At 29.5% G+C, this 60,639-nt stretch overlaps 2 protein-coding genes across 4 annotated transcripts; one reads left to right on the top strand and one right to left on the bottom strand.

Moving 5' to 3' along the window:
* The first annotated feature begins 7,280 nt into the window (after window positions 1-7,280).
* On the top strand, window positions 7,281-47,884 carry LOC107168380 (galactosylgalactosylxylosylprotein 3-beta-glucuronosyltransferase S-like). Of its 3 annotated transcripts, none has more exons than XM_089215661.1 (7): window positions 7,281-7,567; window positions 36,104-36,836; window positions 43,492-43,789; window positions 45,423-45,697; window positions 45,794-46,000; window positions 46,672-46,813; window positions 46,891-47,884. In XM_089215661.1, exons 2-7 carry the CDS (start codon window positions 36,345-36,347, stop codon window positions 46,935-46,937), a joined length of 1,461 nt encoding a protein of 486 aa, XP_089071787.1. In that variant the 5' UTR covers window positions 7,281-7,567; window positions 36,104-36,344; the 3' UTR covers window positions 46,938-47,884. The 3 variants fall into 3 exon arrangements, with proteins under 3 accessions (XP_089071787.1, XP_015373252.2, XP_089071786.1); XM_015517766.2 differs by having other exon boundaries at window positions 36,092-36,836; XM_089215660.1 differs by lacking the exon at window positions 7,281-7,567 and adding an exon at window positions 26,336-26,816 and having other exon boundaries at window positions 36,092-36,836.
* On the bottom strand, window positions 47,233-53,179 carry cN-IIIB (cytosolic 5'-nucleotidase IIIB). Its single transcript, XM_015517773.2, has 7 exons — window positions 52,208-53,179; window positions 52,006-52,104; window positions 51,861-51,930; window positions 50,082-50,304; window positions 47,843-48,101; window positions 47,652-47,774; window positions 47,233-47,553 (listed from the first exon to the last, which is right to left on the bottom strand). Exons 1-7 carry the CDS (start codon window positions 52,223-52,225, stop codon window positions 47,416-47,418), a joined length of 930 nt encoding a protein of 309 aa, XP_015373259.1. The 5' UTR covers window positions 52,226-53,179; the 3' UTR covers window positions 47,233-47,415.
* Window positions 53,180-60,639: the final 7,460 nt, after the last annotated feature.

Raw genomic sequence — 60,639 nt, 5'->3', positions numbered from 1 at the left:
TCAAAGTTTATATTTTAATTCATCGTTTAACAAAACAAATTCAGTGCTGGTCCTATATGGAAGGGAGGGGGGAGCTGCGTGCCCTACCGGGTCCTATAAATTATGTACTTATTCCGAATAGGCCTCACTTTTTCTATAAATAATCATAATAGTATTGTCCCAAAAGCAATCAAATTACTGGTTGTTGAACTGGACGAAAACCAATAGTAGGTACCATGAAGGTACTCGGAAAATTCTGTATCGTCAACGACAATCGCTGACGGCATAACATAATATATAGCTATGCGCCAGTGGTTGAATTGGAAAAAAAATAAAGGCGGACTCTAAATGAAGTTGAACAATCAAGCAAATTATTTTAATAGTGACCCTATTCCTCGATGAATATAATAAAGGGGTACGCTATAATTTGAAGAAAAATGAAGAGTAGCTCAGTCCCCTGCGTTCTCCCCCGATTCAACCACTGCATGCCTAACAACAGAGTAATAATACTATTTTTCTTTCGTAATTTAATAATAATACTCTTGTTTTAACGAACTGCGAAAATAATTTTGATACAGTCTACCAAAGTCCAAAAGGTTATATACATGCAACGCGCATCACTTTCAACGAGTCACTCATCATGTTAACTTTTTACACGAGACAGCTCAAATTATCACCGCCATTATTGTGTTTACTAATATAATAAATTATCAGTTGTGGGTATATCACAATAATCTATGTTTATTTTTCATTTTAAGTAAAAGTATACTTATTGCACTATATTTTTGTCAGTATGTTCAATAAAACATTAAATCAATCAATAAAACATATTGTTTGTACTAAAGTAGGTTCCTACTTATTTAGTGTCTATATAATATAAAAATACAAATTTGTTTTTGTTAGCTAATACATCATACAAATTTAGATTTCTAACAAAACCTTAAATTATATAAAATTTAAAGTAAGACATCAAGTCCGTTGGAAAATAATATAAATAAATGTATATAAATGTATGTGGATTCCCGATATCCATCGGGCTGTTACTGAACGAATTATTTATATTATCTTATATCTTATATTGTCTTATATCAATTAGCACAACAACAACAAAATGCAAATTTAAAAAGCCTCCGACGCTAATTATTCGGTACTAGTATTACTATTTATTACCTATAATAGGTACTTATTATAGTTCTGCGAACAGCAGTTCGGTGGGTACCTATATTTTACGCGACATAATAAATTATAATGACCGCAATAACAATAATATTATATTATGCTGTTGTCATCGTTCGCGTTACAATAATGTATTACCTATACACTGTTGTATGCTTTGTTACATGCCTATTATATTCGTTGCACAGTTTCAGTAAATACTGCAGACATTGTGTCATCGTAAATCGTGTAATGGTCGTATGCCATCCAAGCGATCAAGTTTGAAGTTTGTGTACAGTCATCGCCGTCGTGCGTACCTATTAAAATACCATCAACAGTCGACGAGCAATAAATTGCAGCAACAGACAGTATCTGTGTCGAAACCTACCCAAATCCATTTAGAGGACTCGCTATACTGCCGTCAATTTTAGCTCAAAAGACATTTAGTTTTGACAAGATGAAAGACAGTTTGTCCGATATTTGTACATTGTACCTATACAAAAAAAAAATTTTAACTCGACAGAAAATCGGCTATAGATCGTACACGGAACATTTGGTAAAAATGAAATCTCATGCCGTTGTGCGCAGTGAACTGCAATTGAAAACTTGAAAATATGAATTTTTTCAAATCATGATTAAAAATGTTTCGCGCAATCTACAGAAGTTTTTCTGCTGAATTCAAATAATTTATTTCAAAGTCAAAATTAGACAACGTTATCCAACTTTATTTTTGCCAAAACAATAATTTATTAAGCATTAGTAATTATTACTAATTATAGTATTCGTAATGTGAACATAATATTGTCATCGAGTGATTGATACCGCACTCGCACTGAACTTCACACTCACACTAATAAGTAATAATAATCATTTACAACCAACATAATATTTTAAGTCCCGGCGGCTTATAAGAAATTAGAAATTGCCTGAATTTTGCCCCTTAAATAATATCCGTAACGAGGAGGACGCCACACGGACATTAGGCGTTTCCGTCTTACAAAACTGCAACATGGCGAATTTTACGTTCACAATATAATGCATTTTAGTCTGTAATTTTTAAAATTAGATTGAAATTACCTCTTATACAATTTAAAGGCGAGATTATTATTATTCAGGCGTCTCGTAGGATTTTATTGATATTATTATTTTTAAGTAAGTTATGATCGTTTTAAAATTTACAAAAACAAAAAAACAGTTTAAAAATGGTCACAACCTACTTAAAAATAATAATATCAATAACTTCCTCCGAGATGTCCAAGGTAATATTCTTGGCTTTAAATTTTATAAGAGGTAAATTCATCACTCTAATCTTAGAAATTACAGAATAAAACTTATTATTGTGAACGTCAAATTGTCTATGTTGTACGTTTGTAAGATGGAGAAAACAAAATATGTCCGTGTGGCGTCCTCTTAAACGAGATTTCCCGACGTCTCGAGCTGCTCATCAACCATCCGCTACTTCTCATTACTAATATAAGCTAACTAATATATTAGTTGTTTTTTTTAATTGTTGTAAATACATTTACGATTCACATACTTTACATGTTGTATGGTTGGTGGTTATAGTCCGAAGCTCTGCAGCGTCTAGTCGCTCCTGCGATGATTTGGTCTCCGTACATTTTGTGTTTACGGTGAGTACAATAATTTTTGTTCCACTAAAGAAAAGACGAACAAAACCTTTACTTGTATGAAGAACCTACTCACATTCAAGACAGAATTAAAGGTTTGGGAAAATAGGCCGTAGACAACGGTCCAAGAAAGATTTGGCACGAAAATTAAAACTAAATGTTTACAAAAAGTATTTTGAAATATTATAATGTTTTCTTTCCACTATTAAATTCAGTCATTGTCATTATATTGTAATTATTTATTATTATCGCATCAATATCTTTCAATTGCAGTTTATATTGACTAAAGCAATCGACAACAATAATAATAATAGTTTTACAAATATTCAAATGTATTTTTATTTTTTTTTTATTAGTCTTTTATGGTCACATTATTATTATTATTAATTATCAAATTATTCGTGTAAACACTGCTAGCAGCGTTTATAAAATACATTTTTTTTTTTTAATTTTACCCTACCTATCATTTACGAAATAAAACATATATTTGAAAGGAATTTTTAAATGCTTCGAAGGTTCTAAATGTTAACGTATATTGTCTAACAGCTGTCAGCTTTAGTAGTACACTTCTTTCCCGTAGCATCCTCATCTTAAAAACAGTCTAACCTCACGGTGGATTCGATCTACACTGTGAACTCAAGTCTGGAAAAAATATGTTCTTATTTTGAAGAATTTTTCGGTTTATTGAAAATACTAAGGATACGTGAGGTATATGGTATATTTGAAATCTGTATAATATACTCTGTATATTCGCAATTTGTCATTCTATGATACATGCATACAATCACACGATTTCCAATTTTTACAATAGTTAATGATTTATAAGCGTAAATATTACACTTGGGACACAATAATTAATGAATAATAGCACGTCGTATGCAGTAACACACTGCGGGCACAGATCATATTTTGTAACAATTTCTATATGACTCGCATCGTGAAATCTGCAGTGTATATATATTAATATATTATATTAAATTGCTAGTCGGGTGCTCATACAAGTCTATATTATATAGTGTAGAGTCTATAATGTGCTGTCGTCCAGGATATAGACGATGAATACGATCTTTATTATTTGTATTATTTGAATGCAGTGTGAAACAATAATATAATGCGTGTATAGTGTTGTAACATACCCAGTAATAGGTACATGATACATCGTGTATCGCGTATAGGTACACAAGATTATTATTATTAAAACCGACTTGAATGCGTATGCTTTGTTCATTGTTTCAGGCAAAGAAGGTTTTGTATAAAAAAAGTATAATATCTGTTTTTGTCAACCAATGACGGCGGCAAAATTCCATTTTATTTTACATTATAATAAAATAAATGATATAAGTACCATGAGTATAACAACTATATAGGTTAGGTTAGGTTACCTACTTGGCGTGGGTGTCCGTCAATCAGAATCTCAAGGGGGGAGGGGATGACTAAATCATTAAAAAAAACTAAGAACCGAAAAAATCGATTTTATTAAATAACGGTAGACAGATGTACAACATAGACAAACCATGATGATGTATAACTATATGTCAATATAATATAATACGTTATGTAATATTATAATATCATCACTCATCAGCAAAATAGTTAATTATTGATGGTTGCATTTTTTTTTTTTAGTTTTTTTATTTTAAATCTAGCTCAACATTACCTTAGACTCTAACGGTTAGAGTATTAACAATAAATATAATAAGCAGAAAAAAAACAATAGAATAATAGTAAAATTAAGTTATAAATAGCTAAAGATATAATAAATTATACAAACAAGAAGACTCAGATAATAAAGCCAGCCTCTTGAATAAAAGAAATAATAATAATGATGACTTGTTCAGAGTTGGAGTTTAAAATGGAGTGAAGATTGATAATATTTCATAATATTTCATATTTATTATATCTTGGGAGTTGACAGTGTTGACACCAATCTAGGTTTACTCCCTAAAGAGCTATACCTGCCTAGTGGCTACCTATAGGTAGGGTAGCCAAATTTTAAAAACACCAAACCGGGATATTAATATGAATAACCTTTGTTTTCGTATAATTTGTTTATTATCATGTTCAATTGTAATTGTTGAGCTATCATAGTTTATTACTAGAAGCTAATAAATTAAAAAATTAAAATAGTGAAAACCTTTTTTTATATAATTATACGGGAATTAATAATATCCCATATTTTAATTGAAAAATGTATTAACCAATACAATTTTTTACATAATCTACATTTATTGCATTTATATTTATTAAATGTTCATACTTTTCGGTTGAATGAATTGTATTCAATACAGATGTATTACTTTTAATTTTTAAATAAAATTCATTACAAGTTATACAACTCAAATTCTATATATTATATTATTCTATGTTTTATTATTAAACAAAATAATATTAAAGTTATTTTCTCTTGTCTTCCATAAACCGGGACAAAATGAATGACCGGCCGGGACACCGGGACATGCTGTTATAACCGAGACTGTCCCGGTCAAACCGGGACGAATGGAAAGCCTACCTATAGGTAATACCATTGATTTTATAATATACTATACTACTATATATATTATAAAATCAATGGTAATACCTTCAATCACGATTAGTACTCTACCTCTACGGCTCTACTCGAACTCAACGTTAAACTTGCCAAACATAATATACAAAATAGACCCAATACAAACTTATATTATTATTTTATGCACTTCATCAGCCAGTCCCTGCAGTAAATCTTCCTTTAACTATTTCCATTCCTTATGATTAGTTTTTTTTTTAATCAATACAAATTGTCATAATAGCTTATAGAATTTTAATGGGGGTTTCCGTTTTTTGATTATATCCGGAATTATAATATAGGGTAATTTAATAATCAAATGATCAAATAATCATTAAAAAAAAAAAAGGCTCTGGGGGGATCTATCCCCATCACCCCCCCCCCCCTCCCCAATAACTACGCCACTGATACCTTACCTATACACTTATACAGCCAATATGGGATATATACCTATAATACATGGTAAGATAAGATATAGATAATAGTTTATGATCAATAGCTGCTGTGCGAGCCGTGTGAGGTGAGGCGCGTACATCGTAATCTGCATAGCTCCAAAATCTTTCAAACCCATGGTAATATATATCCTTATCCTTAGGGTATCCTTATTATCCTTAGGATTAACACAGAGTTACATCTCAAAAACTACTCAATCGAAGTTTATTTTGGTACGACAAAAATTTCGAAAGAGTTATCCACCAAATATAATTGTTAGAAAAACGGAAGTTTCTATATCCCTTCAAGTAGTGTGAACAATTTCAATAATTTTAAAATAATATAGTCTTCAATTCTATTTAAACATTTTAACAATCAGATTTTGAACAACTGCATTATTGAAGCGAAAAAAAAGGGGTGAGTATGTTAAGGTGAATCACCCTGTATACAGTATACTATATAGGTGTGTGTAATCACCGACGGAATAACGGCATACGGCAAGTTGTTGTAAAAGTGCCATTAGAAGTGACTGTTTGGTTCTCGTGACTCGTGAGTATACACGGTATATCTATAATAATAATAATAATAATAATAACGTATACGATATACCTAAGCAACACTATACGCATTGTATAATATTGTATTTACAGCAATATAATACTAAATAATATTATTATGTTATTTTGTCTGTTTTGGCTTTCGAGTTTATGCGAACGTGTTAACAACAATATAATATTAAATCGAGTCTTAGGTATACCATTCAAACATTTTCTTTTTTTTTTTGTTTTATCGACGCTCTCGATCGTCGTTGTAAAAAAAAAAATCTCTTCGAATACACAAGTAGGCTCACAAAACACACACTACTCATACACAAACACATCGCGTACAACACAATAATAATAATGACTATAATATTGTATAACATGATAATATTAACGGCGCCAGCGGTCACCAGTGAGTATAGGCATACCCGCGGACACGAGTGCGAGAAAATCGGGAAACGTACAATTTTACGCGATCGCCGTGTGTTATTTGTGTAATAATTTCGTGTGTGTCTGCGGTTATATAAATACCGCTACGACCACCGTTTGACGTGATATTAATATGATAATCGTGCACGAAACGCGACGTGTGACTGAAATAATAGCGTCGTCTACGCGCGTTGGATGGATTCCGATCGCCGCCGGCAGCCTCGCCGAGCCGCCGCGATTCCGACGGAAAACAATATTTTCTCGGTATGATAATAATAATTTTATTCCAAACGATTTCAACGCAGCCGAAAATACCTTAAAATACGGCAGCGTCGATGCTACGGCGGCGGCGTGATTACGACGACGACGATGATGATAATAATAATAATATTGTCAGACGCCGAGACGATTTTATAATGGGTACCACCGCCGCCGTCGCCGAGCCTGTCGAATATCATTACGCATGGTGCCACCTACTTATATTTATATTATTATGATTACGGTGTACCTACCTACCTACCTGCCTACCATTACCTATAGTATTATTATTATACGTTTCGCGCGAGCCGACCGGCCGTCAGTCGTACAGGTTTGTTCGCGTCGTTCGGTCGGAACGGCCTGTGATTCTCGTGGTGCACGATCGCCGCACCGTAAAACAATAATAATCGTTTTTGTCTTTCACTGATATTCTATGCGTACCAGCCATGCACTCGGTACGTTCGTCAGTGTGATGTTCCGGCTATTATCGTCTCCGATCTAAACGTTTATAGCCACGGTATTGTATGGTACATAAGGTACGGTGTTGGATACTGCCGCGATACCCGCGACCGTCGCCCTGGGTGCAGCACAACACACAAAGGGTAAGCGATTTTCTGACATCTTATACAAAATATATAACAATATGGCAACGAGTGATTGTGGCATGTCCCGCGTGGGGTTCGACGCCGCAGAGTGTCCACCAGACCCAGTGGCGCCAAAATATACGGCAATTATTGTCATAGGTGATCTTAGATAGGTAGTAGTAGGCACCTTTGCCGTTCTAAATACACGATGATCATTGTATTAGATATTACAGTTATTGTGAACTAAAAGTCGACAATGCCACATAAAAACTATACTTTGTGTATAGTAAGGCAAATCATAAGAAATAGGCGGGTGTCAAAATTATTGTGTGTGGAGTTGTCATAGGTAAAAATTTAGACTTGCTAGACCCTATATTATGACGCTACAGGGATGTTGCCCACATGCACTTTAAAGTTATATGGCTAATTCGACAGGATGACGACTCGGGTTTGACGCTCGAACGTCCAACATGATATACCTACCTTTTTCATTACACATATTGTATTGCCTGAAATAATAATTATCTAATCGACGATTATATTATTATAAATAGACGGATAAGTTATTTCCAGTGAATTTTACGCGCGTTTCTTAAGATGACGTATACTTTCTTACATTTTAATATTATTGTCTATGATTTAATTTTTCATCAATCGTATAAATAGTTATAAATAAACCCGAGAATACTTACCTCTATATAATATAGGTAGTATACAAACTAACTAGATACCTGTGTAGTATGTACCTTTTTATTACTTACTATCCCACGCATTCAATAAATTGACTATTATAATACAGAATAGGTTTTTTCCGACACGAATTTAGCGAAATAGTCGGTCAAAAAGACCATCTATTATTGTCGCTAAACGATATCAACAATAATCTGATGCTGTATTTTGTTATTAAATATATCCAACGATGTTTATGAGAATGAGAGGTAGATTGGAGTTAGAAGAGTGTATACGATAAACACGCCAAAATAATTAGTATAGAACAATTATCAGTTTTCGTCATTGTTCTAGGGTTAAATGTAATTTGTGGGTGCTAATTTTCAGCCCTTCTAGCACCTATTCAACATTTAAGTCTCTTACAGTAGTTGCGAGTCCATACTCCATACACACACCAATATACTATTGCAGTTTTGAACCAGATACGCTTTAGATTATTATAATTGTTTGGTAGTAAACGCGTTCTTACCATGATTGTTATTTGTCTAGTCTTAGCATTTTTTTAGGTCATAGAACTGTTCAACTATTCCACAAAAGTTAACGCTGCTCTGTAGATAAAAATTGAACCTAAGTGGTATCTAATTTATAGATGCGATTTATATGAATACTTAGATTTGTTATTTTCAGAAAGATCGAAAAACAGTAGAAAACATAACATCACCATAAAATGTATAATCATTAATCACGCTTTAATTAAACCCTAACAATTTTTAAGTAATAACCACTTTCAGACGTTTCTCAAATAAAAAAGATTCATTGCATAATTTTCAAAAATGTCGTTTTTCATACTTGCCTCAATACAAATTTCTTTTCAAAATTTGGTTATCCTCGAGTGCGACTGGAGGACCTTAACTGCATTTAATACTGCAGTAGGCTTGCACTCGCAATATTTAAGGCAAACTTTGTCCACATCACATTAAGTTTTACGTATGCGTAAGCGTGAGCAATATCAAATTTAATTTATCTGCACCGCTGAAGATGTTCTTACCTGATGGTGGTCATGACATCTTTATATTTATTTATATCATGTACATATATTATGAATTTTTAGTATAAATTTGGTGCTATAGTCGTGGAACTAGTGGATTTCCAATGCAACAGGTTTTCGACACAATATCTGAATACACGATAATAACACGTTTTGATTCACCTTCGCTTGAGTGTATTTTTCATATTACATAGTAGGTACGTCCCGTATAATATGCAAAGCGATTTGGTTATACAAAACGTGTGGTAGGTCCTAGAAATCAGAACATTGTGTAAAAGCGAATTTCGTGGTCGTTCGGTATATGAAAACCAGTCCAGTTTTGGTCGTCATCGATGTGCAGCTCCACGTCGATGGCTACACACACACACACACATACTCACGTGCACTTAACAATATTTTTACGTTTAACATATTAATATATATATTTATAAAAAAAAAATTGCCAATGGTCATTGGTACTTGCTATTATACAACTTCGTTCGAATACAATATTATGGTATTGCGTAAAACTGCCTTCGGCTTTGTGTATATTAGTGTATACCTATACCGTGTAGAACGACTTTATTTTATTACATACATAATACCACGGTAAATATATATACCTATTGTATAGGAATGGTGGGTACAATGATAAAACCCGTTGCCTATTATAAGGGAAGACACATGGAAGTTTCACTCCGTCGGCAATGCGCCTATCCAATTTGGTAAAATGCACATTCGCATTTAATTAGGTACACAATATTTTTCGTTAGGATTACAGATCTCAAACCGTTCCAAGTATACAGGGTGATTCTTTTATCACGACCACTCATTATTTCAAAAAATATCAATGTTTTTGAAAATAATTTTTTGTTTTTATTAAAAAATTATGTTTATTTATAATTTTTTAAGTTTTTTACTTATTTGAATGAAAACCTTGAGTTTTAATTTCATATTCAAAAGCAGAATATTTTTCTAAGTATTTTGATTCATTAAAATCTAATTTAGGGCGAGTAGTTTCTGAGTTATAAGTATTTAAAGTTTAGATTGGCAGAGTGGAGTGGTACGGGATTACTCCGCAAAATGTTTGTCCACTACTCCACTTCCCAAAACTTTAAATACTTATAACTCATAAACTACTCGTACAAAATTCGATTTTTACGTATCGAAATACTTAGGAAAATATTCTGCTTTGGAATATGAAATTAAAACTCGAGGTTTTCATTCAAATAAGTAAAAAACTTAAAAAATTATAAGGATAAAAAAATTTAAATAAACATAATTTTTTAATAAAAACATAAAAAATTATTTTCAACTATCTCGAAGCAATGGTGGAAAAACCATTTGCAGTTCTGAAAAAACTAAAATATCTCTTGGATGGAATACAGAAGAGTAAAGGAAAACGGTACCAATTGAAAAAAAATATTCCTTGGAAATTTAATAATGAGCTTCAAATTGAATGATAAAAAATCATTAAAACAGAATAACTAGTTATAAAATCAAGTAATTTTCCTAAATTATCTAAATTATATTTCGAATTGCTATATTCCTACTTATTTCTATTTTTGATATGTTTTATAAGAACTCGGTACCTACAAATATTATACATATTCATTTATAAGTTATAGTTTCTATTTTAATCTTAATTAAATTTTGGATATTATAATAAATGAATACGTTTATACCAGTGCCGGGCTTTACTTCGATCCAGGGTATATTGTAAGGCGCTGTTGAGCATTGTTTGCTGTATTGAGAAAATTGTTTGCGTTGTTGGAAATACATTTTTATGTTGTTGATAATGTTATAATGATTATATTACAGGTGAGGAGGTTGGTGTAAAGGTACAAAAATTATATATTTAAAAAACCACCGATGTCATAATTTTGTGGGAATTATGCGTTTTTTAAGGAAGTGATTTTTAAATTTTAAATATTACACGTTAAATTATTTTTCCGGTTATATGTATTATTTTAAAGATTATTTTTGGAAGTCGATTATCTTATCGGTACTTGCTTACGCCAAATAAAGACATAGTTCCCAATGTTCCCACCAGTGGCGCCAAAGTCCAAAATGTTACCTATGACATCAGACACCTCCACATAAAATTTTGACCTATTTCATATAATTACCTTACCTTTAGTTTTTATGAAATATTATCAACTTTTAGTTTACAATTGACAGTAATGTCTAATACATGCAATTATCCATATCGTAATATATTTAGAATGACAAACGTAACTCTCCTACCTACTAAAATCACCTATGACAGCTGTCATAGGTAAATATATATTTTGGCGCCACTGGTTCCCACGTACTCGTATGATTTGATTTAGTATTATGTATATTATTGTGCAATACACTATTTATACACGTTATAAATATAACATTATAATAGGCGTGCGGGCCTTGGTTTCTTTCGATTCAATTCCAGTAATTCCATCGATAATTATTTTACAAATCGTCGACTTTCTACTCTTTGTACTGGTATATTATTGTATTCATATTTGAAGTACAGTATTAGTTTGAGAGTGTACCTAATATCTAGCATTGTGTTTATACTATTCAAATATTCAGGTACATTAATTCAGTAACTATAATCTATATAATATATATAATATACTTATATGTGAAATCTATGTACGGTTTTTGTGAGATGGTCCAATTGGATTTTAATTATTTATTTGACTTTTATATTTTTGTATTTTTAGTAAACTGCTATAATGATAAATTATTGTTCCCACAAAACATATCTAAATAAGAATAGAGTTATAAATAGGGCCCGGAACTTAATGCATTTGCATATTTTTTTCTAATGATCACATTCAATGCTCATCTATAAAAAAATTTGATCCATGAAGGATAAAATTTAATGGTACAATTTTTATTTTGCATTTTTTGGGAATTTTATGATCTACATTCTACGGTCATTTTTTAGTATGCATTTTATTCATTATTTGCACTTTTTTCACATATATTTGCATTTTTCTTGCGAAGGTCTCTCATGCAGTTTCATAGTTTCCATTGCATGTTGATCATCAACATTCATTATATATATTTTTTTTGTCACGAAAACAAGAAATTCGTAAAAAAAAATTACTAAAAGTAGTATTATTAATAGATAGTTTTAATTAGTTAAATAAATTTAATAATAAATAATAATAATATAATAATTTTAATAACTTTTGTATAAAATCAATATTAATCAATTTTTACAGTAAAATAAGTAAACATTTTTAATATAATTTTTTTTACATTTTCACGTTATTTGATGAATTTTTTTTATAAATTTTTTTAAATCATCAAGTTCCGGGCCCTAGTTATATATGTAAACTGTGATAGAGGGGTAGAGGGAATTTAATGCGTTGTTAACAAAAATCATCAGTGTAGACCATGCTTTGAACTCGTTATTGGTCATTGGATATAACATGTCACTGTTGTTTATTTAAAGTATTTAAGTCCATTAACATAATAATAATATTATCGCTATCATCTACGTCCGCGATTGAAAAACGTTTTTCAATATAAATCGCTTGTTTATTGTCTAACGCGGCGTAATCTAGAGGAGAAATCATGGATGGGCACACACAGTCATACACAGCCTAAATATAACGTAAAGGTGTACAACTGTCGTGTATAATATACTATTTAAATTTGTTCCAATTCAAGGATTAAAATTTTGTTTTGATCACCCTACCACCAGATGTAATAAGCTCAGTCGCCTGCCCTCGGTTACGTAGAGTTACAGGGAAAAAAAGAAGTTGATAACTTATTTTCATATTATGCATATAATATTATTTCATTTCATTACTGATCTCCGCAGAGACCCATGCTGTACAGCGGATAGTGGACGAGACGTAATTGCTAGACCGCACATCATATTATTATACGATAACGAACGATTTTGTTCAATCAAAAACTGTCTCCGTTCGTCCGTCTGTCCTCCGATGAAAATCTCCCAGCCCGACGCAGCAACAATTCCAATTATTATTGTATACTATACTATATATATATATATATGTTTGTATGTTTACCGGAAAACAGTGATTCGTTACATCATCATCCTCCACGGAGACGGTAAAAGGAAATCAAATAAAACCGTCATAATTTTATGTTTTTATAACGTCTGGATAACTGAAATTGAAGTTTTCCGCATGTCGTGTGATATATTTTACGGAACGTTGAGCACTCGTCCGTTTCGCACTGCACTCGTAAGTCTCGTCGCCAGGACATAATAATAAATGCTTTATCCATTACCGCCGCCAGTTTATGTATATAAAATATTGGATATAGGTACACGAGTGTACGAAAATTATTATTATCGACCAAAAAATGCGATCAAGATCGCGGTGCACACGATAATCCTACAATCCGAGCCGAACCAGAGTTGTTTCTTACTGCTTGATAAAATTAATTAAATTGTAAGTACCACTAATTTTTCAATAAAATCATGTTTTGTGTACGTACACTAAACTCTGTTATACACTTTTACACCTATAATTTATATAATACGCGTTACACATGTGGGTCTAGGAAAATTACGACACTGGTACAACAATTTTCAGATAAAAAAAGACGCCCAGGAATTGAGCCTATAGGTATAATAGTATATAGTATACTATTCTAATATAACGATTGGTGAATTTCCGAAACATATCTGCCTCTTTACTTAATTTATAAATACAATTTTCTTCCTCGTTTTATTAATTTTTCATAAAAAATATTCGAATTGAAAATTTATAACATTTTTTGTTGAACGTAGACATGCAGTTGATACTAATAACTTTTAAGTGGATTTGAGTAAACATCTCGAATAAAATACGACAATTTTTTATGTGTATAGAATAATGATCCATGTGCCTGTAAAATATTTCATGACTTTTTAGTGTAGTGTTTTAGTCTAGACTCTAGACGACCATAATAAAATGTGTATTAATATTTTATCCTTTTTCCACTTTTATTATCTCCTTTATCCTATTTTACGATTACATAGGTATTAATTTACAATGGACGATATCCTACAGACGTGTTGTGGCGAGCCATATAGTTCTAAATAGGGCATAGGGTAATAACAATAATTTGTAAGTAGAATATTATAGGTGGTTCTGTAAAATGTTGATTATAAATAAATTACATTCACTTATGTATTTGCACATTATATTATAACAACAGAATAATAATATAATATAAGTGATATCTATATCGAGTGATTTAACAAGTCTACTCGCTACCATGATAGTGAAATATTAATGAAATTACTTATCTACCTACCTATTAAGTATTTATTAGTAGTTATTGTAAATTTGAATTTTGAAATCGTCCAAATTTCCACATACCGCCCTCCATATTTTCTAAATATATATTGTAGACTACTATATTTAGTAATAATCTTAAAATATAATAACTCATAAGTAAACTACTTGTTCGAATTTCAATTTTTACGATACGCCATAAACATTTGCAAAAACAAAATAAATCAAAGTTTTAATAATTTCACTATAAATGTATAAAATGCGGACGATGTTAATTTATTTTTTTCATACTTATTTATCGTAATATACCTTCAGTAAAATATATTATTACCTAACAGTATATTTCATTGCATACAGTCAAACTGACATTGGATTTAGCTGTATATAGTAAACAGTTATAGTTTCGTGAACATTTTTTTGTTATCTGTCAAAGCGTTAAAATTACCACACATTGGTTGTATTATACTATTGTCTATTATATAATAATAATATCTCATTTTATCGTAAATAATTATGAATACCTAATATTTTATTAATACAATAATATCTTAATAATATTACTACAATATTCCATAATCATTATCGATATGCATTTAGCGTCTATGTGAGTAAATTCTGTTTTGTTATTATTTCATCGGTATCGCCTAATGTTTATCATATTTGAATCATAAAGTAAAATATTTCTCTATAGTAAATGGTTTGAATAAATTCGTTTAAAATTAAATTACTTGTAAGGCTATAACACGTATTATAATTTATCTAGCACGTTTTCTAATCTCTTCACATGAGGAAATACAAAAATTAGCTATTAATTATCGTCTGTACTTATATTATTTATCAGGAAATAAATACAGTATCACAAAAACAATTTTTTTTTCAATAATTATAATTGAGTTTAATTTCTAAAAATGAAATATTATTAATAGTCAATAGGTACTTATTATTAAGGCTAATACTAGACCACCACCAAGCCATTGTCCTACTATTTACGCTGATATATATTTTAGTCATATTTGATATACTTTTTAAGTATCTCTGTAACAGTATCAGATATCTATTGGTCATTATTAGGGCTAGAACATACTAACATAGTCATTTGGACTTATAGGGTATATTACGGTTTAAGTACTTATTTACTATCTTATAATATTTCATATACTGCAGTATAATCGAATACATGCAAGCAGATATTTGTGTATGCTTTCAAAGCTATCTATTTCTTAATTTTATTTTTGTGAATGTATATAGTACATGACATACAATATAAATGTAAATTGTAATTATGTGTATAGAAAAAAAGAAAAATAGTTTAATTACATATAGCAAAAAAACGTAATTTAATAATTAAATTATTAATAATTAGAATTCATCAACCATCTCCAAAATTTCCTAATTCTAATGCCCTCTTTAGTACTTCTTTCTTGGTTCTATTTTTTTAATTTTTTTTTTTTTTTAATATCGTTCATAATAATATGTAATATATCTACGTATAAAAAAAATTAATGTAATTAAATATTACGAAACAGGTAAATTAATCAAGAATTTTTAGTTATTTCTGAATTCCAATATCTTCTTTACTCTTAGAGTTTTTAAATTAATTGTCTGGTGAAATGAGTAAGGACACAGGTTATACCATTGATCATCTATTATATACACTGGTTTATGTAATTATACCTACGTTTATAACCATCAACCATTATATAACTCTTAACTTGTATACCTACATAATGATATACCTAGATAATCTTATAATCATATTATACACATGCACGACTGTAGGAAAATTATCAAAATCGTATAGGTATAATGTGTATAAAACAAAGAGTGAAAAAGAGTTAGACTTTCGTAAATGTTTTTTTTTTTTTTTTCGTAGAACTAAATAAGTTCTATACAGTCCAGCGGAGTCACACGTGTTTGTGAACTTGGTCTTAAAAAGACGAGTGTACCTATACCCATCTATATACCATGACGAATTCGTTTACCAACAAACGCACATAACTATTATCTACTGGACACGGGCACACAACTCACATTCGCATATAATAATATGTGCGGCTCGTAGAACATGTGTATGCGGATCGCATTATATTATATCCGGTTGGCGCGACTCGGCTCCACCGTCGGGTATACGCCCATCCCGGCCACTGCACATGAATTGTGCATTTATAACCATGTTATGTCCACGCGAGTGTATAATTTAATAATAATATTATCGTAGCCGCCTTGTCGCGATTAATGAACAAATATCTGAGAACTGCAGTCTTACATAAAATACGATATAGGTACTTACTCGCTCGCTGCGGTTTAATTCAGACCGATGGAATGTAGGAAAAAATGCCACGGGAAAAATAATCCACAGAAAAAAAAGCCACGAAAAAAACGTCAAATTACAATAATTAAATCTATAACAATATATTAGGTATTATTTAAAATTTGTTTACATATTATTGGTTATATTGTATATTAATACTATATACATATATATATATAATTATTAATACACAGGTTATATGTTATTATTTATTATTCATAGTAATAAATATATTTTAGATTCTAAACAGCAATGAATGTATTGATTTTATTAAACAAAAAATTTAAATTAAAAATAAACATAAATTAATTTATTTCAAGATAGCATATTGTAGTTCATTCTGCAACATGTACATTTAAAAAAAGATCACCCTGTACAAATTATATACATTTTACTTATATATATTTCTAGAGTGTAAGATATAAATCAATTGATTTCAAGATAATATCCACAAAATATTATATTATTTTTATTCGATGTATATTATAATATTAACAATTTTATTTTTATATATGAATACGGACAATACAGTATGATCAACTGGGTTAAAAATTTTAAATTAATTAACATATAACCTGTGTATTAATAATTATATATATATTGCATACAATATGACCAATGTTTAAAAATGTTGAATAATACTTAAGATTTTATTTTTTTACATATTGAATTACAATTATTTTTTATATATTTGACCAATAATGTGTAAACAATTTTTAAATAATACCTAATTTAGTTTTAATCGCTATATATTTAATTATTATTGTAATTTGGCTTTTTTTCTGTGGATTTTTTTTCTTGGCTTTTTTTCCGTGGCTTTTTTTTCTGACTACCAGACCGACGAGATGCTCGTGTGCGTGTGTGAGCTCGCGTTTCTGGCGCATCCTGTTGCGTTCAAGCGTGCGATGGGTCATTATTTCGTTACGCAAGCAAAATATAGGTACTTACGAATATTATGTTTGAACCACTCGTACCGTTATCATATACTATATATAGGTACTTATTAATGGTATGTAATGTACTAATTACTTCAGTTATTATATAGTACAACTGCGACTATAACATAGTGTAGTGAATAATGGCGGAAGTGGCGTATTTAACATGAAAAGAAATGGGCAGCTATATGGCGCCTAAAAAAAAAATCTTCTATAGGTACTATGACATTTTGTTAAACGTTTTGCATTTATTTTCTCACGTCAGATTTCTCTATTCGGTACCCGAACAATTATAGTATATTGCCATGTTTACAATAATTCCCGTTTTACTGCAGTATATAATATATTATCTATTTTAGAAAATTCATTGACATTTTTTCCCAACATTATTATTATATGTATTTATTTTATTCTGTATATAGCTAATATGTTAAGTATACTATTTCCACTACGTGTCTATGCCGACGGAAGAATATCAGAATTTTTCCCAGTGGATCGAGGCTGATGGTATAGGCTGTTATTTATTATATTTTATTTTTATTTTCATTTATTCTTCAAAAAGATAATGATGGACGCCACTAAACTTATTCGTCTATATAGTCTATAATAATTAAAGGTATTTCTGGTTTATGGCTGTATAATGATAATCATGATAAATATTGATGTCAAAGAACGACGTTGTTAAAAATAAGCGATTAATTAAATTGAAAAAAAAACTATGTGATCATTAACATTTTTTAAGTTTTATATTGTATTCTGTTTTTCTAATTGCAAAACATGAGTTATTTTGTTTAGTAATTACTTATTGAAGGGAAAAATGTTCTGTATAGGTATTTCAAAATAACCATGTATTTCTTTCCTAAAAAAATCATTGAATTTATTAAGGACGAAGAAATGTGAGGGTCGGTCAAATAGTTTTCACTGTTTCATAATCCGGCACTGTACAAGCGTCTATCAATTTACTATATATACCAGGGGTCGGCAAGTAATTTCTATTGGAGTCCGGAAGATTAAAATAATAAATAAATGAGGTGCAGTGAAAAAATGTTTGCCAAATCTTTATGTTTTTATAATAGTAATATGAAGAAAAACTGCTCGAAAAAATGTTAAGACATGTCAACGGTCCGGATTCTGACCACGGTCCGCCAGTTGCCGACCGTTGATATAATATACCTACCATGCGCTAAATAAATTATATAATGTGACTATAGGTATACGGATCTTAATTGAGAATTCTTGTTGCAAATAATTTTTCTCTGTATACGTCATCTCTGGTTATCATTATTTTGCAAATAGACGAATTAATAGAACAACAAGTAAGAAATACATTACCTATACCTTATCGTTTATGTGGTTTAAAAGAATGTTTAAAAAATTTATGACACACTTATACGAAATATATATATATATTAATAAACGAAAGCGTATATAATATAGGTAAGGTGTAATTTTCTATTGCAGCACCAGCAGAGCCCATGTTGTTGTGACATTTGCCGCTCGGGGGTCTTTTATTATATTTGGATAGGTACTTATACTTATAAAGTTATATAAATCCGCCACTGCAGCTGTAGGACACGTCTTAGGCTTAAGAAGATCGTAATCAGTGGCGGCGGGATATGGGATTATTTGAAACAAATTGTTTCGTGTCTGAAAGCCCTTTGGCCATTGTTGCTTATCAGGGGTGGAGGTAAAAAAATTTAAAATAATATACAATATGCTTGAAACCCTTCACAATTTCACGCCGCCACCGACGTAGTATCATTTAATATATTTTTTTTCATTCAAAGCTCGGTGCATGTTTGTATATATTACATTATAATATACCTATTATATACGGGCATTTTGTACTATATTATAATATTATATAGTTGTATATATTATTATTATGTTTATGTAGCTAGTACATTGTTGTCGTAGCTGCATTATTTCGTTATAATTTATAATATATTATAATATATCGTAGGTATAACCCGTGAGTGTATATCATGGTAGGTACACGTCGCAAACACGCCGGCGGCCACTGTAATGACTGTACAACAGCACTATACGATGACAGTCACCTCCTCGCGCCGACCTTTTGTAATACAGCGATAGTCCTCTGGATATTGTAATAAATTTATAATATACTCGGTCTCGTGCGAAATCGTGTTTGCGCTAGTTTATTGTGTGTGTGTGTGTGTGTGTGTGTGTGTGTGTGTGTGTGTGTGTGTGTGTGTGTGTGTGTGTGTGTGTGTGTGTGTGTGTGTGTGTGTGTGTGTGTGTGTGTGTGTGTGTGTGTGTGTGTGTGTGTGTGTGTGTGTGTGTGTGTGTGTGTGTGTGTGTGTGTGTGTGTGTGTGTGTGTGTGTGTGTGTGTGTGTGTGTGTGTGTGTGTGTGTGTGTGTGTGTGTGTGTGTGTGTGTGTGTGTGTGTGTGTGTGTGTGTGTGTGTGTGTGCGTGAGAGAGTTTTATGTGCACACATAATCAAACGACGGGTGGTTGTTTAAAAAATTTGTTGTGTTTTTCATTTCACCGTAGCATAATATCCAATGATAATATTATAATAGTAACAACAATAATTCAATTCAACAAGGAAAATAATACGCGTGTGTGGTGTGTGTACATAATATTAATTAACGGAAGCACACAGCAACGATACGTTGTATTATTATGGTATATTGATGATTAGGCGGTGCCTATATAATATTATGCTATTAGTTATTATAACGATACAGCACGTCAGCACAATAATAATAATAATATGTTACGTAATATAATGTTCGAAAAACTCAACAACCCCATGGTCAGTGCAGTGATATAATTATATTTTGGTACACTTAACGATACGTGTCATGTAAACAGTGATTAAATAAAATTGGAATAAGTAGATGGATAAGTTGTGAAGACATTACACAATTTATTACCATATTTACAAAATTAAACTTAATTGTCTTAAACAAGTATTGTATCATTTATAATTTAAAAATAATTTAAATTTTAGAAGTTAAAATTAAACATGAATACAGTTTTAAAAACCATAACTAAACTAGATTTTTACTGTTTTATCTTTCAAATTTCACAAGTAGGTAGAATACTAGAATTTATTACGTGTTGCATGTTACAAAAATTGAAAATACAGAAAAAAATTATTGTTAAATATACGTAATAGTAAATAAAAATGTATTATTCAATTAATTAGGTACTGCTAGCTTTAATACATTTTCAAAATTTTCTTATACCATGTAAAAATGACAGTCAGCATATAATAGTTTATAATTCGATACTGCCCACATAAGAATAGTATTTATCGGAATTTTAATATTGATTTAGAGTTTGAAATTTCGAATATTATATGATTTTTAAAATATTATTATAATTTTGTATATAGGTACGAAACCCGCAATTCTTGCTTTACCGTAAATGCATGTAATAATATGTACTTATATATTTTCTAATATCCACCAGCTTCAATGTAACGCTGTCATCATGGTCTTTTTTACTATAAATTAATTTTTGAAAATTCAAATTTTTAACCTTTTTTTTCAAGCATATGCAGCAAAACAAATTGTTATGAATTGCCCTGATTTATTGAGTTCAAATTTGAATTCCATTATTTATTTATTTTTTTTAATGGACCATCTCTGACTTAAAAAGTTTTTTCTGTCTTAATTATCTCTCAATTACGTAAGTGTTCGATACAAAAAAATCTTATGTTGATTATTTTTTTAAATTCTCAGTTCAAAAAAATAATTATATTTCATACGTTTACCTCGAGAAATTGAGCGCCAAGTGATAAAAGAATCTCCTTATATTATATTCACAACGTTGGGTTATAGCAGTTTATAGCTGCATGTTTAGATATAGGCACAACGTACAACGTAATGCGGTGTACTATATTATAATAATATTATACACAGCGCCCGCGGCCGATGGTCGAAGCTGACGTCCCTCAACTTTTCATTTATAATAATAATGACTTACAATTAAATATTAAAATATATAATTATAAGTTATAACTATATACATACGACAATCATAATAATAATATATACTCGTGCGCCCGTCATCGGTTGAACGTTGTCGATTTTCATTTATCATCGTCGCCTCGTCATCGCAATAATATAATACGAAAAACCGCTGTCTTGTATTCCCGGCACTGATGCAGTTTATGTAGATACCCATCATATTAAACGCGTCATTACAGCGTCTAAAACGCATATTTTGGTTAACGTCGAGGTCTATACGTATTTGGTACCAGTATTATTGTTAAATGTACATGATATATATATTTAAAACAGGTATATACAGATAAATATGCATGGGCGAGAGGCGAGACTTAGTATTCGTCGTTTGCAGCTTATATAATTATTACGAATTTGGGACTAATGAGTTGTTTTAAAATGTTAATATTAATATATATAGTTGCATCATACTTAATATTTCTAATACATGTCGCAAAATTGACCGCCAAACGCATTAAAAATGCTTAGAAGTACTAAATATTGTAAAATTTGTATAGTTAAGAACTTTAATTAAAATTATTTCCAAGAAGTTTTTTTAACAGCTGTGCTTATCGATGAATTAATTTTTAACTCAATCATAATAAATAAACATTAACATATATTAGTATAATTAATATTTGTTATTCCCTTTGACTTGAAAGTTGAAAAATATGAACATTATGAAAATACATTTTCTTATGTAGATAGGTAGGTAAATATTTAAAATTGAAAAAAAAATTTTATTTTGTTGGCATATTACCTGCGTTTTTTTTATAATTTAAATCTGGTAAACTTTTTTGGCTCACGATTGTAATTGTAGTCTATAGATAAGTTTTTGAGCAAAAGAAATATAGGTATAAAGCTAGAATAGCTTAACTTAAAAATAACTGGGTTATATTTTTAAAAAGGAATTTATTTTGTACTTATTTAATACAATATTGTCACGTCTAAAACACATTTAATTTAACAAAATGTAATCTTTCTATTAAGTCTTTGGAAAATATTTAGTACGTAATATTAATATGAATTTGTACGACTAAATTTCAAAAATCATTGTGCATTTATGACACCGATTCGACGTGAAAAATTAATTTTCGATTTGTATGTTGCTCCCTCTGCAGTCAGTCGCAAGTCACGACTGATTGAACGACTCATGGCAAATAAAATCAATATTTTTAGTTTTATTTTGTTTGGTCATATTTTACACGTTGATTAGACGGTTTGTTTGGACACCGTTTTAGATGGAACACAGCCCAGACCCAGGCGAGATTAGAAATAGCATCGTATCCGTACTTACATAATTATTATACTCATGTTTTTATTTTTGTATGTATGTATAAAGATCAAAAGTAAAATGTTAAGGTTAATCGTTTTTTTTGCATGTAAGGTTTGTATTTTTTTTCGAAGGTAATTAGGTAAGTATTTTAACAAATAACGACGGTTGTTCTTATTAATTAAGATTTATGAAACTTGTTAATTTTACTCTTAAAGGATATCAGCGCACTGTTGTTTGTTCTCTTTGTGTTGAATCCTCGTACAATATTGCAAATTTGCGTACATCAGACCTAATATTGTGTACATGTTATTTTTTATTGTCTTTAGCATCAGAGCGAAACCTCGCTTGTTTGTTAACCTATTTACTTATTTGTTTAAGGTACAACTTTTTAGTTAAAACTAAAATATTCAAATTATAATTGAGCACAGAAAATTGTACTCGAGTTAGGTTCTGAACCTAATCAATAACATAGTTACTGAATTAATATTGGTATAGTTAAAAAATATTTGGTTTGTTGTTTATGTTTAATAAGTTTGTATGATTACAAATTATTAATAAGATATCTGATATAAAAGAATATGAAAAATGTATTTGAATCATTAAACAAAGCACCAATAACAATAATTACTAATTATAGAAAACTGATTAAAATTTGTAAGATTAAAATGATACCCGCATAAAATCCAACAGTGTTTTTTTTTTTGCAATTCATATAATACTATTTTTTCTTGTTAGGTTTGTTCCATCTTCATCAAGTATTTTGAATTTTATTTCCTGAATTCTCAAGCTGATCAATAATCAATATCAGTTTTGTCGACTGGAAATAAGCAGAATACCCCTGCAGGTCGCAATTTATGTAATATATATATATGTAATATATATGACTGTGACCTTTATTTGTGGGACGCAATTTAAACCAACTCCGGATTTAATCGTACATGACAATTTTACATTTCATATAAATAAAAACTTGTGCGTGAATGGTTTTCAGGCAATTTCGAATTTCGAACATTACCTTTTTGCAACCCGAACACAATTCGACATCAATTCAAATGCGATTCGACCTTTCCAACTACCGTAACTATATATTGTGGATGATACACATATATAATATACACTAATTTACTGCAGTACATCGACACTGACATTTACCTTCACGAATTTCATTATTTGTTTAATTTAATGAAACACACAATGCGCACAACGTCCATTAGATATTGCGTACATTTTGTACCTTTGGTACAACTTGTCTGAAAAAAAGTTGATTACTAATATTTAATGCTATATGTATATTGCTACGTAGATGGTAGATGTACATAATTGTCAATTTCTAATGACAACAAATGAATGAGTGTATTAGCATAATACTAATTGTATTTAATTGTATCTGATGTAGATTCCTTTCGATAAAAACTATCAAAAATGCATTCGTAGCAGTTTAGATATTGTTATAAACGTTCACGCGGTTTGATGTTTCTTCGGACCGGATTATTACGGCACCAACTGTTTGTTGTTGTTTTAGATTATTGTATAGGTAGTCATGCCATATTTTGATGCTAATAGAATTATGAAATTGGTACATCAAAATTGATATTGGCACAATAATAATATTATGCTCTGAAAGTCTGAATCAGTTAACTGTTTGACGAGATTTAATCCTAAACACGGACTATGACCTGAAAACTAATAATTGCCTTGCGATAACATGTGAGGGCCATTTCAAATAACATAATATATGATAGAATATATAAAATATGATCGCGGAAAAAAAAGTCCCGGAAAAATTAGGAAAAAAAGTCCCGGCGTCAAACGTCGCACCTTTAATAATATATAAACTTGATTAAGTCACAATATAAGAAAGAGGTGTGCGATTAGTATATTGTGTACCTATTTTATTATTATAAATTATTTTTTATTTTTTATTTAGTTATGTATTATTGACTATTGTATATGTTATTTCATTACAACAGTATAATTATTATTATAACATTTTATCATTATATCGATTATTATTACTTGTATCAATTATATCGATACGATTATCAGTATGTGTTCGACTGCCAATCATTATAGGCACACAAATAAAAGGTATCAATTAAAATCAAGTTAATATTATTAAAGGTGGGACGTTTTACGTCGGGACTTTTTCCCAGGACTTTTTTTCTGTCCACCATAAAATATAGGTAGCCGGTTGGTTCCGTTGCAAGAATAATCGGTAATCGAAAATAAATAATCAAGCGAACTAGGTTTTATGATGGAAATCCATCATATTCATATATTTCGTAATAAATACACGCCCAATAAGTATATAATATTAGTCCAGGTTACTATTTAATGTAATTATTTAAATGTTTAAGTACCTACGTAAATGATTCAGATTAGTGAATAGGTATGTATACATGATGTGGATCTTGATTATTGTATGTTTAGTTTTACAACGATAGGGCGCATATAGGTAGATGCTCTATGAGAAAATACTGATAACATGATGTTCTCACTTGGCACACGACGTATCTAGGGCATTGCCCGGGCATTTCTCAGAATGACCAATTTCCTACTTGGCTCGCGTCATAATATATATATATATATATATATATACGTTAACGTTTGTGTACCTAATTGTTGAATCGAATTAAAAATGTTATTCTACCATGGTTATCGCGGTTCAATAACGATAGCGATACGGCGTAATATTATTATTATTTATGAAGGTGGTGCATAATAATATGATGATGATGATGATAATAATATACGATGTGCGACTAAAAGATTACATTATTATCAGACTCGCGGACCGTGGTGGACGAGCGTCAAAGGATACCGAGCTGCGCCGGACCACCGCCGTGTGTCGTGTGCGGCTGTTGTAGCAGCACACTTCCGTCGGCGCTGCAGAGATCCGTCTCCCCTCCTCCGGCCCTTCACGCCGCACGGCGTCATATCGTCCGCGCGACAACGTATGACGACGACGACGACGATATTATTCACTCGCCGCGCCGCTCGCCTATTACAATGTCCCCCGCGCGCGTAATATTTGTCCTCTCTACAAACTATATGTAATATTAAAAGTAGGTAAAAAAAAAACACCACTCGCGCGTCTCTCTTTCCACCTCTTCACCATCACCCTCCCCTCACTTTCTGTCTATCTATCTCAATTTTATTTTCCCTCGTCGCCGCCGAGCCGGTACACACCTATATACACGCGCGCGCGTGGCACCGTCTCCGGCAGCGGCAGCTGTGCAGACGTGATGGTGGTTTATTTTTAGAACCGCGATGGCCGCACTCGGATGGACAGCGGCGGCGCAGCAGACAGTTATTATAATATTATTAGGAGCTATAATATAGTGCGGTACACGCGAGACGAGCGCGCACACACCATAATAATATACACCGTTCGGATCTCTCCGGCGGAGATGTTCAGTCGATCGCGGTCACGATATTATATTATGATTTGACGTCGACGGTGGAAATAATAATATCACGTATTATAGTTATATTGCTGTGAAAATAACAATAAATTATATCTCACCCGCGACGCTGCGTGCAGGACAAACAACGTCATCGGCGGCCCGCGGCGAAGACGACGGATGAATTGAAATCCCAAATTTCGGTGAAAAAGTTTCGTGTCCTTGCAGTCGCGTCTAGTCGCGTTCCGAGACCGTCGCGCCGGCTCCTGTCGTCCGTCTCCGTACTCTAGTACACTGTACGCGCGTGCACGGTGTGTTGTGCGCGTGGTAAGCTCAAAAAACAACGCGGCCGCGCGCCATTTTCCGCCGCCGTTTTCAGCGTTCTATCGTCGGATATATAACGGGATTCGATCACACGGTAAACAGCATTAATATAATATTATATTATGCAAAACATTGTTTATAATAATATATAAGTAGGCTATAAGTAGAAATCGTATGTAATGACATCGGTTGAAGTGATGACATACGCCGGCCGGGTTGAATCACCTTTTAAATCAAAGGTTCTAATAATATATTATGTAAAAACTCCCAATATGACATATTATACCGTGTTCCATTTTTTCGGTTTCTATGACGTTCTTATATTTTAAGGTATAACTTTTGGGTGTTATGGCTTAAGTTTTTGGCGATTTAAAAAAATTATAAATGTATTTTTTTGTATATCGGTCACGGGTCGTGTTTTTTCGACGTGCAGTCTACGACGATAATAATTTTAAATATAAAAGCCAGAAAGCAACATTTTAAACAGCCATTATCAAATTAATTATGTTCATCAATAATATAAGTTCGAAAACAAACTTTTTAAAAAGTAGGAACTAAAATAACAGATTTTTATTTTAAAATGTACCGATATGTAATAGTAGCACTAGTATTTACTCTATAATGTTAGATACGTAATTAGAGTAAAATTGTTTTATTAAAAACAATTAAAAGGTAATATTATGCCCCTATATACTGTTTTCTAGTAATTTTTTTTATTATTAAATATTAGTTGTTATCAGTGTTAAACTGTCAGTCATAATGACCTATTTCTCTGGTCTCTTAAAATATGTAATAATACATGATTTCTACAGTATGATAATATACTCATCTTATACACTAATAAATACCTACCTATATCTCTGCACGTTTTTTGTCATTTTGAAATGAAGAGACGTACGTTTTTTATAAACACTTTATTTATTAGTTAACCGATAAACAAACGTATATAAAAATCAAATAAATTCTTAAAAATAGTAGAAAATGATTCAATAGGAACTATTTTTTTAAAACCATAATGTTCTTTATTATAAAGTGAGGCAAACATTTCACTTTGTACGGAAAAAATAAAATACTCACGATGCAAATAGAAAGTGTAATATTGTGTTTAAATTTGGGTGATATCTCGTAGATAATATATCATGTCTGGTATTGAATATTTCAAATAAATGTTACGCAAGCTTACAGTTTACAAAAAGATCAAGACCAACTCACTATAACAGTCGGACTGGTATAGTACATTAAATATTATGTCGATACGTAGTCGCGGTATTTCAAAAATGCACGAGAAAATGTGTGGTCCTGGCATACGTAATAATTGTACAAACAGATGAGAATCCATTTGTAGATAGCATGTCAAACAAATAATAAAAATGACAGTAAATGAAAAATGTTCGGTAGATAGCATACATTTCATACGAGTACCTACTGATATTACTGTATACATATCTATTATCTAATATTTAGATTTCTAATATTATTATCATTATAATGTATTAAAGTGACAGCTTTTATTCGTTTCATCGCAAGCGCTGCTGCAGCATACAATAGCTCGTATAATAGAGCTGATATACCTACTTGTACTTAATATTATATTAATATTATATAGAATGTTATGATAATGTAATACAATAACAGCATAATAATATACTCGTATATACATATATATATATATATAATATATAGACAATTAATATTATGAATATATTTTACTGTAACGTAATCGGACAATCGAAAATGTTTGCCGATGACCCACCGCTGTGCTGCCATGATGAAATTTGCCTTAAGAGGACGCTACACAACTTTTTATTGTCTCCGACTTATAGGAGTGCATATTATAACATTGCAAATTTATGCACAGCAGATCATGTTTAAAAATCAGAGTGAATCGACCTATATTATGAAACTTGATTTAAGAACATTATCTGTGTTTGTATGTGTGGGTTTTTTACGATAGTTCAATTTTGTAGCAAGTTATGCGTAGATTAAAAATGCTCATAGTTCACATAAAAACTAAGTTATTGTAAAAAATCTCACATACAAACACAGATAACGTTCTTATCATCAAGTTCCGTAATAGATCAATTTACTCTCATTTTTAAACTAACGGAGTTAAACGTGATCTGCTTAAGAGTAAATTTGCCATGTTAAGCACTTGTTAGACGGAGACATAAAATATGTGTGTAGCGTCCTCTTAATCTTATACGATATTATCATAGTTTCGAAAAATACCTGTAAACATTATTTTTACATCAACAGAGCTACGCAGTTTGCTCGCGCCAACTTGTTCAACATCACTTCAAAAACTAATCCGTTGCGTAATAATAATTACGCTCGAATGTAAACTCCCTAAAAAGTAGACATAAGATCAAATGATTTGTATTTGTTAATGCATTTCTACCTATTTTACTTATCAATATTATACTTTTACAATACTCATAAATCGTAATACTATCTTATCGTGTCTCGTGTCTATGCTTTTTATCAGTTTTTAAAGAGCGCGAATAGTTAATAATATTATTAGAATATTTTCGTCTGATTAAAAAAAAAAAAGCAAATTTGATTGAAATATTAAACTACAATTTTTAAATCATTGTCTCCGCACACTATCCAAGATTATCGTTTAACATTAAATCCATATCTATAATAAATGGAATGAGTGTATAAAACTATAAAAGGTTTATCTCGTCATTTCAGAATAAAAAAATTAAATCATTCGACTAATTTATTTTTTGTAAGCCGGTATAAAATGTGTCTATACCGCCAGAATTGTTATAGATCATCACATTAATCGCGATGCATGGGCATAATATTAAGATTTCATAAAATATAATATTATTGTACATTCCAACTGATCGGCTATATATTATGAAAGTTTGAATTATCAAACACTTAAGCCAACGTCATGAGTATTAAATATAAAATATTATTTTATGATGTCTTGTCATTCGTAGCTCGGTGACGGTCTATAAGCCATTACCATCTTGGCCTACACTGCAGTACTGCGGCACACTATATTATGTAGCACGACCCGGTGGATCGCGATATATATATATATATATTTTAACACCTCGGCACGCGTAGTGGTAGGTTGTCGCGTGGCGTGATATTATTTTTGGCTGCGTACAGTAAAATATTATGTTTTGTTTTGAACGAGTATATGTATATATATTACATGTATTTAATTTTACTGTGGATAACATTAACGACGACGATCTCGCCCGAGAAAATTGTTCAACGCTCCGCGTGACGTGCAGGTTATTTGTTTTATATATTATTATAATAAACCTGAGTCTTCTGCACGCTCATTATTAATTATTATTTATTTCATCATATATAGACTCGCTACTATGTGCAGTTTATATAAATAATGTCATATTTTTGACATTGACACTGCGATTGTGATTATTATTATATTGGAACGTTAAAAAATCTATTGAAGTTCAATTTTATAACTACAGAATACAGATAGTATAACCGTATAACTATATAATTTCATAGTATGGTTAAACATCGATGTGTAACCTAAGAGACTCTAAGCACTACAAAGTACAAAGTACAAGTGTATATAATTTGTATTATATTTAGTACCTATATATAGATACCTACATTTGTAGAATCGGTGAATATTTCACTGCTAAGTCTCTATATGATCAATGTTTTATGAATTACAAAAAAATAACTAAAATCATAAATTTACGTTTGAATATCAAATTTCATTAAAATTTTAATTTCGATTAATATCTTTTGATTTTTTTTAAATCAAAATTGTTTGATGAGAAATCTTTATTTTGTAGATCCGAATGAGTAAACAGTTTCATCAAAATTTTAACTTTGAATGTAGTTTAATTTAAACAAAATTGTTTATGAATGCTCATAAAAATTACCTAATATATTTTTAGAAATACAAAAATTTTGTGGGGGATCTAAAATCTTGTATTACATTTTTTGAATTCTTAGGTGTATAAAAATTGAAAAAAAGTTGTGTGAATTTTCTACAGGAAAATAATTTATACATATTCGCGATTTCGAAAATTAAACTTCAAACGATTTTAACACACGGAAGTTTTCACATTTCAAAAATGATAATATCATGACTAGAATAACTTCTGTTATAAACATATTTGGTGGACATTTCAAGTAACAAAGGTTATTTACTTATTTATTTTTTAATTATCTACTGAAAAATATTATAATTGTACATTTTGTTATTAACTTATATTCGTCAAATATTCATGTTTTTCATTTTTTTTCAATCTCCCAAATATTTTGATATTATAATTGGAAATTTCCTATCATAATACCATGTATCAATTAACTAAAACCAATTTTGCTACCAGAAACACACACTCACAATTGAAGCTTGGAGCATTTTTTCTGCTCAAAAAGGTGATGATAGACCTTAGACAATAAAAATAAAAACACAGCTAATCATTGTAAATCTTTAACATTTATTGCTTCGCTCAGAATCTAAAATAATAGAATTTCGTGAATGAGTTAAATATTTTACCCTTGAATGTGGGTCCCAGCTATTTTTTTTTTTTTTTTCATTACCAACGAGCCTCGAATAATATTATACATTATTTTTTTTTTGAAACTCAACCCAACATTTTTTTTCCGGCATCCAATAACCTTTAAAAAAACCTACAGGATGACGGATGCTGCACTCATACATATAATAGTTGATACAAAACTGTCATTGTTAGAGTAAAATTATTATTAATATTCAATTCCTTCCGAGATAGTTATTATTATGTTTAATGTCCGCTACACAGAGGTTCCGTTATATTAGAAATAGAATGCATCCGCCGTCGAGTAGATAATGCGCTATAAACGATGAAACATTTAATACATTACACTGCTATAAGCTATTATACAGACAGAAAAATACACACAATGTATAGACAATATCCTAAACAAAGTTATAAGCTGTGGAATTTCTGCTGGTTTGTCGGTATTTGGTGGCATGACTAATATTCTGGTACTATATGAGTTGGCTATGTGTAGGTATACACGGCAGCTGGCGTTAGCGAACAGATTTACGATCGAAACGTTAGACCAAAAAAACTTATTATACTCTAACTATATGTATGTATATACCTATATAGTATATACACTGAACCCCTCGTCAATCCGTACCACTAGAATCAAAATGAAATGACCTGTGAAAAGACGATTATTGTTAAATACCAGTTTTCGTTGAGTGTCGACCATTTAAGCTATAATTAAAATTTGATTGTGCGGTGATTTTCCATCATCAAGTTTGGTACAAAACGACCCGACAAAAATACTGACATACGCCTGCACAGTTATAATTTATAACCACTGCGGCCACTACGAAAGCGTGAGAACATCTTATTTTATAACAAATTGCATCTGTGCTTAAATCAAATATCAAATGTGTAGTATCGGAAACTACCCATTAAACAGTATATACGACCTCTAGGTAGTGTAAGTGAGTGGCGTAGTTTGGTCAGGTTATTTGTGGCGGGAATTAAAACATTTACCGATTTACCGCCAATAAATCCTTTCGTCAAAAAAAATTTTTAAAAAAAAATGTCGATTTATATCATAAGAACTTCTATAAGTCCAACCATTGTGATCTGTAATCTGTATAATGCAAGTAGATCTATGTACACATTTAAAATAAATGATTGCGTATATTATTTAATAAAGTTTTAAATTTTTTTTGGAAAATAATCTGCGTAGGCGTAAAATACCCAAGGTTAACTTATGACTTGACAAATTGACAAATTTTGATCGCATCATTGTACTCAACTCTTTGAAATACATAGATTTCCCAAAAAATCGCCTAAGGACTAAATTGCAGCATTGTTTAATTCTTATGTAGTATTTCAATATATTTGTGCAATATTGCAACTGTGATTACTGATCAGAGTTGATTACGAACTAATATTATCATAGTTATGTATAGCTACCATATAGGGGATTCGAGTTTTTATGTTTTGTTTATACAACATACTTTATTAGAACCTATAAATAAGTACTTAAATATAGTTAGCCAGTTTTGAAAAAAAAGTCATAGAGGTGACATGACACCCAAATTCCTTCTCCCGTAAATTATACGCATTGCACTAGCTGATGCAAATATAGGCGTAATTTGGATTTGATAGTTAAAGATGTCAGGAACTTGAGTCCTAGAATCTCAGAGTTTAAATCAAACCATAGAGTTAAAAGACCCCTCTCGTATTTAAAAATAATTCTTAAAAATCTAGTGTATACAATAAAATAATTATATGTTTTACATTTTATAGTATAAGCTCGTCATTAAATAGCTTATAATTTCATATAGGTATAGGTACGCCTGCAGTGCCCTGTAGGTATTTAAGATGAAATACTTTTAAAATATCATTATCATTGTGCTATTTCTATGTTTAGTCTAGGTAGATCGCTGATTATATTTTGGTATGGTCGACCTTGTGTACGTTTTAATTCTCATCGCATTAAAAAAAGTATAAATAATATTTTATACTTTCATGTATTCCTATGATTATTTCTTTAAAAACTAGAATAACCAATAACCATAATATTTCAAAACATTGATAATTTATATTTACACAATAAGCACTTAATAAAGTCTATTTTGCAAGGACTTATCTTGAATGCCATGAGGAGGGGGGAGTAAGCAAACGTCGGTATACTTCCTTATTAATATTCCTAGTTACACCTATAAGTGAAAAACTAACTTGCAAGTACTTAGCTATAGTAAATATCAATGATGAATCGCTTAAAAAAAGATTTAGTTAGTGATACTAAAATATATTGATCGAAAATTATTTTAAAACAACCATTAGCTGTTGGCAACATTTAGGTATACTTTTCAAAAATATTTTAATATTCAGATATATAAAAGTCGATCTTAATACTACTACTTATATATCCATCGTATATTTTGTTTATATTTTGAATCGTATATATATGTAACATTTCAACTAAGTACAAAATCATACTTAAAAATTATATTGACATTCTGGTAAAATAATCACTTGCATCATATTTTAATATTTTATTATGCACAGCTATAACATTTAAGTGTAATAGTATAAACCTCCAAATATGAATTTTTTTTTAATGGTTGACCGCTGACTGTTATTAAAATCTTATTTCCTCTAGGCCTCAACTAGATCGTTGCAAGCTACTTATAGCTACTGATTATAGTATATTATTATATTATAGTCCTAATAAAAATATTATATAGGCCGCAGGTGGGCCCACAAATTTTATGTGTATTGCTACATGACCGTATATATTATACTATATATAAGTATACCATACCTTATATATGTACATTATTACCATATATGTCCATGGAAACAGTTAGAAACGAAGAAAATCAAAAATGTATTAACAGCCAGGTATAGGTTAATTGTAACTGCACTACATATTGATAGTTATTCCTCCTTAGGTACCTAATATAGTAACGTGTGTATACTGCAGCTTGCAGTATTTTCTGAGAACATAAATCGTGTTAAGAGGTATTTCTGCTGTAGTATTAAATTCTAAAAAAAAGTGTTATACCTGAGTTGATGATTAGTAAGTAAACTTAAATTTTAGTAAGAATGTAAGACACTTGTTTTCAAGTCTCCATGTTCACCTATTATCGTAAACCGTATTTACCATTGTCATGTTTTATAATTCAATTTGTAAATAAAAATCACGATTTTAGAAGTTTTATAATATAGGTCGTACTATTATTATGTGACGCAATTATGTCATTTAATGAAAAAATTGAATTTGTTTTAATCGTTTTGGAAAATAAGCTGCGAATGAAATCGGATTAAAAATCGAAATTGAATTAATAACTAAATCGAATTAAAAAAAAATTATATTATGATGCATTCAACATTTATAATTCTTTAATTATAATACGAACTTATATATTATACTATTAATGCTGTACTATATAGTTATATTATACTATTTACACTCATACATAATATAGCTAATTCATTATTACATCGAAGACCTAAATATGAATGTATGGTGCATGTTTGAGTACTTACTCGTATAGTGTCCGTTGTTGATATTACAGAGGAATATTGATAAGTGAGTACCTACTACAAAAAGTTATTAAAAATTTGTTCAATTTTGTTTTAAAAAAGTTTTAAATTACAGTAAGGCGTTCAATAAAAAAAATTGCCTTTAACCGATTCCGTTGTCATGTGATCTCGACCAAAAATCTGAGTTTTCCAACTTTCTACCCTGGTTTTCACGCGATCACACTTCATACAAATGTCAAATGGTATAATTGTTCTGTAGAAGAAATCCCACTGTAAAATTACATAAAACATGAGAAATGTGCAATTCGAGAAATCATATTTTACATTTATCTGCACTCTCTAATATTGAGCGTTATTGAATAGATATGTGAAAATTGGTAATCAAACGACGGAATCCAAAGGGATAAAAGTGAGATTTTGAAAGACCACTTTTTTCTTCAACTTTTCTCCGAATGAATTTTCTCCGCTTTGACGCGCGTCAGGAATTTAATTTTGATAGTGCACTGTAATAGAGGATGATGGTGGTAACGGCGTTTAAATTGCGTTATTTAGTTTGAGTACTTAGGTATATTATATATGTATATGATGGTGAATATTGGTGATGTCGTGTATAAAAATAAAACCAGTGAACTCGTTTCGAGTGTGGGTACGTACTGCGTACCATATGGTTGTATAGCTCTAATACAGGTGAAGTGAATCATGGTGCAAGTACCCATATATTATTGTCGACGAGTATTTAAAAGCGTATTTTTTTTAAAATTAGTTTCGAGCGTGCGCCGTACATTGCATTACATATTATTATTATACTTACTTTAATATTTTATTATATATTTATCAACTATAAAAAAACCAGATAAAAGTTAATTGTTTTCAAACTTCCAGCTTAGTGACGGAAAAAATCCCCCCCGGATCATTTGACGTTTCAAAATCCATAGTGGAGATGGATGAGGGAAGGGAAACGTTAAAATACCCAATTATTCGGTCTGGTCTCCCCTAAATATGGGCGTAATCTATATTTTTATGATTGGGTATATATTTATAATATCGCATCTATGAAAATATTATTTTTCAGAAATTTTCAACGTATACCTATATAGCTCACACGATAGTTTGTTTAGGCGTTGAATGTCACTTAAATACATTAAACAGTCCCCCTCGCCCCCTCGAGTGAATTTACCGAGTGGCTACTTGACTTAGAGATGGTCGTGACTCATCTATATATGATAAAAGTGTAGCTTCGAAGAGTGCAAATGGAAATAAGTGGTAATTAACCATAGGAAGTTACCATCGTTATTCCGAAAATCACATGCATACTCGCATATACCAAGGTTCTAATCTTCACGTGTTCTAGGTGATGAATCAGTAGTGTGCCAACATTACGCGGCGCGGTGATCATCGGGCAGTCATGTCACCGCACTTCAGTCAACGACAGCCGCCGCAGTACGCCTTCCGCGACGGTGACGACGACTACAGTTGTTATTACCACTCCGGTTCGTTATCCGGCGTCCCACGGTTCCCCGTTCCAACAACAATCGCCGGTCAACAATATTTCTGCGCAGCCCCGATAGCTTCCGGTTCGCCGCGCCGACGATGACGGCGTTATCATGACCGACCGCCGGTACAGCGGTAGCTGCGGAAGCAGCAGCAGCAGCAGCAGCAGCATCAGCAATAACGGCAACAACAGTAACAACGGCTACAGGTGCGGAATCAAAACGCAACTGCATGCACCGTCGTCGGGCCGATGTAACTACCACAACAACAACAACAACAACAACTGCAAAACCGGTGTCATCCGACCGACGACGGCCGCCATGCACGTGAGGAAGACGTGGAAGACCACCGTGGTGATATTTCTGGCCGTGGCCGCCGTCACTACGGTCACCGCGGCGTTTTACTTCAATTACGCGGCGACCGCGTGTTGCGCTGTCGCGCCGCTGTCTTCTGCGTCGCTGCTCCAGGAACGGTCCAACACCGCGGCCGCGGCCGCTGGCAACGAGCTGAGCCGGTCCAAGCTCGTTGGCTCTTCGGCTGTACGCACTTCAAAGCTGTACACCGTGTGCGAAACTCGCGATCGCCTACGCAGCCCCGCCGACCAGGTAAGAATCACGATTTGTAATTCGTAGCTTAAACAGCAGGTCACGATACGAATGATGTCGATTGCGATTTTTTTTAGAGCTTTTCGTTCCACAAATTCGAGGATATATGAAATCTTGAAAATATTCGTTCGTTTTCATTACGTATAGTGATCGATTACATTCAGCAGTCTAAAATATATTATAATTTTTTTTTTTTGTACATATTTAACACATTATATAAAACCTGGAGTTAACTTGGGGGATGGGCTCTATACTCCCATCCAAAAAAAAAAAAAAAATGTATATTCAATCCATACACATAAACATGGGATAGTCAATTTCTAATTTCCTTTAACTATACAGAGTATACAGATTACATCACAATAAAATGGTATCGACCTTGAAAACATTACACCTATTCATTGAATAGGTAATTAAAGACTGCGAAAAATAGTTACTATATATACCTATTTATTACAGGCCCATTAGGTGTTTTACACTTTTTAATTTCGTACTACACTGCAAAGTCTGTCGTGTATTGCACACAATTTTAGTCCCTGTGACGGATAATATATATATATATATATATATATATATATAATATGTTACGGTGAATGTCGAAAATTGGTAAATAACATCATTGACAGGGGAATTACGTCATTTATCAAAATGATTCGATTATTTAGGTAAATGTTGTAAAAAAAAAACACATTTTAAACTCAAATTTACATCTTTCCCCGGTCACCGACGTCATTTAGTAAAGCTGGTGGCAAATGATGACAAACCTTGAATTGAATGCGGAATGTAGAATTGGTTTTGTCACAAGTCCTCTTTTTGGATTCGATTGTTTAACTTGACAATAACTACATAAGTCTAATATGCCATAACTGCCTCCGTTGTCACATTACAAAATATTTTGTTTTTAACATAGCCATCATCCTAGCTATTTCTACCACCATGTCCTACTGCCAAATGTGCCGTGTGAATTACTTCAAACAACTCGTCTACTGTGTAGTAATATAAAACGTCAGTCATTTTCAACTATAGGTTTAATTAATTTTTCTTTTCCGCCAATTGTTACAACATCATATTTATGCATAATTATATTATTTGTTATCGTTTTTTTTTTTTTTTTTTCTAATTTTCAATTCTTTTACTTTTTGAATCTTGTTTCCAATTTTTAGGTAAATGATGTCATTTACCGCGTTTACATCATTCACTATAACATATATATAATATATATATATATATAAATACACACGACGACTAAACAGCGAAGGCGATAGGTACACGTGCCATTCTGATCCCGGAAATCGTCATGATATTTTAGGTAAATATTATGTACCTACGTCCTTTCATCGTTGTATTCATTCGGTGAGGTCAAACCACATTCGTTTTACTCAAATACCAGAGTTCAGAAACTCGGTACCGTGAAAACGTGGTTTCGGGTCGTGTCATGTTTTTTCCAATTTTTCATTTTCATATTTGTCTATCGTATATGTATTATCATAATGTTATCAAATATTTAGCAACCACATGACGTATATTTAAGACTTGAAATTTTCCAACTTAACGGTTAAGTTTGATTAGACAAGAATCATTCGATTTACATTTAGTTTTTCATAAATATATAATATATACCTACTGCACATAAACGCTATACTTAGAGTACTGTGCATACATGGGCGCCCATAGTTAGCTTTTTTGGAGGGGGCAAAACAACAAAATTCTCAAAGCTGAATAATGGTTTAATCTAATTTCAATATATATATATATATATATATATATATATATATATATATATATATATATATATATATATATATATATATATATATATATATATATATATATATATATATGATATTATTTATAAATTAATATTTGTTTGGTATTATATAATAATTAAAGTTCATTTTAATAAGTACTGCAGGTACTTGAGGTACTATTTAAAAACTATAATCAAATGTATAATTCGGTATACGTAAATAAAAACTACCAACAAATTTCTTTAATTCATTCCAAGAATATTAATTATACTATACTGTTATTGTCTGTTGTACGTCACAATTTTTGAGGATGATTGATTTAATATTGACAAAACGCCGAGCTTAAAGTTTAAAATATGAGATGACATGTCTCATTTCTTATCTTTCTATAATCGTACTGGGAACGATATAAGTGAATGTGGGATGGGAGAGAGAAATAAAAAAAACCTGTAGGAAATTGATTTGTTTGAATTGACTGGAGATTTTTATATTGAAATTAAATTTGGTTACAAGAATTCGATCGGCATTTGACTCGAACTATGGATAATAGAAACGATTCAGAATAACATCCTGATTGTCCATTATAAAATTAGATGTTTTTACAATATACATCACATACATACAGTCTACGCATATGGAACATGGACTATATATAGGTACGAAAGAACCTCGAGAGAGTGACTCGTAGTCGTCGAATAAAAACATTATACAATCAAAAAAAAAAAAATCTAAAAAATAATAGATAATCTTATAATGATTAAAACGAGGAGAAAAATAACGATCAGATTATACATTTTTTTTTCCTATCTAAATGGAAACCACCACCACCAGTCTTTTGGCTCACCAGCGATCATTATAGGTATATTGAAATAAAATAAAAAACATAACTGAAGGAATGGATCACCAGTGGTCTCGTCCACCGCCGTACTTCAAGGCCTTGAAACGAAAATGAAATGATGGTCGATTACGCGACGGTCGTCTTCGAACAAGATAATATTATGGATAGTAATAGAAGGGTGGGGAAAAATGAATAATTCATCGTAATAGTTATTAGTGAGTCTGTGTGTTTTGGTTATATAACTATTATAAGGTGGGATAATATCGTCGTGCAGATTGTATTTATAATGGGCAGCATAGTTATCGACTCGGCGAAAACGGAACTGTCATGACAACACATATTATAATATTGTTATACAAAATCATGCAAAAGATACTACTAATAATAATTATTTGCATAATATATGCATTAAATGTGACAAACAGAATAAGGGGAAAAGTAGTGAACTACTGTTTAATTGGTACTTAAAATTCAACTCGCCATTGAGTAGGTACCTATAGCCGTATAGGTCACTGTCTATCATATAATTTGTTACATTTGAATATCATAATACATTTTTCAAATTGTTGTATACGAATAACGATTCTGAGCGAAAACTGTGGTCTGTCAGTCTATTCAAATATATTACTGCTATATATAATATACAGTGTCCTGTGAGTATATACCTAACCTATTAGCCGTAGAGGGGAACTCACCGCCCGGATGAAACCAAGTTTTTTGCCGTTTTATCTATAAACTAAAAAAATTATTAAAAATCGTGAAATTAATAAAAATAAAATGTTGAAAGGTCAAGATTTTCAGAAAAATAAACTCTATAAAATAGGTATCTTTATTTTACTCAAAAATTAAAAAATTAAATAACTTTTTATCAAAAAATAAAATTAAATTAAAAAATAAATACGTACCTATATGTAGCTCTTATCTATGCGAGTCTAATAAAAAAAAATACAGATTTATGATATATTTATTATTTGAGGAGATATCGCAATGGGTTAAATCCTCGCGGGACACCCTGTATTTGCGTACTTATTAAAGTAATTAATTTTATTATTTATAGACATATAGTAGTACAGATAAACTACTTAAACTATAAATAGGCATTTGTAAAAAAAACATTCTAAATATTTTAAATACGTCAATGCTGTTTAAAGCAGAAGTTCCCAACCAGGGTGCCTTGAACATTATTTAGTTTCGTGAAATAAAAAAAAAATTATAATAAAAAATAAAAATATATACTTAATATTCAATGTAATATAAAATATAATTAGTTTTATAAAATGTAATATACATAATATATATTATATGTCTACATCTTACTACTTTTTTTTATGCTAATGACACTTATGCACTGATGAATAAAACCGAAGTAGGCTATAGGGTGCCTCCAGATTTTTAGAAAATGACTATTAAGATGTCGTAAGTCAAAAAAAGTTTGGAAAATGGGAACTTCTGACTTATAGTAAAACAATAAAACATAAACATATATCTAGGCTAGGTATTAAACGAAAAAGTTGAAGTCCTTGTATTTTTGTCAAAAATTAAACTCAAAATACTTATACTAAAGTGTGCCTATCGTGAATCTTTGATAATTTAAAAATTTATAGTAAAAACTTGGATTAAATTTCCAAACCTTTTGCCCGAGTGCAACATTTTTTTATCGACATTGGTATAAAAAATCAAAAATGTCAAATGTTTATAGATACCTAGCTCAAAAAGCGTCAAAACATTTTGAACATTTTATCGTGTACAGAAATGCTAATTAAAACATTTAATGATAATTTCAAGAATTTATAATTATTCGTTTTTAGTTAAATACACAAAATAAAAAAATTTCAAGTAGATAACGTTTAGCTGTACCTACACTAAAAGTCATTAGATGAGTCACTGATATGGATGAATTAAATTTGAATTCGATTATATTCAATCATTGTTTACGAAAAACGATTTTGTGTGAAGATGGTCTATCAGCCTATATTACTAAGAATATATTATGATGTTATTGAGATAAAAGTAATTTATTTTCTAAGAGCACTAGTGCACTACCGTAGGTTAAATTAATTTTTGTTGACAAAATTGTATTTGAAAATGTCGTTGTTAAGAGTTTAAATTAATATAATAATTATTTTAAAAGTTTCAAGTACCCACAAATAATATTATTATAAATTACAACAAAATAACTAACATTAAACCGTTTTTTTTTTAGTATCAAATTTCGTTCAAATTTGAATTTATAATGTCTATAAAATAAAAAAAACTGTGTTTATATATTTTTTGAATAGTTTGCAGGTTACAGTAAAAAGTATTTATGAAAATCCTCGTTTTAAGTTTTAAATCTTTAGCTATACCTGCAAGTTGAACATTTTTTAAACTACAAAAATTTCGAAATGTTGGTTAAAATATCAATTAAAACAGTTTAAAAAAAATTGTGACTATGGATTTTTAATATTTTTCAACTGCTATGATATTCAATATCGTGAACTTCAAACGTTCATACGAATTTAATTTGACTTTCTAATAGAATTTTTAATTATGATACAACAAAATTTCGAGAATCTTGTACTAAATGTTGAACAGAAAAAGGATTTTTATCAATTTCTAACTCAAAATAATTTCCAAATTTTCGTGACTGACGAGTTTTGTTGAAACTATTATTTTAAATGTTTATAAAAAAAAATACTGTGGCTTTACGCTCAACTTGTTTTTTAATTTAAAGTTCTTTAATCGAGTGAAAAAATGTATCGTTAATATTTTTTTTTTAACTGTTTATAAATAGCTCAGAGTCAAAATAATTTTAAAATTGTAAAAAAATTTTAGTATAAAGATTTGGTGAGCATTTCATGTAATTGCAATTATTATTATCTTTTTTTAATTTCCACGAAAAAATCAAAATTTCTTAAAAACCGATTTTAGTTAAAAATTCTTGCTTTTCATTAAAGTTTTTTGTTTTTTTTTTTTCGTTGCTTTTGAAAACTTTTGGTTATTTCAAACCTTTGAAACCTTCTGAAAGCACTGCGGCTAGATTCAATTTTCCACTAGCAAAAATACTGAAGTTGAAAATTGAAGAATTATTTTGACTAATTTGACCCACACGACACACACATATGTTCTGTATTACTACATCAACATCATTCGCACGTTACACACGAACGAACAGAAAATTGCCTATACTGAACTCCTTAGAAACGTTACTGATGATAGTTTTGATTATTTTTCTTTTAAATGTGAATAAAATTCACAATAATTAGACTCGATGAATAATAAATTTAAAAAAAATTTTCAAATATTTATTTGAACGCGTTCATTTTTAATGATGAAGATTTTTTTTTCAAACTCTTAAAACTCCTACGAGTACTTATTTCGGGCCATCATTAATATATTATAGTCCCCCTAAGGACACTCAAAATTACTGAAAATGTTATTTGTTAGGTAGATCATAAACCACTCAAGGAATACGTGGCAACTGAAGTTTCTACCCAGATATCTATATAAACAATTAAAAACTGCATATTACTTGATTGATGTTTTCTTGATTATCATTATCAAATAAATATTTCATTGACTTTTTTTGAATTGATGAAAATGTTTTTTTGACTTCCTTATTTTTTACTTTACACTGTATGTATAATACAGCCAGTTATTTGGTGTATGTACTTCAGTGTGCTTGTAAATAGGTACTTACTTTTAAACTTCGTTCTCGCATTTTGAGGGTTTTCACTCCTATTATTAAGACCAAACTAGAATATAATAATTTTACATTCAAAAAAAGAAAAAACACGTAATTTATGATCAAGTATTTTCTAATTTGTTAAAACCTTTCAATACAATTTAAACATAAGTATTAATATAATAATAATGTTGTATTAATATTGAATTTTCAAAATCTTGACATGGAAATATTTATAGAAAAAAAACACCATATAGGTATCATTAATATACGCACATTTACAAGCATTACGTTTCGTTCAGAATCTATAAAATAATTAACCGCGGTCCGCTGAATATTGGGCACTGCAATTAGGTGCGATTTTACGAAGACGGTAAAAATCATTCATTTGTTTTATTTTTGCAGGACAGATTCAGCCGCCATCGGCGACAAGCAGACGACAGCACAACCGTCAATACCGTCGATAAAAACGGAGGAACTAATTACAGTGACAATGGGGAAGGCGAAACTGCCCGTAACGGTGGCGGAGGAAACGATACTGCTCTTATTTATTTCATCACGCCTACATATCCACGGCGTGAGCAAATCCCCGAGCTCACCAGATTGGGACAGACACTAATGCACGTCTCCCGACTTTATTGGATTGTAGCCGACGATCGTCCAGACTGCAGTTTACAAATAATGAACCTACTGCCCGATTTCAGTGAGAAAAATGTTCAATAATAATACTATGTCCCTAGTTACATATGTAGAGTACAGTACCTTTGCCTCGAAGTTCTGTATCACCATTTGTATCTCTTTGGAAAATCAGTTTACTGAAATGCAGTTTTCCACAGCAATGAGAAACCAATGGGAATTCTAATTGAATGAATGACGCATGCATTCGATATTTTTTCAAAAATCAAACGTTTTGCATGCAATAAGTTTTTTTAATTTTCTAGATTACCATTTACTAGATGTCTAGATCATACTTTTAAAAACAATTTAAAAAAAGAAAAATTATGTTTTTGAATTCGTTATAAAAATATCTTCATTGTGTTACAAAGCGCGATGTAATATTGTGCAGAAAACGTATAAATCGTTTTTTAAATATAAAAAAATGGTTACGAAGTAGATTGTCATAAAAAAAAAAGTCGGTTACATTAATAATTAAACCATTTGATTTGTGTTTTGCTATCATACTTATTATTCTATACGGAGGCAACAACTTGCAGGTTTGATTGACTTAGTGGGCTTTCACTCAATTTTTATTATTTTGAAAAATTTTCAAAAAATATGATCAAGAATATAGAAATCTAGAAAATTTAAAAAAAATCGATTGCATAAAATTGTTTTGAAATGAAGAATTTGAGTCTTATACCATTAAATTAGAATTTCCATACTTATTAGATACTGTAAAAAACCTCATTATAATATATTGATTTGTAACAGAGATACAAGAATGATATTGGACATTTGTAACGACTGTTAGTTTAATTGTTTTATTTAAAATCTGTATTTTCAACCGATCAGGGACGAACCCAGAAATCAAATTTAGATGGCAGCCAAAAAAATATATGAATTAATGTTCATAATATATATTTTACCAATTACGGTTAATTGTATTATTCAATAAATAATAATATAATGTTTAACTGAAATAATAATACTTATTATCAACCATCAAAATAGATAATATTTGGTACATGAATTCTAGCATTGGAAATTTTGTAATTTTTTTTTTTTGAACTGGACTTTTTTAAATCTCTAAAATTCATAAAAATTAAAATTAAAAAGTAATACTCTGGTTAGGTTTTAAATTATCTTGTTCCTGCTTAATTAAGTACTCGAGGACCCGGTACAGACGTGTTTTCGCATTTTACTTAGATAGTTGCTTATAATTTTTATGTTATATGATACACTGAATACTTAAGATCAGTGGCGCAACTAGGATCTATTTTCGTGAGGGGATTATTATTCACATAAAAAAATTAATTAACAAAAAAAAATTATCCACATTAAAAATATTTGACTTTTAAAAGCATTTCGGAGGAGGGGATTACAAACCCCAAACGCTTCCAATGGTTGTGCCACTGCTTAAGGTGCATAGTTTTTGTTTAATTTATCATTAGAATATAAAGATAATAAATTGATAATTGATAATGCTATGTAGGTACATATTACAGATATTATGAACCAGCCCTATAACCTAAACATGAAGAGTGGCCTAGTGGAAATTTTGACCAACTACCCGGTCCATCTATGCAACCAATATAAATACTTATAGAACTCACGACATTCAACATTTTATTCTATATTAATGTTAACTTATTATAATTAATCATTTTTTTCATCAGGCATTCCTTACACGTATATTGCCAGCCCTATGCCATCGATATATAAACGCAAGCCTGATGCCATGCCACGTGGTGTTTCCAACCGTAGAGCTGCTCTCAACTGGATAAGACTGAACCATAATATTAATAACTCAAACGCTGTCATTTATTTTGGCGATGATGACAATACGTTTCATCTGGACCTTTTCAAAGAAATACGCTCTACAAAAAAAATATCAATGTTTCCGGTTGGCTTAGTCGGAGAGTATGGTGTTAGTTCACCAATTATTGATAAAGTTAGTTTATTTTTATTTCTCAACCACATTAGCCAGACTGTATACAATTATACAAATATGTGACTTCATTACTTATCAATTCTTTATGGTGTTAAGGGAAAAGTAGTTGGCTTTTTTGATAGTTGGCCAGCAAAAAGAAAATTTCCTGTGGACATGGCTGGATTTGCTATTAATGTTCAACTTTTATTCAAATATCCTTATGCTAATATGCCATATAAGGTGGGTTTTGAAGAAGACCGCTTCCTGTCAGCATTAGGTATTCGATTAGATGAAATTGAACCAAAGGCAGAAAATTGTACCAGGGTATGTTTAAATGATAAATTACGAATTAATTAACTATAAATCTTAGATATGAGTATAAATCAAATCAACTTGGAACTTGAGATGTTAGTTTACAAATATTATACATATTTTAATTTTGCTTTGAAATTAAATTTATTTTATCATTATCAGTGATATGGTATTTTACTGAAAGCTAACATTAAATAAATCTATTTCAAGATATGCTCAAATAATGAAAATGGCAATAATTTATTTATCTTTTGCTTTTAATATTTAAATTAGTTTGAAAAACTATGTTATATTTATCAATTTTATTATGCAACATAAATTCTGTTTTATATTTATTCTTTTTTATATTCAAACTAAAGTAAAAATTACAAAATATTTGACAATCCTCCCTTGCTACATAATATATTGCATAATTTATTTAAAAAGTGATTAAGTAAATATTAACAGTTTATTAAATTAGCAATCAAATGTGAGTTATATAAATACAGAATTAATATTATATGATATAAACAGAGTAGAAATATTGATTTTTTTTTGTTATAAATAAAATAGTTTAGTTTGTCAGTCACTATTAATTAAGTTATTTAAATTATTTAACTTTTGTCATATTCTTACTATATTCGTTTTATCTCATATGGAATAATTTCTATACAATATTCTTAAAATGTACATAATTGTCACAGATTTTGGTTTGGCACACTCAAACAGCGAAGAAACCTAAGCCAATAGTGATGGTCAGATCCAAAGCCACATTGCCTGGTTCACTTGCTACTCTACTCGATCAAGTGACTATGTTAGGTATAGGTGGAGTGAGTGAAACCACAGGTGGGTCAAAATATTTATACATAATTTTTATTTAAGAATACGAGTACAAAACTAATTTTTTGTATAATTTATTTTAGGTGTACGCAGTTATATGACAAAAAATGGTAATATTTTTAGGGTATAATCTAATATAACCTCATTTTTTAAAAATATTTATATACAATGTTTAGTATAGATTGTAATAATATTTTATTTTATTTCTTTTAATTTGAATTGTTGCATATAATGTTTTCATTTATATATTTTGTTGTTGTTGTAGTCATTATATGATAATATTGTTTATGTTTTTTTTTTTAATGTGTGAGTAATTTTTATGTTATAGATAATCAATTTTAAGTTTCAACTCAAAATACTTTTAATATACAATAGTTTGTTTTATCGCTAATTGATAGCTTCACTATTAATTTAAATAATGAATCTATTCAATAATAATAATTTTAGTTTATTTTCTAAGATAAATGTTATAACAGATTAAATTCAGTATTTTATAACTATATTAAATGTAAATAATATATATATATATATGTAATTTGAATTTTATCACTATATACAAATAGTAATAATAATAATTAGTAATTAATTAATTTTGCTGTCTCACATTATCATTTATTTGACAGCATTGATTTTACTCCGATTATTTCATCCAACAAATAATTTAGCAATCCCATAGTTTGATCTTGAACCAAAACTATGTCAAAAGCAAGTTTATATTGCTGCAAATATCCATCCTCGTGTTCCATCTGTAATTATTAATGTAATATATTCATATTATATTGAAAAATTAATATTTATTTAAAGTATTTATTAAACACAAAATAATATTATAATATGCTATTACCAAGTCAGCGTTTAAAAATCCTATGCGCAGTATAATATCATATTGGATACCACCATCCATATTTGCATCTCCTAATGAATCGCCTAAAAGGATAACATTGGATCTCCCATTTAAATGTGTATCCTGAAAAGGGGAAAAAAATGTTCATACATAATATTTTACAAGTTATTATTATTTGTTATTGCTTTTACATTTTTATGTGTATCAATATATGCATGTTCATTTTTATTAAATACGTGTATGAGTTTGTTTCCTTTGAATCCTTCAATTGTAGATAAACCATTACTATCTTCAGACATTTTTAAAAAATTTGACACTACTGATACATTATCAGTAAACAAATTTTCATGTTTTAGTATAAGTTCAACAACATCACCTACGCCAGCAGATAATACAATAATAGGTATTTTTTTGCTGAATAATTTGTTAAACGCTTCAGTACTCCCTTCTCTAAAAATATATACAAATATTAAAAATTAAAAACGAACATAAAATAGGTAATACTTTATATTTAATTATAGTTAATGATATTTAATATGATAAATTATAATATTTATACTTTATATATTATCAAAACAAAGACAATAAAAAGAATATTAATTGTGAAAAACAAATACTAATATTTTTAATCTAAACATTAAATCTAAAATCAATAATTTTAGTGCAGACCTTAGACTTAAAAATCATGAAATTTAAAGATTTCTATCAATGATAGTCAAAATAAACAAATTTATGTAGCAAATAATGTATAGATAATATACTAATATTAGTATTTAATAATAACTAATTAATGATATTAATATTATTTTTTTATCATTTAATAATTATTCATATAAGAAAAAAATATTTGGATAGTATTATCCACAAATTAAACAAGTTGTTAATTAATATAACTATAGATCCTATTTATATTCTCAGAGAAACACAAATATTTACTTAAAAATAAGAAAAATATGCAAAAATCATATACTTAAATATTTAAATTATATTATTATTTTTACAATAATGATGTGCATGATGAAATTATTGCACTATGGTAAGTAAATTGGTGTATTTTATGTTGAAAGGTCAAATTCTCAAATTCATTGTTTTAATAGGTGTTAAAAATGTATGCATTTTTTTACTTTAAAACCAAACGTATGGAAATTTGATAAATAAATAAGTTGTTATTTGAATGAGTTAGTATTTAATAAAATAATACAATAACAACACACCAAAATAATGGTACTAATTTTTTTATCAAATGATATTAAAATAAAACAAAAATGATTGCAGGTTATCAAATGTTCAAAAAATATTAATTCAGTAACCATAATATAAAAATAAATTACAATAATTAAAAATAAAATAAATAAGTATTTTTTTTTCACAATTTACAGAATATTCCAAAGTATGTTAAATATGCCAAATCCATGAAATATTCTTAAATATGCAAAAAAAAACTTTCCTATGAACTTTGTATAGAATGAACTATTGGCAATTTTTAATCTCGTAACTGTATAAACTCAGTTAAAATATGTAAAACATACAAATTTGGATTATAATTGTAGTATGTTTTGTAAGTAGTATTTAAGAAATAATACCATATGAAGTTTAGTTGACATTATACGATTTATTTTATGATTTACGAGCTTACACTGCACAGTGTAGCTCGTAACAAATTAATAAATGCCAGAGGATTCAATCTATCTCAACTTTCGTTAAATGTTAACTTCACATATTTTTAAAACAGTCGTTTGGATAGTTTTAACCAAATAAAAATTGTAATTTGTTAAAAAGAACAAATTTAAAAACTCTGGAATATTATGAAACATTTATACCGGGTGATTCTTTTATCATTGAACACTCATTATTACAAAAATTATTAATGTTTTTGAAAATATTATTTTACATATTTTAACGTTGTTAAAAAACCAACGTTTTTATTAAAAAATTATATTTTTTAATATTTTTTATCCTTATAATTTTTTACTTTTTTGAATGACAACCTAGAGTTTTAATTTAATATTCCAAAGCAGAATATTTTTCTAAGTATTTTGATTCATAAAAATTGAATTTAGATGAGTAGTTTATAAGTTATAAGTATTTAAAGTTTAGTCAAGCAGAGTAGTGGACAAAATTTTTGCGGGGTAACCCCGTTCCACTCCACTCTGCCTATCTAAACTTTAAATACTTATAACAGTTATAACTCATAAACTACTCGTCCTAAATTCGATTTTTATGAATCAAAATACTTAGAAAAATATTCTGCTTTGGAATATGAAATTAAAACTCTATGTTATCATTCAAAAAAGTAAAAAACTTAAAAAATTATAAGGATAAAAAATATTTAAAAAAATAATATTTTCAAAAACATTAATAATTTTTGAAATAATGAGTATTCAATGATAAAAGAATCACCCGGTATTGTAGCCAACGATTAAGAAATACCTAAGATGAAGGTCAGCTTTCTTGATCGATTTATTAATATCTTCATATCGGAAACACAGGCCCTTCAACAAAAGTTCACTTTGGTGCCACCATTCTTCAATAAATGGTAACTTTTGTGCGACAGTCATTTGTGTGTTATCTTCGATTGGTCGATATTTTTGTAATAGTGTTCGTGCTTTTTCTTTGTAATCTTCTGACAGACTATCACATGCTTCAAATACACCTATACAAGATAAAATTGTATTAATTTATTTATTTTTAATTCTACATTAGATTAAGAGGATGTCAGCGTACCATTTGTTTTCTGTCTATGGTCCATGTGCACATAGACGAAAACAAATTTACGCAGAATCGTTTTTTTTTTCTATGTTTTTAAGTAATCTTAAAGTAAAATTAGCCATTACAAAAAAGATAGAGTAATATTTCTGAGAGAATGACATATTGATTTGTCTAAATAATGTCTCAAAACAATTTAAACATTTAAATTTACAAGATTTATTTGTTTATTTTGAAAATCGAATAAAAATAAAATATAATATTGATATGTCATTCCCTTAAAAATATTATTCTCTATCTTTTTTATAATGGCTAATTTTACTCTAAGATTACTTAAAAACATAGAAAAAACAATTTTGCATAAATGTGTTTTGTCTATGTTGTGCGTCCCTTTGAGAGAGGAAACAAATAGCGCTCTGGCATCCTCTTAATTAATATTGATTAATTATTTATTTATTGGTAAAATCATATTTATACTTTGAGCAATAATTTATTGTATTGAACCTAAGTACATGGTATATCTGGTAATTATTTTTTAATGGTTGTGATCAAAAACAGGTAAACATAACATAGAAAATATTTGATTAAGTGTTTCATCTTTTATGCATATACGTGGTTGTCAGATGTTTCACTGTGGGGAAGGGATACAGTTGATTCAGAACAAATGTATAGGGAGTGAGGATTTCACTAAAAACCCAGATACTCATCCATCCGGGAGCTAGCAACGTCGGTCAATGATTGATCTCAGAACACATTAGTGACTGCAGCTAACCACTGTACTACAGCAGACCCTTTTTATGCATTTTATTTTTTAAACCTTTGAACTATTAATTAGTTTATGAATTACAATTATATGCATTTAATATCATATCAATGTCAAACAGTAATAGTAATTAAATATTGTTTTTTCACCATTAATTCATTATTTAATAACAACAAGTTATTAATGATCTTGTTTATATTCCAATAAAATATAATTATAATCTTAAAATTGTTTAAAGTGACTACCGTAGCCCGTAGGACAAAGTTTAGTTTATATAATATATGTATTGGATAGCAAAGAGTGCCAATAGCACTGAATAATAATATGCTATTAAAATATTAAAATACAACTTAATTTATTAAATTTTCTACAATTATAATGAAATTTAGGGTTCAGATTTGATTATTGATGTTTACAGCAATACTGCAGTCAACCATCGTATGGCATCACTAGCTCCTGGATGGGTGTCCACCCGGGATTTTAGTGAAAAATCTTTGTCGGCATTAGTAATTAATTAATTAAATTTAACACTGAATTATGATATTAAGAATTTGTATCAACATAAAACAAAATTCAAATTATTATCATATTTTGTAAACTGTATAATCTTAAAAATGTACTAAAAAACATATAATTTCCTAAAACAGATAAAAATAAATACCAAAACTTAAACCAAATACTTATTACAAGAATTAAGAATGAACACTCAAGAGTATATTTGTTTTTAATTTTCAACTTACTAAAACTACTCATGGTATGTTTATTGTTGTACTCCGAAGTAGTTATGGTTCGATCAAAATCTGATATTACCTAGAAACACATTAATAGATACACAATAAACACAAAGTATTTCTTGGTATATGATATTACAAAACACAATGTTACTTGTAATTTATCTGGACCGCCCAACACCAGTTGTTCAATCTTTGCGTTGACATCATTTTCACATCGGATATGAACTGTGGAAGCAAACTTTTGTTTGATCTACGAAAATACAAATGAGTATTAATTTGTACTAATTATAGATAGTTTACCCATCTAAAAAAAAGCAGTATATAAGACTGGACGAAAATTACACGAAACGTACCTCATCGGTGAACTTCATGGTTGAAATGGGACGTAAACCAAACGTGTGAAGTGCGTAAAATGGCTCGGGAGCGCCTACTTACACGGCAATCAATTAGGTACGTACAACAACAACAACAACAACAGCAATGGCACACGATTATAATTAATGTGCCATGAGAACGGTGTCAAGCAACAAGTGCACAATGTCCGTCACACAAAACGAAATAAACGTCGTCAGAATGAAACCGTGTGAAACCGCGGAGGCGTAGACAGTCAATGACGGTTGACCAGAGATCCTCAACGATCGACGGCGGCCCCCGCGATCGGATGTTCGGCGGGTACGACTTTCGGGCCCTCGACGACGTGGTATCAGACGTCCACCGGACAATTACGATTTTTAATGTGGCCGATAAAAATTAAAAATGTTATTGCAAGGTACACCTACCTACGTTGTAATAATATCGAAACAAATCGCGTGAAACGGCAGTCACGTATAGTTGTTGTTGAAAAGACAATGTCGGGCAAATAACACCACAGATTATAGAATATTGGCTATATACCTATTAATATGTTCGACACCGGTCCGGTCAACGGTACACCGTACCCGTAACGATGACGCGTCAGATAAGGCGACGAGATTGTGGCAAACGGCAATGCACGTCGTCGCCGCCGCCGCTTCTTCCTACCGTTACAGTTTATTTTAATGCATTACAAATAATGACATTGTTTATCAGCCAATTAGGTAAAATATTAATTGAAATTTATAACCGTCCACGTCCTCGTCGTTGCCGCCGTGCAAATTACAAATTAATATTATATTATGTCACATATCCCCCATAGAGTAATATTACTCTATGATATCCCCCAAACCTCCCAAAGTCCCTAAATCTTTGCAAATTATTTGTCAAGATCGAAAATCACCAGTCGCCGCGTACTCGACACGTTGTAAAATGTATGAAATTTGAATATTAACAATCCATGTGCTTCGCATATTATTTATTATTTCAGTCGTGTTAACGAATTATCATCAGTCGCGTTATCAACATCCAAAATGGGCATATTGTTGGGTAACAACCAATAAACAAGACCGACAATTGGTCCCCGATATAAACGTATTATTTTTTATTTGGTCATTTTTTTCGCGACAGCAGCAGCATTATACTCTATACCACAGATTATACTTTAAAAAAAAAAGATACCACTGATTCGAGATATTAAGATATATCACTTGGTGGATTAACTGAAACAACGGAATGAGTTTAATCTTAATGCGCGATCGAGATAAATTTTTATTTTTATATAATGCGAGATATTAGATTACGAACAGGTCCGGATTGAAACGGCGAGCTACCGAGAAAATATCGGTGGGCCGATCGTAAATGTTTTGAAAATTGTTTTATATGGTACCTACAAATTTAATTACAATTATTTACTTCGGTGTGCTGTGTAAAATTGGAGTCAATTTCGAAATGTTCATTTGAAAATGGGCCTTTTATGGCCGGTTAAAAACCAAAACTGGTGGGTCTATCCGACGCTGGATACGAATTTATTTTGATCGATTTTAAATCGGGTCTCAGATCCTCAAGCTTACCATATTGTTTTAGAAAAATTGTTTTTAAACAAACTATAATCTATATTCATCAGAATTAAATGATAAAATTATTATTACAATTTTGACGGGACCAATATTGTCCGCAATTCGTATCAAGTTATTTTTCGTGGGTACCATTAAATAGTGTAAAATCCAATAAATACTCGGCTTTATAATTTATAATCAATGGTTATAGGTACTTAGAATCTAGATCAAAGATCATGTGGGATAGCAGTAGGTATACCCAAGGAACCTAAAATAATACTGGTCCATTTTCCCTACCTGTTTACTTTCCTACAAAATAAAAAAAAGGTTAGATTCTATTTTCCTTCAAACATTTCATTGGACTATCATGTCCATTTCTCCAAATATTAAAATTGTCAGCTGATATGTCTATAAAGAATAAGACTAAATAAAATATTTAAATGGCTCTGGCTCAATAATGTGAAACAAATATTATATATTGTGATATAAGAATAGTATTTTTACTATTCTAATTTTAGATTTTGAGAGGAGCGATTTTACCAATGTTTTGTGTTTTTATTTTTTGTTTGTTATTTTTTTTTTTTTTTTTGTGTCTGTCATCACGTTTTGGTGCAGTAAAAGTGCTTCGATTTTTGACGTTAGTAACTCGTTCGATCAGAAAGTGAATCTAGTTGGTACTCTGGGTGGTCAAAAGTAAAAAATTCTTAATATTTTTCTAAATAATCGGAATAAACAAACTAAAAATTAAGGGAAAAACGGGAAATTCGACAAAATCGATTTTGGATTTTGATGTAACTTTAAAACAAATGAACATAGAAACATGACATTTTCACCGAATGTTGATATATTCTATACGAAATCGATATTTTTTTATGGTTGTAATTCAAAAACTAATCACTGTAAATACTTGAAATTTTCACCAAATGTTAATGTTAGTGATAAATTAGTTTTAAGTTGAAAAATCATAAAATTTTTTGCGTTTATAACTAAGGATTAAAAATACAAAACTAAGTTTTCCTTCAAGTAGCTATAGAGAAACTCGAAGCATCATTATAGGAAAAATTTTAAGTGCGTTTGAATTTTAAATGTTTACGAAATAGCGTAGCGATAACGATTTATCCTCAAACGATTTTAAACATTTGTTATTATTCAAAAAGTATAAGTCATAGATACTTGAAAAATTTTACCAGTTATTTAGATTGGCATTTTCTTTACATGATTTAATTTTCAAATATTTTGACTTTTTTTGAGGTATTTATAAACAATTGAAATTTTCAATTTTTCTGAAAATATTTTTTTTAAAGTGTCGATAAAATTTTTATGGCCCTATCAAAATACTTGAAAATTTAATGCAAAGTTCTTCATAAGTTATTCTTATAGTGATTAAAAAATTATAAAAATACATAGGCACGATTTTTTTTTATTAGGATTTGAATTTCAAATATTGACTTAATACGTAAAAATTACGGCAATTTTCAAATTATCTTAGATCGAAATTCATAAAAGTTTTTCTTTTTAATTCTAAGATTTGAGAATTTAATACAAGGCTCATAATATATTTTCACAATAGCAGTTGAAAAATAAAATAAATGTATAGCCACAATTTTTTTTTTCATGTATTCAAATTTTAATTTTGACAACATACGTAAAAATCACAAAAATTCAGTAAATTATTTTATCCTAGAAATTCATAAAAACTTTTCCTTTTATACCTAAGATTTGAAAATTTTATACAAGGCTCCTAAAATATTTTTACAATAGCATTCGAAAAATAAAAGAAACATATAGTCATAAATTTTTTTTATAAGCATTTACAGTTCAAATTTTGACTAAATACATAAAAATTACGGCAATGTTCAAATTATCTTAGATCGAAATTCATAAAAGTTTTTATTTTTAATTCTAAGATTTGAGAATTTAATACAAGGCTCATAATATAGTTTTGCAATAGCAGTTGAAAAATAAAAGAAATATATAGCCACATTTTTTTTTTACATGCATTCAAATTTTAATTTTGACAACATACGTAAAAATCACGAAAATTCGTAAATTATTTTATTCTAGAAATTCATAAAAATTTTTTTTTAAACCTAAGATTTGAATAACTATTAACAAAATATATTATATAACATTAAACAAAACATAACGCAAAACGTAGTTTATAAAATATCAATAAACCAATAATAGGTCCATTACCTACCCGAATTAGTTATTATTTTTAAATTTTATAAGTATTAACACCATTTTAAATAACGATAAACGCACAACTTGTATAACGTTTTAATTCTGAATAACGATAAACACAAAACTTGGATAACGTTTTATTTCTATATATTATATTATAAACCTAGTATATAACGATAAACGCAAAAGTTAAATAACATTTTAATTCTAAATAACGATAACGCAAAAATTGCGTAACGTTATAATTGTACATAACATAAAAAATAATTTTTTTTTTCAAATGCAAGCCCTGCTAGGCTCACATTTTCGGTTGATATATTCTGGTATTGGCTATATCTATATCAGCTGTCGATTAAGACTAAATAGGGCTCGGATTTTAAAGCAAATGCTTCTATTTATATATTTAAGATAGAAATCTAATTTTTATACATAAATTCGTTTCACGTTAATCTGATTCGAAATAAACGAATTTTTTTTTGCTTTTTTTAGTATAAATGCTTTTTTTGCTTTTTTATTGCTTTTTTCAGTTATTCAAGCTGTGGAATTTTTATTTGTTGTTATGCTATGAAAATAAAATAAAAGTGTTTATTTACTTAATAAGAAATATGAAAACCCGCAATAATGACCGTGACCGTACCATTAGTGCGAAACGTCATTAAATGTAATGATTGAAATGTATAGATTATCGATCTACAGATAGCTTATGGGTCCGATAGCTTTATTAGTAATAAAGAATATTTTTAATTTTCTTGATATGCATAAATTATTTATATTAACTATTTTATAATTTTATTTATTATTTATGGAGGAAAATGGACAGTGGAGGAAAACGGTATCTCGTTTTTGGAGGAAAATGGCCGTAGCATTTGCTCAATAACTTATGGTTTAAAGGTATAAAATATATAATTGATATGTTGAATATTTATGTATTATGTCTTAAACTGTTGTATAGGGCTCAGCCCGTTAATAAATAAATATAATTATAAATATTTAATTAGTTAGGTAGGGTACATAATATGTAAATATTAAAAATACCGTCCAATTAAACAGCAAATCAATCACACATTTAGATTGTTACATAATTATACGCACCTATATAATTTATTTATGAGCATATACCTATTATAATTTATTAATTATAGACACCTAATACCTACTTATAAAATTATTAATACAACAGTATGATATATTGATATGAGTATACCTACGTCACTGCGATGAGTTATGAATTATAAATGTGACTTGTTACTATTTAAAATTTTAAATATAAATATAAATAATAAATACATAATATAATGATTAATGACTGATTTTCATATATTAATAAAATTAAACAATTTGGTAAAATATTTATTTTAGATAGAACTAAATTGTACCTACTATATTGTAAAAACATCTGTACATTTTACTACTATATTATAAATTTTCTGGGCTTTAGGCACTAATTACATACATTCAAATAAATAAATAATGCATTAAAATATCAGCTAATTCACCTCTTATGATATTGGATATTTTGTAATGTATGAAACTATGAACCCTTTTTTTGTTCCTTTTCCATCAACATTAAAATATGTAGCCACACTGTTCGTCATTATTGAGGCTAACCAGTGATTAATTGACTTTCCTTTGCTATTATCAGTAATATCAGCTTTTACTAAATAAAATTCCTAGAATCATGATTTAAACCATATATATCTTATAGTAGGTACTTAATTTAACAGAATATTTAGTGAGGGAAAGGGATTGTTGATGAAAACTGTCATACAACAAGTTATCTAGTACCTATGGGAACTTCAGAAAAAATAAATAAAAAATAAATTACATATTGCAATATGTTAAAATAACAAGTAAACCAATTATTTTAATAATTTAAAAAATCTAGATTTATTTAAACATATTATTTATGATTTTAACTGGAAGGTTAAGTTGAAATGATTAGGTTGAGGGCACATAAAAAAAAAAAAATAAGATGTTGAATTTTATAAAATTAGATATTGAGTTTTATAAAATAAAGTTGAGAAAAATTTATCCTTAAGAGGACCGGCCCTCCCCGATATTGGTTGTCTCCGTCTTATAAGACAAGTGCATAACATAGCAAATTTAAGCTCAGAAGCTATTTTTATTTAATAAGGCCATGACTAAAAATAAAATAAAAAATATTTAGAATTAGAATAAGTTAAGTAGGTAAACTATAGAAAATACTAACTTTGGTTATTATCAACATTGTCATTACTCTTAATTACATTTATGTTCAAATTCTAGTTTGTAATGGAAGTATCTAACAAAGAAAAGCATAAATTGATTATTTATTACAACTGAATGGTGTAAAAATTAATAAATATATCATTACTTTTGTTCAATTCAGATTGTTCATTAGGGGTGAGTACTTTGTTAGAAAGAAAATCATCATTTTGTTGTATATATACAGCTGATGTTAAATAAATTTTGTGTTAATGGTATATTATTATGCACGACTTCATTAGTATACGATTTTGCTGGAGCTAAAAAATATATTAATTATTAAAAAGTATATTATATTTACCATGTACAAAGTACATTCCATTTTAATCTTATAACTTTTAAATAATAAAAACAAAATAAACATACTAGATGTGACACAAATAGTTTCCATATTATGGTCATCTAAAAAAAAACAAAAAAAAAAACATTAAGTAAATATAAGTGTCTTGAAATAAATTTAAACAAAATATATTATTACTTAAATTGAACAAGTTTGAAGATAACCCATCACATGTATCTGAAAAATTAAGTCATTGGTATTATTTTTTTAAATACACACTAATATATTTTAGAGATAATTTTGTAATTTATAAAGATACATCTATTTCAGAAAATTTAGTTGTATTAACTTGATCAGTACATATGCAAATACAATATATTAATACAAGAGTTAAAATCACTGAATTCAAACTTGTAGTATTTGTTTAATTTAAGTTGTTTACCTAATGGTTTCCACTGTTCTCCATTCCAAAAAGCAACATTTTTATTCTCAACTTCAGTGTTAGATTTAGTGACAGCAGTTTCATATATTTTTTAGTCTATTTAAAAAAGTTTCATATGGGAATGCAGAAAAATTATTAACTGATCCGTATACTAATACATCAGCTGGCAAATGGATTATTGAATGAACATTATAAGATACTAAATGTGTACCATACAATAATATAAATGTTTCCAAAAAATAATTTAATAAACTTTGTGCATAACCATTTTTGTCGATGCAAGTTATTGAAGATGTAAGTAATCTCATAATTGCTACATGAAAACTCATAAAATTGTTATACAGCTCAATTGTTAAAATACCTCTAAAAAAAACTGGAGTAAGATACAACATTATAAGTCTTAGCTCAGTAGCTTTAAATATATTGCAATTTCTTAAGGTATGAGGAATTCTGGAGAAGTCAGTGTTAAAATCTATAAATAATGTATTTAAACGATTATCAATTTCAGCCAAGGATAATGTACTTAATCTAACAGATCCAAATGGACCAGTTTTATCTTTTTTTATAGGACCTCTAACAAACAAATTCAGTAACATTTTTATTATACCTAAAGTACATAAATGCATGTAATTGAGAAGTACACATTTAATTACATCAAAATTTGGAATTTCTATTAGAGGTGTAACACCTATGTGATGTTCTGACTGTGTTTGAAGTCTAAATGAAGAGTCTGTTCGCAACTCACAGGAACCATTAAGAAAACATATCTGATCTTTATCATAAATACCTTCGACAGTACATTTTTCACTTTCATAGTAAGATTGATGAAGTTTGATACACTTTAAAACTGAACGTGCAGGTGCAGTAAAATACCTCTAAAAAGAACTGGAGTAATATACAACATTATAACTCTAATTTATTAATAATATTCAGAGCCGATTTAAAAAAAAAAGCTTTAATAGTTTAAACGCGATTAGGTATATAATTATTAATTATTTCTACAAATCAGATGGTACATATATATAAATGTATATATATTGTTTTTAAATTGTAAAATAAATTATTATCACTCAGTGTCTAAAAACATTGCATAGATCAGCTAGAAAAGCAAAAAGCTTCAACTAATGGTGAAATTATGCTAATTGATTATTAAATATAAGAAACTTTTAATTCTTATAAACTATTACTGTTGTTTTATTGACATTAAACACTCTAATTAAATAGGTACATAAATATTTTAAATATTTTTTATGATGCCAATTTCAAAATGTATCCACTATTTCTGACTACTGATTGATAGTGATTTTCAGAATTAATTGGGAATCACAATGCAGGTACTAAAAATACCCGTTTCTGCATTGTTGTGACATTATTGCTGTTATCGTAAAAGACTCTGACAAGCGTCACTTTTCTGATTTCTGTCAGTTGATCTTGAATTTAAAAACTAGTTTAAATAAAAATCATTCATTCAAAATATTTCAAATGTATTGACGTTCATTGAATACTTTTGGTAAATCGTAAAAATATCTATCTGCAATTCTCGTCCTTAAGAACTGTTCTCTGATGATACACCTCATCGTTGGACCAACCATTGCGTCGTCTTCGTGTTTCTCGAATAATGCACCTACCAATAACTCTATTTTTTCCAATGTTTGTATTGCTTCAATAATTTTTCAGATGCCTATACATAATAATATAGGTACAGGAATAAAGTAAGAAGTATGT

The sequence above is a fragment of the Diuraphis noxia genome, unplaced genomic scaffold, assembly GCF_037042655.1.
Source record: "Diuraphis noxia isolate RWA-SAM2 unplaced genomic scaffold, SU_Dnox_SAM2 contig0001, whole genome shotgun sequence".
NCBI classification, from domain to species: Eukaryota; Metazoa; Arthropoda; class Insecta; order Hemiptera; family Aphididae; genus Diuraphis; species Diuraphis noxia.
Note: the sequence above shows the minus strand (reverse complement) of the source record. Positions and strands in the feature narration are given on the sequence as shown.

Bases quoted from the DNA above. Each gene is read 5' to 3' on its own strand.
- cN-IIIB (XM_015517773.2), bottom strand. The intron at 51,931-52,005 runs GTAACATTGTGT...ATGTGTTTCTAG, and splicing joins GCGGTCCAGATAAATTACAA to GTAATATCAGATTTTGATCG. The intron at 47,554-47,651 runs GTAATAGCATAT...TAATAATTACAG, and splicing joins GATTTTTAAACGCTGACTTG to ATGGAACACGAGGATGGATA.
- LOC107168380 (XM_089215661.1), top strand. From the start codon at position 36,345: ATGACCGACCGCCGGTACAGCGGTAGCTGCGGAAGCAGCAGCAGCAGC. The intron at 43,790-45,422 runs GTGAGAAAAATG...TTTTTTCATCAG, and splicing joins GAACCTACTGCCCGATTTCA to GCATTCCTTACACGTATATT. The intron at 45,698-45,793 runs GTTAGTTTATTT...TATGGTGTTAAG, and splicing joins GTTCACCAATTATTGATAAA to GGAAAAGTAGTTGGCTTTTT.